General features: G+C 39.9%; 2 protein-coding genes across 2 annotated transcripts; both read right to left on the bottom strand.

Annotated features, from left to right (window-relative positions):
• Nucleotides 1–32,431: 32,431 nt before the first annotated feature.
• On the bottom strand, nucleotides 32,432–33,137 carry LOC104434869. The gene is made up of 3 exons (XM_010047723.1): nucleotides 32,865–33,137; nucleotides 32,633–32,754; nucleotides 32,432–32,555 (listed from the first exon to the last, which is right to left on the bottom strand). Exons 1-3 carry the CDS (start codon nucleotides 33,135–33,137, stop codon nucleotides 32,432–32,434), a joined length of 519 nt encoding a protein of 172 aa, XP_010046025.1.
• A 12,202-nt stretch (nucleotides 33,138–45,339) lies between these two features.
• LOC104434858 (Fanconi anemia group I protein) lies at nucleotides 45,340–57,701 on the bottom strand. The gene is given in 15 exon segments (XM_010047713.3): nucleotides 45,340–45,794; nucleotides 45,797–45,992; nucleotides 46,117–46,307; nucleotides 46,416–46,920; nucleotides 47,006–47,910; nucleotides 50,532–50,613; nucleotides 50,696–50,884; nucleotides 51,647–51,763; nucleotides 51,868–51,989; nucleotides 51,992–52,106; nucleotides 52,453–52,612; nucleotides 52,683–52,747; nucleotides 55,424–55,615; nucleotides 55,718–55,799; nucleotides 56,560–57,701. Coding segments are annotated over 15 exon segments (4,218 nt in total). The 5' UTR covers nucleotides 57,615–57,701; the 3' UTR covers nucleotides 45,340–45,552.
• Between the last annotated feature and the right edge of the window lie 14,388 nt (nucleotides 57,702–72,089).

The raw sequence follows: 72,089 nt of genomic DNA, 5'->3' as shown, positions 1-72,089 counted from the left end.
AAGCAGGGCAGAACCAGGCGGTTCGGCAATCGGTGTCTTCGCACTGCCGTACGGGACGACCGGAGCATTGTTCCGGCAAACAAAGGGGCTTGTTGGAACGTATTGGATGTCTTCTTCACATGGTAGGTGGAGTGTAAGCTAATTTATCCGAGAAGACCACTTTTAACTCGGATCTTTGACGAAAGGTCAGTTTGGAGCAGAACAATTTCAGGCGGTCGAACTGTCGCTGGCTTTTGGCCGGTCAGCGGGTCAAATAGCGGCTCAGATCAGCAAAAGGCGAGGTCCAGGCGGACGGTCTGATGTCTTGAAGACAATGGTGGGTGGCATGGAGGCTGATTTGTCCGGAAAACTGACAATCAACTCAGCTTTTTGGAGGAGGGTCTGCTGGAACATAAACTGGAAGAGAGGGAGAACAAGGGAGAGAGAGCTTCGTCGAGGGAGAGACGAATAAGGGGAGAGAGAGAGTGATGTGAGGGATATCAAGGCCTCATCAAAGCCATTGAAGGCTTGCTTCAAGTCCCCATGCATGACATCATCCTCTTCTCTCTCTTCTCTAGCCTTTTTCTCCCTACAACTAGGGGTATTTTGGTCATTTCACCTTGCACAAATTACACATCTGACCTTGGATTAAATTGGTGGATGGGCCTAAGAATTGGGCTTGGCCATGAATAGAATGGGCTTGGGAATTGGTTGGGCTTGAAATGGTTAAGAAATGACTCGTGGGCTTAGAAGATGAATAGTTGGTTTGGGCCCAATGGGCTCACTTGCTTGCTTTGGGCCCATCATGGTGGATGTCTCACCTTGGGCCTAAGGCCCACACTGGCTTGGCCCAGCCCACTTCCTCATGGCCTCACTATCTCAATCCGAAAATCCCTTTTTCCAATTGCTCGCTTAACTACCTTGTCGACTGTTTGAGGTAACTTCATCCGAAGTCCGTCCCGGACATTCCCGATAATTCAAAGCCTAATTTTTAATACTCATGCCATGTTAATTTCACCCAATGCCATTTCGGGTACAACTCAAACTGACGGGCGGTTTCGAGGACTCCTGCGTAATCGACTCGTGTCAAACCACGTCTAAGACATCTCGACGCATGGACATCCTTGACTACATGAAATTATGGAGGATAGATTCTTATTTCAAAGTACACAATTAGTGAGGATTGACATAGAGTTGTTCACAGTTTCGATAACGGTAAACGGAATCACCTATCGTTCCATTATGTTCTGTCTGCGAATCGACTCCCAGTCATCCTTGAAATCGGCTTGCTTATCTACAGGATCATTCTCACGCAAGTCTCATGGTCAAGTCATTTCCCAAGTCGAGTCTTTTAGTCGTACGAGTTTTATCCTCATTAACCTTTCCCCTTAAGTCAGTATCTCAAGAGTGATTAATTCCGAGTGAGATCAACCAACAATACATTGACGAAATTCACAATTATTCATCCCTCAGAAGGCTCGAATTTCAGGATGTCACAATAAGTATCGGATGACTCCACACAAAACTTCTCGATTTGAAGTTTAGAAATTTTTTTCCTCAAATGTACTTTGATTGAATCTAGAAAATCAAAGTCCACCATGCGAGGATTGATAACACCCTTGTTCAATATTTGCGCACAAACCTTTTTGTGCTTTTTAGACCTAAACAACTTCTCTTTAGGCCCAATAATCTCAATAGCAATACCCATTTTGGGTTGGAAATTCTTAAACATCCTCTCATCGTCATCTTCCTTCTTCCTTTCAGTCCGAATTTCCATTCCAAATCTAGGGTTAGCTGAAAAGGCAATAAACTTCTCCTCCACTTGTCCAGGTTTCATTAACCCCATTTCCCCATGGTTTTTAAAAATATTGTCTCGTTTCTGTACCGATTTTCTTTCAAGAAATTTGTGATAAAGTCCATAAGACTCCCTCCTTTCTTTAAGAAATTATAATGCTTAAGGAGAACATTGAGTTTCCTTACCAAGATGGGATTTGCATCTTAAGTGACTTCTTCCTTTAAAGACGGTCGATTTGTGCTCTGCGGTGATTCTTCTCCTGTGATATCAAAGTGTGTCTGAATATCCTTCATGAAATGAGGCCCATGACTGGCAATGCAGGATGACTTCAACTATGAATAGATTGAGATAGACTTAGAGGATTTTGAAGACATGATGGCCAGTGATCGAGGCTGGGATTTGCAAAGAAAGAGATGATTGAAAACGAGAGAGAAAAGAGAGTTTACAGAGATTAAGTTTTGTGAAAGATTTTGTAGTCAAAAGAAGAAAACTAGTTGGTTTATTTAAAGGAGCTGAATCGAGGCAAATGAATGGACGCAAGGAAGAAAATAACTTCCATTTTGGAAATTTAAAAAGTAACTGTAAATTTTTTGGAAATATTGAATCCGAAAAATTAGGAAGTGATAACAATTTCCAAAAACCATAAATGTCAAGTAAAAATTTGATTAAAATATTCATACCTGTTCGAGAAGGAAGGAAACTTACGCGCCAAAATTTGAAATATAACTACCTGAGTCCGAAAATGCTTTCAGAAGGATATCTCTTCCAGAAGATTGAATTGACGAGTTTGCTTTGCATAGACTTTAACCAAAGGTATAAGTAATATTCAATTTTTCATAAATGAATTCAAATGAACCTTTCTCTAGGGGCTTGGTGAAAATATCTACCAGTTGATTATTTGAATCAATGAATTGAATGTTGATTTCACCATTTGGTACATGGTCTCTTATAAAATGATGCTAGATTTCAATATGCTTCACTTTTGAATGGAGAATGAGATTTTTGGTGAGATTGATTGTGCTTGTGTTGTCACATCTAATTTCAGTGCAAGATTCTTCTATTTCAAAGTCTCTTAGTTGTTGCCTGATCCATAAAATTGGAGAACAACAATGACCAAGAGCAACATATTCTATTTCTGCTATTGCGAGTGCCACAATGTTATGCTTTTTAGAATACCAAGACACTAACATTTGTTTCAAGAGTTGGCATGTCCCGGACGTACTTTTCCTGTCGACTTTACAATTAGCTAGGTTAGTGTCTGAGTATCCAAGTAGAGTAAAGTCTTCTTCTTGCAGATACAACAGACCTAACTTTGGATTAGCTGCAATATATTTGATAATACGTTTAACAGTATCGAGATGTAATTCTCTAGAATTAGCTGGAACCTAGTGCACATTCACACACTAAATAAAATATCAAGCCGTGAAGCAATAAGATAGAGAAGATAATCGATTATGCTTCTGTAAATCTTTTGGTTCACTTTCTTCTTGTGTTCATCTTTGTCAAGTTTGGAGGAGCTTGACATAAGAGTTTTAGTCTTCTTATAGTTCTCCAGTTCAAACTTCTTGATGACATCTTTGGCATATTTCTCTTGAGTGATAAAGGTTCATTCATTTGATTGTTTGACTTGTAGACTTAGAAAGAATGTCAATTCACCCATCATGCTCATCTCGAACTCTTCCTGCATAGATTTGGAAAATTTCTTGCACATAAGTTCATCAGAAGAACCAAAGATGATATCATTTACATATATATGAATAAGCAGAAAATATTTACCTTCCTTTTTGATAAATAAAGTTGTGTCAACTATACCTTTCTTGAAACCATTACTCACCATAAATTTGCTCAATCTCTCATACCAAGCTTGAGGTGCTTGCTTCAAACCGTATAAAGCTTTCTTCAGTCTATAGACAAAGTCTGATTTTCTAGGGTCTTCAAATCCTGGTTGTTGTTCTACGTATACTTCTTCTTGGATGAAACCATTTAGGAAGGCACTTTGACGTTCGTCTGGAATAACTTGAAGTTATGAAAATATGCATATGCAAGCTTTATAGCTTCTAATCTGGCTATCAGTACAAATGTCTCATTATAGTATATTCATTCTTCTCGTGTATATTCATTTACTACGAGTCTTGCCTTGTTTCTGGTCACTCTACCTTTTTCATTCATCTTGTTTCTGAACATCTACTTTGTTCCAATTACAGATTTTCGTTTTGGCTTGGAATCAACTCCCAAACATTAGTGATCTTGAATTGCCTAAGATCTTCTTGCATTGCTTCTATCTAGCTTTCATCAGTTAAGGCTTCTTCTACTCCATTTGGTTCCTTTTTAGAAATAAGAGCAAGAGTAGTTGAGTCTCTTTTTTCCTTGGATTTGGTATGGATTCCTTCTTCTATATTGCCAATGATGAGATATTTATGATGACTTGATTTATGTTTCCAATTCTTGTTGAATATGTCTTTATCTTCAAGAATTTGCTGAGTCTCTACTTCTGTTGATTCTTCGGTCTTTTCTCTAACTTGATCTTGTTCGACAGAAAGCTGGGTTAGTTTAGGAGACTTAGACTTCATTTAGTCTGAAACTAACTTAGATTCTTCAAGTTGCGTATGATCTTGTTGGTGTTGGTCGACTTCTTGAAACATGACATGCATTAATTCTTCAACATTTTGTGTGTTCTTGTTGAAGATTATATATGCTTTGCTTGCCGTAGAATATCTAAGAAATATCCATTCATCTGACTTTTCATCAAATTTACTCGAACGGTCATTTGCATTTTTCAAGATAAAATACTTGCAACCAAAAACATGAAAATAAGAAATATTCGGCTTTCTGCCTTTGTAAACTTCATGGAGGGTTTTCTCTAGGATGGGCCTTAGAAAGACTCTGTTAGAGACTGCTTCTACTTAGAAGCGAGAAGAGATTCTGCTTTCAATTAACAAAGTTCTAGTCATTTTCTGTAAAGACCGATTTTTCCTCTCTATAACTCCATTCTATTTTGAAGTGTAAAGAGAAGAGAAAACATGTTGAAAATCATTTTCATCACAAAAGCTTGTAAAATCTTGATTTTCAAGTTCTCCCATATGATAAGTTTTGATACTGCAAATAGCATAACCTTTCAAATTTTGAACCTTTTTAGCAAACTTTAAAAACTAAGAGAATGCTTCTACTTTATTTTCCAAGAAAAGAAACCCACGTATATCTTTAGTAGTCTTCTACAACTACCAAATAATATTTCTTACCATTGATGCTTTGGGTTCTAGTAGGTTTGAAAAAGTCCATGTGAAGAAGTTGCAAGATGTGGTTAGTGAAAACATGATTTATGGATTTGAATGAATTTCTGACCTATTTTCCCAAGGTACATGGAGTACACGGCACAGACTTTTGATACACCATTTTAGGGAGACCGTGGACCAGATTTTTGGAAGATAGTTTGACAATCTACTTCATTCTGATGTGTCCTAACTTACGGTGTCAAGAATTGCTTCATCTTGAATTGAGATAAGTCATTGAGAACTCTCTGGATTTATGTCCAGAAGGTAAATGTTGCCATGTCTTTGATCGGTGAAGGTTTAAGAGAAGTCTTGATTGTCTCTAGAACAAACATTCTTTTGGAAGTTGATTTTGAACCTATTCCATGTCCAATAAGTTTTCCCTTATTGTTTCCACCAAAAGAAACATTTCCTCCTTTTTGTTTTTTCTAATTTGTTGAAATTACTTGAGTCTCATGTAATATGTCTAGAACAACCACTGTCCAAGTATCATTTATTTTTCTTTTTAATAGTAACCTACAGTCAAAAAGAAATCTCAAACTTTCTTTGGTACCCAAATTTTTTTGGGTCCTCAAGACTTAGTTGTAAATACTATTTTTGTCCAATCTTACTTAACGGGTCTATAGACTTTAGGACATTCATTTTTCAAATTTTCTAAGTCTTCACACTTAGAACATTTAAGAGCATTTCAAACAACAAGTTTTGTAAAAACTCTATGAAAATGATTTTTATAAACAAGTTTAGGAGGTCTTTGTCTAAATCTTTCATTGACCTTTGGAAAATCAATCAAAAGATCACTTTTTCTATTAAAACCCAAACCAAATTTGTTATAATAGGGAATTTGAGCATAAAGAATTTGTTCTAAAGTTTTCGAGCCTTTTGAAAATTTTGTAGTGATATCTGAAATTCAAAATATCAATTTATTTGGAAAGATAATAACAACTTTCCTTTAAATCATCAAAATTATTTTTCAAACTCTCAAACTTTTCTTTCCAAGAAATATCATGTTGTTTGAGTTAAGAATTTTCCCTCTTTAGTTCGGAGATCCCTTTAAGAGAGGATTTAAGATTTAAACAAAACTCATTTATATATTTGGACACTTTAATCAGAATCTCAAAATGATTTATCTCGATTTCGGAATTTGTGTCTGAATCAAATTCTAATTCTGAGTCTAAGTGAGCCGCTAGAAAAATATTTACAAATTCCTCGTTACTTTCTTCACATTTCATGTCGCTCCAGGTTTTTGCTTTTAGAGCTTTCTTATACTTCTCATACTTTCCTTTCTTCATTTTCAGCAAGGGATAGTTTTGTTTGATGTGTTCCTTCTTCTTACACTCAAAGCATATCACATCTTTACTAGGTTTGTCATTTTCCATTGATCTTTTTTGGAAATTTTGTTTGTTTTGCTTTTTTTCAATTGAATCTTCTTCCTTTTCTATTTAGTTTTTTGAATTTCTTGATCAAGAGAGCAAGTTCCTCATCGTCTAAGTTTGTATAATCAAAATCAGCATTAGACTTAAACGTAATTGATTTCTTACGTTTTGGATCCTCTTTGTCATTGATTTATTCCATTTCATAAGATTGAAGAGTGCTTATCAATTCATCAACGGAGAGTGGCATAATCCTATGTATCTCTTAGATTGAAGTTTTCACATGATTCCAGTCCTTTGAGAGTCTTCGCAAAAGTTTGTTGACCTTAATTGGGGTAAAAATTGACTGACCTTGATTTGCTAAACCATTTACAATTTCTATCAAACGACTAAATATATCTCCAATAGATTCTCCAAGCTTCATCTCGAATGATTCATATTGGTCAAGTAGGATGTTCACTTTTATCTCATTTACATGATCTGTTCTTTCATAAATGACATGAAATCTATCCCACACTTTGTTTAGCTATTTCACATGAAGAAATTCTATTATACTCAACAGGAGACAAGCACAATATAAGGAATAAATGGCTTTTGCATCAAAAGCCAATCTCTTTGTGATTTTTGCTTGATCAATTCCTTTAGCATTCTTGTTAAGACTTCTTTTCCCTTGTTAAAAGCATAAGCAACCTTTGGATTAATTCATTTTTCCATAGCATCCCACTCTAGAGAATTTCTAGATTTTAAGAATGTCTTCATTTCTTTTCACACATTATGTTCTTTTCTATCAAAATAAGGTAGCCTGGTGTTGCTTTGTCCTTCCACGAGTCCCAGTGCTAAGATATTAGTCATAGAAGATCTTTAACTCATAAGTAAAAACACTTCAAAAAGATAAGCACAAGGATTTGATACCAATTGATAATGCTAGTAAGATCACCTAGAGGGGGTTGAATAAGTGTTTAAAAGAAATCTTAACAAATTATTGCAGAATAGAATGAGTTGCAAATAAAGTATGGGTGAGAAACAAAATCAGATTCGTGAAACACTAGACTCTTGGTATATGTTTAGAATCTATTATGTGATGGAACAGACTCTACAATAACCCGTAATATTGCAACAAACTTAAGTAAAGAGAGTTAAGGGAAGAGAAGATTGCACACGATTTTTATAGTGATTTAGCTTAAATTAAACTTATGTTCACTCTTACATACTGATAGCCTATTGATTGGATTTTACTATAGTATCAATAGAGAATTACAACTTGTCAATGCAAATGCTCAGTGATAGAACCTTCTAACTCACTAAGTCACTCTTTTTGTATTTTTCTCTCTTAATTACAATTTGTAAGGCACACTGAAGAAGACAAGTAGTTAGGAGAAGTTTTAAACTTTGGAATTCTAATTTTCACGTTCCCACTGAAGAAGACAAGTAGTTGGGAGAAGTTTTAAACTTTGGAATTCTAATTTTCATGTTCCCCATTTCAACTTGACCAAATGACCTCCTTTAAATACTCCTTCACGCCACACTAGCCATTGACATTTTCTAGAGGAATATCTTCCAATCAACCCATTGGATAGAATCTGTTGGGATAAGTACACTATCAGTTCCAAAAGTTGTATACGACGCTCACTTTGGTGCCAAAAGTTTATTTTGGATCACTTAAGTGCCAAATTAGAGAAAAAACGATCACTTTAGTACCACCGACAAGAGATTCCGGTCAGATTAATTACGTGGCTTTTAATTTTTTTTTTTTAAAAGTTGCAGTGGCTTTTAAATGACGTCGTTTTGCCGTCATACGTGGACATCCTTGCAAAAACGACACCGTATAGCTCATATGTGGATTGAAATTAGGGTTCTTTTGTCTTTGCCGCTTGGCCACCGTCGTTTGCCCGCCATCGCTCGGCCACCGTCGCTTGGCCATCATCGTAGTTGCTCGACTAGGTGAGCAAGGAGAGACTGAGATTGTTGCTCAAGTAAGAAGTGGCAGGAAATATAAGAGGCGAGGGCAGGAGGAGGAAGAAGAGGGTCAAAGGTGCCACCGTTGGTATGTTGCTGCTGCTGCTGCTGGTGTCGTTGCTAGTGTTGGAGAAAACTCATTATTTTGAAATTGACAAAACGTTTCCATCAGTCTAGTCTGAAGACTTTCAGACTCAAGTGTTAAAGTCTGAAGAATTCAAGACTCTATCATCAAAGTCTGAAGACCACAAGACTCAAGACTCAAAGTTTACTCTCACCGACAATTTCCAGACCGACGAAGAGAAGACTTATCCAAATGCAAGTTTATTTTCAAGGATTCGGTTTGCACGATTTGTAGAAGATCTTACGGCTGGAGATAGCACTTCGTGATCCATTATTCTTATTGGAATCAATTCGGATAATCAGATCTGTTGAAAGGCAAAGTATACTTGGAAGGTTCTACTTATGGAAACCTAGATGCTGATTGTATGGGCGAGCATGATTGGTGGGCTATCATCACATTCCTTAAATGACTCGAGATCTCCTTGATTGATTCTGTTCAACGGGTAGATTGGAAGAATTCATTTGGAAAGTGCTAACAGTCGTGAAGGCATGAAGGAGTATGAAAGGACGACGCTCAAGTTATTCAAGTGTGTTCGTGAAAGAAGAATTCCAAAGTCTGAAGCTTTTAGTTCTTTGCTATTTCAATCATAGAGCTTTATTTGTACTCAAAAGAAAGATCAAACACTTGTGAGACTTTTTAAGAAGTGTAGTAGAGTCTCTACACTGTAAAGTCAAGGACATAAGACTGTAACATCTCTTTTGATCCTTAGTGAAATCCAGCCAATGGGCTGTCAGTGTGAGAGAGTGGATGTAGGCTTGATCTAAGTCGAACTACTATAAAAGCATCCAACGTCCACAGCCAAGTGTTTACAAGTGTATTACACCACATTACAGCCTCTTCACTTCCAAAAATCCACCATAGCTAGATCCTTGAGTTCTTATTTCAATTCAAAAATTGAATCCACCAAAACATGCTATGTTTCTACCTAGTTTCTTGATCTAGTTCCATCTTATTTGTCCAAAATCAACATGCAGCTTTCAATTCCTCATTTTCTCATATCTACCAACTCCTCACTAGATAATAACAGCAAGCAAAACATAGATTAATGAACTTCTACTTGCCTCAAGTCTTCTTACTCGGTTGCTAGCCAAAAACAGGGGTTCGGGGATCTTGGCTTGGCTCAATTGGTGACGAGGATTGGTGGCGTCAACGGTGGCAGCTTGGACACAGCATGGGCGGAGGGTGGCCTTCTTTCTTTGCCCTCACATGCTCGGATGGCTCACTGCACACCCTCTCTCTCTCTCTCTCTCTCTCTCTCTCTCTCTCTCTCTCTCTCTCTCTCTCTCTCTCTCTCTCTCGCTTGCCTGCTCACTCTCGACCTCACTCTCCCTTGCTCAAACCGAAAGCTTTTGCTTTCTTTGTTTAATTATTTTGCTAATTTTTGCATGTAGATGACAGATGGCTTCAAGCAAGGGACAAGTGGAAGAAGGTTAAGGCAACCACGGACAAGTGGTGAGTGGCATTTTCCCTTGTTCGGTTATCTCTTTTTCCCCCACCCCCTTTTTCGATCGACAGCTTTAGAGGCTCCTTGGGCCTGCTTGGGCCCAAAAAATTTGAGGCCAAAAGTCCAAACTCAGAGGCCCATGGTCTTTAAAATATAAGCCATAATTATGAAGCACTTTGTTTTCTAAATGAATCAATTTATATTCCCATAATTCAATTGCTTCAAGAACAAATGTATAGCCGAAATTCTTGCGTGCAGTCCAACTCCTCAAAATTTTATTCTTAAATTTCAGCATGCATGTTCCTCACGCATGACCGAATTCCACCCCTTCGGATCTAAAATAAAAATATTAGTCGATCAAAGTCCAAAGATTTTCTTTTGTTACACGGTTGATCAATCCATTGCTAAACATATCATATCAATCCAACAAATAAACAAATACGGATTACTGCCCGTAATTGATACCAATGCCATAGTTCGATAATACTTTTATCGATTGGTCATGACCGTCACCTATCCGAGGATTCGTTGAAATTCTTGGATGCCACAAAGGCTACTCTAACCAATGGAGGGACGACTGTGATTCTCGAGGGTACGAGATCTAGGAAAGTTGAATCTCTGAGAACAGCTACAGCGATGATCATGCTCTTTCTTTTCCCTTCTGCAATCACTCTTTTATCTTCTTTGCATAACCCAGCATTAGTGGGGGTAGTAGTTGTCACGCCCCGAACCTCGAGTGCGCGAACATCCCCCTCTGGTCGATAGAAATGCGACTTCCCAAGACGCGTCGCCAACCCATTCATTTTTATTATAGATGCGGAAGCGAAACAATTCCCCTGACAACATTTAACTTGGGATAGAAAAGCAGGCAATCAATCACAACCAAACAAGCTTTCTTATAAATGCATAGGTTTATATACAACACTGGATTGTCTACAAAATAGGCAGGCTCAACAAAAAGGGAACTGTCCTATGACCAACTTGTCAGACACGTTCGCCGATTCTTCAGCCTCCACCTTCCGAACTCCAGGACTTCCGGTCCTCCATGACCGTCATCTAGGGACCTAAAATATTATCCCACAACCGGGATGAGACTACGTCTCAGCGAGTCCTACCCTCTAAAACTCAATTAGGAAGAAAATACGCTTCAAGGCGCTCTAGCCACACAAATAGGATAGAGGACTTACCTCGCCTCAGTTCCTTCCTGCATGTCAGTTTAATCAATAAATATTGACAACCACATCATCCAAACGATTCAATTACTCGGATTGATTCAACGATCAATCGACTTAGTCGATTACATGTCATCGAAATCATCACATGGTCATTCTGACTATTCATTCTCGACTCTCAATCACGGTCTTACAGGCAAGTCTATATGTAGTGGCATTACGGCCCCACTCGACAATGTTTTATGTAGTGGCATCACGGCCCCACTCGGCAATGTTATATGTAGTGGCATCATGGCCCCACTCGACATAATTTAGATTTAATGGCTTTCTAAGTTCAACTCACAACCTCTCACAGTCATTTTCCCATCAAAACCAACACTAATCAACTTTGGGATAAATCCCCACATAAACATCCATTCAATCAATCGATACAAACTGGACCTACTAACCAATTATGGTGCCAAAAGCCGACACCGGGTATTTTCAAGTTAAATACCAAAACTTCATCAATATCACTCAATTCCACACTTTTGGAATAATTAACCATAACCATCAATCACTCAATTTCTCAATTTAAGCTTACAATTAACACAAACCGACTGCACCGCTTTGCGATCGCGAAAATTCTAATGACCTAGGCCATCCCGAAAAATTTTCGAAATTATTAATAATTAAATTTAATTCCAAAAATTAAATAATTAAATATTATATTATAATAATATAATTTAATAAAATAACATTTATAAATTCAAAATAATTAATTAATTAAAAATAATTAATTAGGGCTTAAACAAGATTACACTAATTTAATCATACAATTAGCCCTAATTAAACATCCATTAAGCTAATCATACAACTAATCTAATTTACATTAAAATAATCTAATCTAACCACCTAAACCAAATTAGACTAATCTAAACACTCCTTAAGCGTCATTAACTCACTAAGCAAGGATTAGATGATAAACTCACCGGATTAACGTTCCGGCGAGTCCACGGCGAAGGCGACGCCAAAGCGGGCAATAAACCTCAAGGCGGCGACACCAACCAAGGCCGGGAAGACACTGAAAACGGGCCTCGAAGTCTGGAACTTCTTGCTGTCTTCTGTTTCTGATCTGGGCTGAACTGCAGAGAAGAAACCAGCAACTTCAACGGTGAAAATGGGCCGATCGAAGCTCCGGCAAGCGGGTGGTTGGCAATTGGCAACTCCCGGGGGTCTTAGGGATCTTATAGGAGGTTGGGATGGGCAAAGGAAGGGTCGGAAATGGGCGAAACAGCAAGAAAACGTGGAACAGGTGGAACAGGGTAGAACCAAACGGTCCGGCGAGCGGCAGCTTCTCTCAGGATTTCGGGACGACCGGAGAATCGTTCTGGCGAGAAACGGGATGCTCCGGAATGGGCTGGATGTTATCGTGACAACGGTGGGTGGAGAGATGGCTGATTCCACCGGGAAGACTACTTTTTACTCGAATATTTGATGAAAGGTTAGCTGGAGCAGAAACTGGAACGAGGGGAAAACAAGGGAGGAAAACGGCCGACGATGGCCTTCCGGGTGTGCGACGATGGAGGGGCTGGTGAGCTCAGTTTCCTCTGGTTCTCTTGAGCTTTTCCTAAGCCTCAACCATGGAGAAAGCCATGAATGAAGGAAGAAGATGGTCTGCTGAAGAGGCGGCCTCCTTGGTGGCTCACTAGAGCTCAACACTTGTCTAAACCTCATTTGCTTTGCCCCCACCATGACATCACATGACATCATCCACTCTCTCTCCTCAATCTTCCTCCCCAACCTTGCCAAAAGGTGCAAAATAGCTCTCCCCCCATGGTATACGAATTTCATACATTTGTACATCAAATTCAATCAATTCTCACTCAATTCCATCCAATTGAAGCTCAATTAAATCAACCCATGTGTCCTCGGCCTTCTCATGACATTTCCCCGTCAAATGATCCAACTTGCATCCCGAAGATTCGATTAAAAACGGCCCTTTGACAATCCCGAACAAAAACGGCATTACTTTGCTTTTCCGCCAAAAATCTCGATTTGTAGAAAAATCTTCTGGAGATGAGTCGACATTCCTAAAATGAATTGTGACTTGACAGAACTTCCAATTTCTATAATCGAGTTCAATTTCAAGGTTAAATTCAATTTGGCGCGACTTTAGCGAGTCCTAATCTACTAGGTAGCTTTTAGGAATTTTCTGTGCAATTGACCTGTGGTTGATTATTTTCAAGCCACAAAGTGCATTTTCGACACATTGGCGACTCTCGATTGTCGTAGAAATCTCGAGGTTTCAAATACGGACACAGGGTACCAAAACAATAGAGAAATCCGTCTAGTGCCGATCAACAAGAATTGTGCAATTAGGTGGAATCACCCACACTGAATTACATGGTTCTGTTGAATCGACCTATCTCCGGTCTCTAATCGGTCTGTGCCGTAATGACCCTTGCAGATTAGTACGGTCGAGTAGTCGTTTCCTGGTCGAATTCTCAAGTCTATTGCGTTTAGATTCCTTAACGGCTTCACCTGATAGACTAGTTATCTCATGAGTGGCCAACTTAGAGAAGAAAGCTATAGACGCGAAGATGAAATGCCCGACTTATTTAATTGAAACCAGAATTGGAAAATTGGGATGTCACAGTAGTCACATGTAGGGTGTGAATGGTCTGAGTGGGCGGTTTCCGACCTAGAACCGAAAATCGCCCGCTAAGAACCGATTCCGAAAAATTGGAACCGGGAACCACCCGCTAGCTGCATGGATCCACTCGAGAATCGGACCATCGGTCTGATCCGGTTCCTGGGTGGATCCATAGAACCGTTCCAACCTTCATGCCTTCCCCTTTTCGCTCTCCCCGCATCTACTTATTTTGGCTCTCCCGACCATGGTAGCTTTATTCTTCTCAAGTACTAGCATTGTGGTGGCGGTGGTCATGACCCTCATGCTGCTTCTGTCCCAACCACCACCACCATCTTCACCACCGCCTCCGCCATCTCCCGCTCCTCCCTCAAGACTGACATTGAGGAGAACAATGGGGATGATGAGCCATTCTTAGACTTAGAGTTTGCACTTGTCTCCGAAAATGAGGACAATGGGGGGAGGCCTAAGGAGGGGGAGGAGGAAGAGGGGAGGTAGAAGCGGGATGAGCCCAACAACGAAGAGGATGATAGTGACAGTGAATGCGAAGGTGGTGATGAGGATGGCGATGACATGGAGAGAGAGTTCAAGTTCAAGGGGGGAAAAGAGAATCAACTCATTGTTTCGCCTAGTTCAAACTAGGACTTGAAAGGAGATGAGTAGATCCGAAGGTGAATTGGAGAGGAAGAGGGAGCTCGGGGAGATTTTGAACTAAAGAGAGACGAGATGGAGTAGGAGAGTAGTGAATTGAGACAAAATGGTGATTGAAGCCCTAAATTTTAGATATGCTAATTTCGATTTTTTTAAATACTAAAAATTAATATATTATTATAATATAACCGGTCCGGTCCGAGTGGGCGGGTGGGCGGATCCGCCCATGGAATCGGGAACCGGACCGGTACCCACCGATTCCCTTAAGAACCACCGGTTTCGAGCAATTCCGGTTTGGTTTCAGGCAGTCCGAGCAAGTCTCAGTTCTTTTGCACACCCTTAGTCACATGGACTACAAATGGCACATGGCCTGTGGGGTAAAGGTTTTAAAATCATTTGCGCAATGTGCAAAGAGAGATAAAACCGGTAGAGAGAGAGAGAGAGAGAGGTTGTGGATGGATGGCTGACCTTTTATCCGATAGAGAAGCTACTCTCACTAGTGGATGGACGGCTACGCTTCTCGAGTGTACAAGATCTGGGAAAATGGAATATCCAAGAACAGCTATTGCGACAATGATGCTCTTTCTTTCCCTTGTTGCAATCCCACTTTTGTCCTTTCACATAACCCTAGCGTCGACGGGGGTAGTAGTCACATGAATTATAAATGGCACATGGCCATAGGGTGGAGGTTTCAAAATGATTTGTGCAATGCACAAAGAGAGATAAAAACCCTTTTAGAGAGAGATAAAGACAGGTAGGTCGTGGATGGGTGGCCAACCCTTTATCTGGCATAAAGGCTCATTTGCCCAATGGATGGATGGTTGTGATTCTCAAATGTATGGGATTTGGGGAAATTGAATCTCCAAGAATAGCTACTACGGCAATGATGCTCTTTCTTTTCCCTACTGCAATCCCTCTTTTGTGCCCTTCACATAACCCCAGCGTTAGTGGGGGTAGTAATTGTGACGACCCTTAGCCCATTAGGGCCACCACGACGTCCCATGGTTATTTCTATTATTCTTATGCAGAAGCGTATAATGATAACTCCATTATAACTTAAATCGATGCACACAAAATATAAAATCAGACACTTTATTTATTTATATTTTTAGACGACTTAGGTCGGTACATTAAGGCCAAAAAGTTCCTTTTTTTGGCTATCCCAAAATTCTGTCCCAACCATCCTATAGTCTATTCACACGGCCGTCTTCATAAAACGTCCTAGTCTTGTCCCAAAAATGCTACCTTCACTTCCCCGGGCCCTCCACCTACTCGACCCCGCTAGTACCATCGTCATCGTCATCCGGGAGTGGAAGTGACCCCACAGTACGCCCATTGACTCGGGCATATAGTACAATGAACCCCATTAGTACGGGGCTCGTTGTGAGACCAACATCCACCATTAGGATCACCGTAATCTGGATGATCGTAACATCCAGGAAGTCGGGGTCCACGTGCTCCACTTGATCCCAAGTGAGATAAGTGGGGATGCCATAGAGCGTAGTGGAAGATGCGGGTTGGAGAGGCATGGTCACGTGTTGAAATGTAATGATCGCATAAGGGGTGAGTACAACCACTCAGCAAATGGAAGCCTGTTAATATTACATAGGTCTACCACTACTCATCTGACGGAATCCTAAACAAGCAATGTGGGAAATCGATATAGCTCAAGTTACCATAATTCTAAAGGAACTCCAAAAAATGACACATCAGGGAGTAACTAGACGTTTGAGAAATTCAATAATAGTATCTACTTTGGTTCTAGCTGCCGCCATCTTCTAAAGGGACCCGTGTTGTACCCCTCTAGGCATCTCGCATCTACTTGGCATCACGAGGACCTTCGGGTTCTTATTTTAGTCCCCGGGCATCCATAGAGTATTGTGTTACACCCCTCCAGGCATCTCGCACCCCACTTGGCATCGTGAGGACCTTGGGGGCTCAATCACATTCCTCAAGCATCCAGAGGACACCATTTTCACGCCCCTCCAAGCATCCCGACACCTAGGGCATCGTTGCAATGATGGATCAACGACATCAAAATCAATTCAATCCATGGCATAGCACTTAAGGATTCTATTGATGCCATTCAGCATATCTAGACCGAACCACTTACTGATGCATAAGACTAAGGCCATTATCCTAACTGAAACCGTGCTATTCTGAAATCAACTCCATTCAACCTATTTGCCTAAGGAATTCTAGCGCCTAAACACTAGACGAACCACAAAGGATTGTCCTAATACCACAGTACCCGTTTAGTTGTTATGAAACCTTGCGTGGTCTTAGCTTACTAGAATGGCTACGGCCTCGACTACTCTCGTACCATCTACACACTACTTGCCTCAAGTCTGAACAAGACCGAACTAGGACCGGACTAACCAGCAACGACTCAACCTATGGAAAACTAGTACTAACTAATTGACGATCGATAAGGTCCACAACTTTACAACCTAAACCAGTGTTGACAGTCGTCACCATGCACGACTATATGAGTCAATATCGATTCCAGCTCGACTTGCTAAGAAACAGACCCGAAAACAATGGTAGCATGAAGCATCCGAGCCCAAAATTTTGTCGGTTCCTAGAATGGAAATCCAAGTAACAGCAGTATCACGCAATATAGAGAAACAGGACCTCCACTTGCCTTAAATCTGCTGGGTGAGAGCTGGTGGCGCGGCTGGTGGTGAGGCGGCGAGACGGCGGTGTGAGCTATGGTGGAGCAGCGAGGCGACGCGAGTTGGGCAATGGCGAAGTGGTGAGATCCTTGGCCGGTAGCGAAGATGAGGTGAGATGGCAGTGCAACGGGGTGGTGTAGGTGGCCGGTGTCGAGCAGCGAAGAAGACAATGTGGCATCCAAAAAATTCAAGACAAGCTCTAAGGTGTATTAAAGCCCATAATTAGGTAATGAAATTACCTATGGTTTATGCTTTAGCCATTAGTCTCCTCTTAAGACTAAGTGATATAGGCTTGTGTTCATGAGTTTTTAAATTAGTATTATAGGATAAATTAATGAGAATGATTTATTCTTGGCCATGCACCTCATAGACTAAATTCCTATGGATAAAATGTTACAAGATTTTGGCCATGTGAAATTTAAAATTTGAAATCTATAAAGGAAATAATTAAAGATGAATAATTGAAAGTGAAATTGTGGGTTTAATTAGGTTGGGCCTTAGGCCCAAGAGTATGGATTTTGATGGGCCAAGATGGCCGGCCCATTGAAGCCCACGAATGGGCTGTCGTCGGCCACAGGGGAGGCCAGCCCAAATACTCCCAAGCCCATCTTGCATGAGCCATGCCAAGTGGCAAGAGGGAGGCTTCATGCATTGGCTATCAAGGGTGGCTACTAATCATTACTAATGATTGTGGCTTAAGGGAAATAAAAGGGGGAGAGAGAGTGGCCGGTTGAGGGCTGCCGTCCAAGTGAGAGAGAGAGAGAGAGAGAGAGAGAGAGAGAGAGAGAGAGAGAGTGAGTTGTGAGAGAGAGGAACCGAGAGGAAGGAGAGGAAGGAGCTCGCCGTTCGTCCTCCCGCACGCCGTCCGTGTGCCGTCCGTGTGCCGCCGTCCGCTTGATTTTAGCGGCAAGTTAGGATCGATTTCTGCTCTTGCATGTGTGTCTTACATGTGTGATTGGTTGGTGGTAGATCTCGGATGTTTAGGGTAGGCAAAACCGAAGCTAGAGTGTGACTTGTTCTTGAAAAAGCTTGCTGATTTCGTGTAAACCGCCTGACCCAGAAACTTGTGGAGGCTTGCATGCATGTTTTAAGTTCGATTTTGACTTTGACTCCTTCATGAAAGTTGTAGAAAATATCTCAAAGTATAACATACTAAAATTTGAGACAAAAATTCTGATTTTTAAGGGGCGAAACCCATCCTCTACGAAAAGGCTAGATCTGGAACGGTTTCGTCGACCTCTGGATGGTTTTGTGTGCTGCATGTCACTTTTTACCGAGAATATTCCTTCAATTTCTTCATGAAACTTGTAGAAAACATCCTAAAGAATAACATACTCAAATTTGAGGTAAAATTAGCAAGTGTAGCCTAGTGAATCGACTTTCTCTTGAAGACGGTAAATCTGGGAATACGGTACTGGACACCCGAGACTTCTTGGACCCATATGGTGACTATTCTTTGGAAATTTCACTTATATCCCTTGATTAAAGTTGTAGGGGACCTCTTGAATTAAAACATATCCAAATTTCAGAGGAAATGAAGAAGAATAAGTGGGTGAAAACTAGATATTTCTGAGATAGCTATACTGGACGTTTCGGTGTTAGAAACAGGAGCTTCGGACGCCTATAGAAAATTATCTAGAACGAATATGGCCTATATGTATTCATGAAAAATATACTTTAGTGTCTTAAATATAACCTGGTAAAATTTCATAATTTTCGGAGGTCATTCGGGTATTTTAATCGAATTAGTTCAAAAACTGCACAATCTGTTTCTATCCGAAATTACATGCTGTATTTGTGTGAATTATATCTTCTTGTGTGAAACTCTTTTGGACATGTGTTTTTCATGAAATTGTTATCTTATTGTCTTGTCTATCATATGTCCTGATTTCATGATTTTCGAGAATCATATGGATATTTAATTTAAATGTTTTCTAAAATGGTACAAGCTGGAATTTAGTAAACTTCAAAAAGGCATGATAAATGGACTATTCTAAATTGTATGGACTCCATGAATTGTATTGTTAGGAATGATTGTGTCTTGTTGCATGTATGATGATGATTGGAGATGCATGTATGAATCAAAGGATGAAAATGATCTTGATTGCCATCACATCACATGCCATGTTAAAATTGAACTATAATTGAAGATGTGAATTGAGATAAGTGAGAAGGCCGTCGGAGGTGTGAGCCGACGATGCCCCGGGAGTGTCGGGATGCCTGGCTAGAAGGGTACGACCGGTTGCCCGGTGGCCTGGAATGGCCGGATGCCGGAGGGTCCTCGGGAGTTTCGAGATGCACAGAGAGTGGGGGAGACGGAAGCCTGGCTGGTATTGAGCTGGGGGATGCCTTGTGATGCCAGTTGGGGTACGAGATGCCTGGCAGGTATTGTGTTGGATGCCCGGCAGGTATTGTGCTAGATGGTTCTCGCGATGCCAGGTGGGGTGCGAGTGATGAATGTGGGATGCAAACATTGGTCTCGAGAAAGAGAAATGTGGCGGTTCAAAATGAAATGATGAAATTGAGAAATTGAAATTGAATTATGCATGATGGTATATGCATGACATGATGATGATATGTGCATGGATGCATGGTAATGATGATGGTACATGTGATATGATGATGGTAAGAGTATGACATGATGATGTACGTACATGAGGTATGATGACATGTGCACGATATCAAGGTAAATTATGCATGGATGCTTTAATGACATGTGTTATGCTATGTTTGTGATGAGTGTGGGGCATGATGCATTGAGTGGTTTATTGGTCATTTACCTGCTGAGTGGTTGTACTCATCCCTTCGGGGACCAACATTTCAGATTAGCAGGATGCCGCTTCCTGCTGTCACGCGGGGCGTCTTTTACGGCCTTCATTCGGATGTGGAGGTCGAGTGTGTGGAGATTAACTGTCCCACCATTCCTGGTTTGACATTTATTCAAGTACGCGCCTTAGTGATGTATGACGTGGGCTTGACCGAGGGCCCTGTCATTCAGGAGTTCATATCGGTTCACGTTCGACGAGATGGGGCGATGCGAGGGATGTTGCTGCCACCACCGCCTGATGTACCGGGATGGGTGTGAGGGCCCGTGCGTGAGAAGTAGGAGCTACAACTTTTTGGAAAGTAGCCGACACTAGTTGATGGGGGATCTTACACGATAGACATAGTGGGTCGAGTGTTTCTTTTTAGGGTTGTGGCCGAGTGTAGCTAAAAATCTTGGCCTTTCTTTTGATGTACCGACCCAAGAAAATCCATCATGAAAATATGTAAATAAAAGTGTCTGGCTCTATCTTTTCTTATAATGTTTAGTGGTGTGCAATTGTATCATGATTGTTGGAGGGAGAGATTGCGATATAAGTTTTGCTTCCGCTAATGAGTCACACTGGGACCGTTTTTTTTATAAAAAAAAAGCCTAGGAACTAAGGTACTTCTTCGGTAAGATGTGGTGACCTTGGGCGCTTCGGGGTGCCATAGACAAACCGAGCTGTGAGAGTCTTCAGGTTGAGGTTTGCTGAAAACATTGCTAAAAATGAAGGAAATGGTGGGTGCCGAGGGAAGAATAGGAGGTAGTCTTCTCTTCTTGTGGCATCCTAAAATTTCATGATAACCCTTGGATATACCATGAACCATCAATAGGTGATGGAAGTGCCATTGGATTATAAATCAGCCATTGAATCAATGAATTTCAACTAAATTAATGCCGGGCATTGTAATGGACAATTGTTTGGATGGAGATGTGTCTACAAGTGACCCAAGGATTTTATTAAGGTGCAAATTGATATAGAAATCTTATTCTTGGGGGTGCACTTTATAAGTAGAATTTTATTGATTTAAATTACAAAGTTTTGTGACCTTATAAGCTGAAATTATGTGTTTATTTAATTGGGGATTAAATGGAATAGGAATAGGAGAGGGTGGGCTGATTTTTAGGCCCAAAGCCCGTCCAACCAGCCCACGCCAGCCCCCATTCGACCGGCCCGTGAAGGCCCAAGCCCAGCCAAATGAAGGCCCATCATGTGCGTGGCAAAAATGCCAAGTGGCAAGAAAAGCTTGCCAAGTGTTGCCCCTTTGTAGCCAAGTGTTCTACATGCAAAAACCAATGATGGCAAGCTAATAAAGAGACTAAGAGAGAGAAGGAGAGAGGGGCGGATGGCTAGAGGGATTGAAACCGAGAGAGAGTGTTCGTGCGAGCGAGAGAGTGAAGCCGAGAGAGGAGGAAGAAGACTTGCCGCCGTCGAGTCCACCTTGCCCTCCGTTCGTACTTGCTGTGTTCGCTTGGTTTAGAGGCAAGTGAAGTCCTAAAACCTACTCTTTGCATTGCTGTGTGTATGTGTAGTAGATGGTAAGTCTTGGTTGTAGTAGATGGGATGAAATTTCGGAGCTATGGAGAGAGATTCGTTGGTCATGCATGCTGTTTCTGGAAAGACCAGTTTGACCATCTTTGAGTTTGTGTGTTTCATATGAATTTTTAGTCGGAATCTTGTTTCAATTTCTTCATGAAATTTTTAGAGAACACCTTGAAGAACAACATACTAAAATTTGAGTCAAAACAAACAAGAAATGGTTAGTAAAATGATTTTTCTTGGAGAGACTAGATCTGGAATTCATCATGATGACCTTCAGTGGTTTCGTGGTCTGTAAAGTAACCTTCTTGTCGAAATTTCACTTCGATTTATTAACGAAAGTTATATTTTACTTCTTGAGGTAGAACATATAAAAAATTTAGAGGAAATGAACAAAAATAGGTTGGTGAAATCGTTGTCTTTTGAAGCAACTGGATCTGGGAAAAACGCTGCTTCGACCTAGTATGATTTCGGGATTTTTACAAAATCATACAGTTAAAATTTGATCATGTGTAATTAATGAAAGTTGTAGGTAATATTCTTAGGAACAACATACTGAAATTTCAGAGTAAATAGACTAGTAATGACCAAGGAAACGATTTTTCTTCAACACGGTAGATCTGGAAAACGATACCGAGAATAGGAAAAGTAAATCGATTTTATCTTTTAATCCAGAACAAATTGGACTACGATTTCTTCATGAAACTTGTACCTCTAGGTCTTAAATACAGTGTGTCCAAATTTCATAATTTTCTGGGTTTATTTAAGGTTCTAATCAAAATTGTTTTCAAAACTGTGCATGGATGATGTTAAAATCGTTTTTTGGTGATACATGGACCTGTACGTATTCTGTGAAGCCTTGTTTGATATGGTTTTCTTCACGAAATATGTTTTCCTAGATCTTATATACATTTTTTTTTAAATTTTCAGAATTAAATTCCATCGTTTACTAATTTTCCAGAATTTTTCATAAACAGCACGCATTCTGTTTAAGCTGAAAAACTGTTCTATTTACAGGTTATTGATTTGCTATATAAATTGTGATATCTTGGATTATCATTCGTGCAATGATGTGGTGACATTCATGCATATCATATGACATGAAAATATTCATGGATTTTCATGAATTCAATGAAGTTTCTCAAAACCATTGCATCAAATAACATTTTTCCCAATGCATATTATATGATTTTAAAAAAAACTGATTCCAATCATTGGCATTATTATATCAAGTGCCATGTTGATATTGAGACACAAATGTGAATAAAAATTATGATGATGATGATGATGATGATGATGATGATGATGATGATGATGATGATGATACCGTCGGAGGTGTGAGCCAACGATGCCCCGGGAGTGTCGGGATGCCCGGTATGTGGGGGTGCCGGATGCCCGGTTATATTACGATACATGCCTGGATGTCCTCGAGAATTTCGAGATGCCCGGTGGTATACGGTACGTAATTCCAGGGGGAGTGCTTGGTGGTATGGCGGTACGTAATTCCGGAAGCCTCGGAGGTATGTGCCGAGGGGATACCTCGTGATGCCAGTTGGGATACGAGATACCCGGAATGTGGGGGTGCCGAATGCCCGGTTGTATTTTGAATACATGCTCGGAGGTTCCTCGCAATGCTTGGTTGGATGCGAGCGATAAATTATGGGATGCAAACATTGGTCCCTGGAAAAAAAACTGATGAGATCCGTATGAAAGATAAAAATTGAAAATGAATCATATGCATAGGTGTATACATATGGCATGATGCATGATCTGCTTATGAAAGTAAATTAATGCTATTTGATATTGAAAATGCGATCATGAATGCATGAATGGATCTCATGGTGATGTATGCTTGATAGCATGGATGACATGAATCATGGTGGTATATGCACGATGGCATGGTGAAATATGCATGACTGCATGGTGGTATATGCACATATGGCATGGTGATATATGCACGAATGCTTGATGATGAGTGCATGGTGGTATACGCACATATGGCATGGTGATATATGCATGAATGCTTGATGATGAATGCATGATGGTATATGCACATATGGTATGATGACATGCATGGCTGCAAGGTAAGTTATGCTTGAATGCGTGAATGATATGTGCTTTATTATAATACCTTGATTGTTCTGTTTGACGCAATGAGTAGTTTGGTGGATTTTTACTGCTGAGTGGTTATACTCACCCCTTTTTGGGGATTAACATTTTAGACTAAATAAGATTCATCTGCTATCACTGCCACCAGTAGATGAATCAAGAGGTTGGATATGGCTGTAAGGAGGAGGATAGCAAAGGAATGAACTTTTGGACGCCGACACTAATCGATGGACTTTAAGTATACGACTGTTGGATGAGATGTTGGTAATCTTTTGAAGTATAGTGATGTCCATCTGGTTTAAGTAAATAAAAGTGTTCGGCTTTTATCTATAAATGTTTAGTTGGTGTGCATCATTTTCTGAATATATGGAAGGGAGTTGTTGGATATGCTTCCGTTATATGATTGCGCAAGGGACCGATTTAAAATATGTAAACCCCTAGGTTGTATGGACCCGCTGCAATTGAAATGGTATCAGAGTGACATGTTATTAGGGAAAGTGAAAGGTAAGCGAACTGTGGTGACCCTAACGGATCGGGGGCCATCGAGGGGTGCCACACTTCTTCCTTGGCTTCTCCGCCGGTTGACTATATTAGTCAACACTCAATTTTGTGGCAGCTCGCAGAGGGGACGGGTGGAGCGGACGTGGCACCTTGGTCGACGTCCCCTCTGCCACTTCGGTGAAATTACAGCAACGTGGCTGCCAAAGTTGAGACAACATTTTCCCTTTGTTGACTGCTAAGGAGAAGCGGTGGCATGGACATGTGAGGGTGGAAGATTTTCAGGCTTTCTCTTCGGCATGTGTACTTATGCATGGGGGTGGGTGCAGCTCGCATGAAGAACTAGCTTGGCATGAGAGTTAACATTGGTCTCATTTGTGGCGTTTCGTGAAGAATTCTTTAAATGAGATGATGGACTAGATGATGATTGAGTTGTCACAATGCGGCAGAGATGTGACAATGAGGTGGTGTCGCGAGGACGTGATGAGAAGTGACAGTTCGGTACGGTTATGGTGGTGGCGAAACGGTGACTGTGAATGGTGCCAACGTCATATTCCGATGACAAGCTTGTTGACGCGGCATGGACCGTTATGTATTTGAGGCTCGGGCGAAATCCGGATATAACAATAATAGTCACATGGACTACAAATGGCACATGGCCTGTAGGATGAAGGTTTAAAAATCATATGCGCAATGCGCAAAGAGAGATAAAACCCTCTTAGCGAGAGAGAGAGAGAGAGAGAGAGAGAGAGAGAGAGAGAGAGAGAGGTCGTGGATGGATGGCTGACCTTTCATCCAATGGAGAGGCTGCTTTGGCCAGTGGATGGACGGCTGTGATTATTGAGTGTATGAGGTTTGGGAAAATGGAATCTCCAAGAGCAGCTACTATGACAATGGTGCTCTTTCTTTTCCCTGCTACAATCTTTCTTTTGTTCTCCTTGCATAACCCCAATGTCAATGGGGGTAACTGTCACATTGACCACAAATGGCACAAGACTTGTAGGGTGAGGGATTTAAAATCTTTTATGTAATGTGCAAAGAGAGATAAAAGCCTTTTAGAAAGAGAGAGGTGGGTCGTGGATGGATGGTATTCCCTTTTTCTGACGGAGTGGTTGCTTTGGCCAATGGATGGATGGCTATACTTTTCGAATGTTTGGGTATGGGAAAATGGAATCTCCAAAAGTAACTACTATGACGGCGATGCTCTTTCTCTCCCTTGCTGCAGTCCCTCTTTTGTCCTCTTTGCATAACTCCAACGTTGGTGGGAGTAGTAGTCACATGGACTACAAATGGCACATGGCCCGTAGGGTGAGGGTTTCAAAATCATCTACGCAATGCACGAAGAGAGATAAAACCCTTTTAGAGGGAGAGAGATAGGTCGTGGACGGATGGCTGACCTTTTATTTGACGGAGAGGTTGCTTTGGCTAGTGGATGGATGGCTGTGATTTTCGAGTGTACAGGGTCTGGGAAAATGAAATCTCTAAGTATCACTGCTACGATGATAATGCTCTTTCTTTTGCCTGCTGCAATCCATTTTTTATCCTCCTCGCATAGCCCCAGCATCGGTGGAGGCAGTAATCACATGGACTACAAATGGCACATGGCTCATACAGTGAAGGTTTCAAAATCATCTATCCAATGTACAAAGAGAGATAAAACCCTTATAGAGAAAGAGAGGTACATTGTGAATGGATGACCGACCCTTTATCTGATGAAGAGGCTGCTCTGGCCAGTGGATGGACGGTTGTGATGTTGTGATTCTCTAGTGTAGGGGTCTAAGAAAATGGAATCTCCAAGAACAACTACTATGATGATGATGCTATTCCCCCCCCCCACTACTGCAATTCCTCTTTCGTCCTCTTTGCATAACCCTAGTGTCAAATGGCACATGGCCCATTGGGGAAGGTTTCAACACAATGCGTAAAGAGAGACAAAACCCTTTTACAGAGAGAGAGAGATAGGTCGTAGATGGATGGCTGATCCTTTATATGATGGAGAGGCTGTTCTGGCTAGTGGATGGACGGCCGTGATTCTCGAGTGTTCGGAATATTGGAAAATGGAATCTCCAAGAACAGCTACGACAATATTGATGCCCTTTCTTTCCCCTACTGCAATTCCTCTTTTGTCATGTTCGCATAACCCCTGCGTCGGTGGGAGTAGTAGTCACATGGACTACAAATGGGATGTGATTGGTAAGGTGAAGGTTTCAAAATCATATGCGTAATGCGCAAAGAGAGATAAAACCCTTTTAGCTAGAGTTGGCCAAAATGGTAAAAAGGAAAGAGAGATATGGAGGTCATGTCTAATCCGACGGAGGGGGTTGGGACGAGCGGAGAAGCATTGAATTTGGCTGCAATTTCCAACATTGGGTCTTCTCAAGTCTCTATTTATATGTACACGTACTTCTTTTGGCTTTTTTTAATGGACGTTGAAGAGTGTACTGAAATGCTGCTCACATAAAAAGCTTAGTGATGAAATAAGCAATGCCCATGTGACAAAAAACAAAAAATATAAGCAACGCCCTAAATCGCGTTCGATTGGTCATATTCTCAGGACAAAAGAGGCAAAATAGAGCATCGAAAGCTAATCTATTTTTGGGACTGCCCACACATCAACCATCGCAGAGAATCGAAAGGGATCATTGTCCTTCGCATTTTCCCATAAAAACATTTAACAATTTGATGGAACAAACTCATTTTTTGCCCTAAGATTATGAAAAGCTTTTTTCTAAGTAGACCAGTCCAATTCCTACTGCCTCACTTGGAAGAAAAGTAATACTCAGACATAGAAGCAAAACTCTTTACCATGTCGAAGATACCAATGGACGAGGGATCAGTCGAAGAAAAGCAGGAGTCTCGAGAAATGAAGTCTAAATCTGCGTGATCTGGGTGCGAAGAAGGGGAGACCTCTACTTTGAAGAAGTCGAAGACATTGCCATCCCCTTTCTTGGAGGAAGTTGAAACAGATACCAAGAACGTGGTTGAGTTGGATATTAGGGAGGAGTCGAAAAAGCCGGAACTTCAGTGAGGGGTATATGAAGAGGGGGCTAGAATTGATGAAGGAGTCAAAGAGAGTCGAGTTGAAAGAAAGGTGGAGTGAATTGGAGTCTGCTGCGAGGGTTGCTTCCTCATTTTGCTTTTCTTGATTGTTGGATTTATGGTCTAATTCTCTATATTCCGGTTCTTTTTATTCGTCCGATCCTTCGTCCTACATACGACTGACATGGGAAAGGTTTGGCTCCCACGTCTGAATTTTCTTTTCTTTCAAGTACTAGCTGGAAGTAGAGAGATGCGGTTATTTGGCCAGAACGAGGCTAAATATATAAAGGTTTGGGGTTTTTTGTAATCTCGGTAGGTGATTCTCTCTGCAATGGTGGTAGGTGTTTGGGAGGTCGTGTCCTTAGGCCCTACTCACAGCAGTCAGACGTAAAACAATAGTGATGATGGCGACGGCATCGTATAGATCCGTTGAAAACTAAGCGATCATAATAATATCACAAGATTATGAACATATTATTGTTCAAAATTCATTACACCTTATGATTTTTTAATAGGCCTTAGGACATATTTCCTAACCTCATCAAATCATCATATCTTATGTTGAAGAGTCATTACATATATGTCGTAATCTCGACATTAGACAAGACACAATTTTAAATCACTAAGGCTTCAATCATCTTTTGAGTAATGTAGTCAGCTGGTAAACTATTTTTCAAGTGTTCCTATACTTTATGGATAATAGGTAAATCGGATTGCTTTTTTCCTAAGCAGCGAAATGTGCTTTTTGGGATTTTGTACAGTCGGTAGTATGACCTACCGATCTCCTTTATAAGAGTAATATGAACATCTACCAGCTCCATTCCAAATAGAAAATCCATTTTCCACTATTTAAAGTTCGAACCTCAATTGTTATGAAGTTATCAATTACAAATAAAGTGATTAAAATAACAAATAATGTATATAATTGACCTCATGTGAGTATTGTGTAATTTAAAATGTATAACTACACATCTAGAGAGTTATAGACATCATCACGTAATCATATTTGGATAAAATACATGGCATATAGTTGTATACTCTCCACATGATAACGGCCATGATAATATGTTTCAACCTTTGTGAATCATCACATTTGGGTATATGAATTACTAAGATCAGTTACTCTATAATTATATATTGTACATATATCCCTCTATAAACTAATACACAATTACATCATTTGAGAGTATGACCATGCATTAGTATAGGAGACATCTCACTATTATATGAGATCGGTATTTCTCAAATCAGATCAAGTCTTCCACTTTGGCAATTGTAATTCGATTGAATCCTCGAAAATCTCTCATATCAAAGATATAAACTTTATGTCTCTTATGTACCTTATACATGTGATTTTAGACCTAATAACAAGGGCAATATCTCACTAAAATCACATGCCATGCTAATTATATTATTTTATTCATTAATACATGTTAAATCTTATAAATGTTACCAATGAATCAATGCTCTACACAATCTTTATGTGATGATGTTTATGTGAACCGACACATGTATTTCCAAAATCATAGAAAAATACACAAATATACCCTAAAAATAAGCGTATTTAAGGTTTCATACATATTTTCACATCCATAAAATCATCAAACATAAAAAGATAAATATATCATAGTGTACATCATTTCTATACAAGCACACAGGTACCAAGAACACCCAAATTGGAGCTTGGATGTGTTTATAAGCGCGGCCAAAGTGTGTGGCATACAAAGCGCACGCGCAAGCTTGCTTGAACTGGTCCGACCAGTCAACTTCCGATTCAACCGGTCAATGGTCAACAACTGATTCGACTAGTTGATTGGTCTGGTCAATAGAGAATCAAGTTAGGTGGGTCAACGGGTCAAATCTCGAGTCGGGTCACTCATTGATCGAGTTGAGTGGGATAATGGGTTGAATCCCGAGTAAGGTCGAGTCAAGTCTGCATAATCGAATTAATTGGACTAAGCCTGTATAAATTGGAAAATTCAGCAAGGCCGAACTTATGTGTGTCAAGTTAGGAAAAATTAATCTTCATCAAAATTTTAAACAATAAGCATTATATTATCAAGTTTTTGGTCACACAGCGAATAAAAAAGAGGCCATTGGCATCGTCCCCATGATATTTCCGTGTGATCAACTATTTAAGGGCACAAGGCTATCGAGCACCAAAAGATATGACAAAAGGGGAAAATGGGTTTAATGAATATATGATTTTTGGCAAGAAAAAGATATTAGGTGTTGTTGAATAAATGTTAGATAGTATGAAAGAAAAATAAGAATTGGTAGAAATTTATTGAAAAAGATGATAAAAATAAGATTAATTGTTTAATGCATGCAAGTATTGTCATAAATAATAGAATGAGCAATAGGGCTCTAGCGGCTATCCTCCTAAGATACAAGAGATTTTTTTTTGTTTATTTCGCACTAAATAATAGAAGGAGTGGAAACAACGTTGTGTATAACCCAGCAAGAAAAGAAAACGAGAAGAGAAGGAAAATTCTCTTTTTAATTTAGTGTCTCTCTTTTTAAGGTGATTTGAAGTTTTGATTTTATATTCAAATCAAAGATAGAGCTATTGGGAAACCATTATAAATAAATTGGTAATTATTGAAGAAGATGGCCATTATATAGCCTTTATAAAATAATATTGGTTGCGTTTGGCAATCGAGATAAAATTTGAGATATGATATGATTTATCATATCTTACATTTGGTGCTCGCTCAGGATAGGATAAATTCGGATATAAAAGAGATATAGACAAGATAAAATTATTTCATGGAGGAGGTGTGATAAAGATGGATAGGATCTCTAATGTCCATAACAGGAAAATTATTTTTCTCGAATAACAAATCTATTAAATTAAAAAAATTGAAATTATATCTCAATATAAATAGTAATTTGAATTCTAATTTAAGAAATTAAAAATGAAAAATAGGAATTTATTTTAAATTAATCTTATTTTATTTTATATATTCAACTTTAATTCTATCTTATAATAAACATTCAATTTATTTTTAGGTATTTTTGTATTTTAGGTATGTTAGTATATTTTACTATTTGATAAAATTTTATTAAATAATGATGAAAGGGGAAAAAATAAATAATAAAGAAAATAATATAAGAGGAAAAATAAAAATAAAAATAAATTAAAGAATAATGTTACGAGAGATTTTCACCATCTTCGTTTATGAACATTTAGGTTCATTTATAATGATATGTCATTTATATATATATAAAAATGTACATGATATAATGTGAATATATCCGATTTTAATACTATGATTCACCAAACAATGGACTGGATATAAAAAAAATCATAAGATTTCATATCCTATCAAATCTAGTCATATCTTAATTAGAAATCCGGACGACCAAACGTAGCCTAAGAGTTTATGAAAAAATAAGTTAAACTTTATAAAGCCATTAGAAAATTGTTATATGTCCGTTAGAAAGCCGTTATACACACGAATGCTACAAAACCATTACAAAAAAATTGGCTTTCATGACAGTCATGATTTCTAACAAATATTTCAAAACTAGTGAAATATCTTATAAAGATACAAAAACTTGCTTTGCATATTAGGATATATTAATTTCTTATTTTATAATTGCATATCTAAGAGCAATTTTGTAATAAAGGAAGTTCTTAATTTAGAATAAGATTTCATCTAGATTATTTCCTAATTTACATTAGGTAACATCATATTTTAGGTAGTTTCTAATTTAACTTTAAAAAAAAATAATAAAAAGTAACGTGCAAATAGAAGTAGTTGCATCAATTCCATGTCATCATTGCCACGATATCATGTTGCCATGTCATTATTTTCATTTCGTTTGGTGATTGCATGTTTAGGCTCCTATAGATTAGATTGCACGTCATGTTAGATTAGGTCATAATTTTTTACACTCATGTCACATGTTATAGTTTAATAATTCATCATGTTGAATTTAGATTAAAATTGCTATGGTTAGTTTTCATAAACTAGAAAATTTCATAAAGGAATTAATAAGAATGTCATTGCATTTAGAAATCAAGTTTAAGCTATACATGCATTTTCATCATCATCTTTGCTCATATTAGCAAATTAGTTAGAGTATTATTGTGCTTTGCTTTGCATAAAGGTTAGACCAATTGCTACCATTTTTTTTTATAGAAAATTTCAAATAAAGATCTGAAGTGTTCTCATTTTCTCAAATAAGACCTAGAATGGATTTTGTTTTAAATAAAAATATAAAGTGGCCATATCAATCTCAAAGAAGAGTATGAAGTAGTTATGGTCATTTCAAATAAGGGCCTAACCTTACCGGTGGGCAAAAAATTCCGGTTGATCAAGGATATTTTCATACAAACATAATTAAAATTAAATTAGATTTTTAAATTTTTAGTTTTGTTTAGTTTTTTTATAAAAATAAAAAAGGAAAAAAAATAAAAAATAAAAAGACAAAATTGTCCTTCACAACTGTTGAGTTTAAACCCTTATTTGAGACTAATATGACCATTTCAAGCTCTTATTTAAAACAATATTTACTTCAAACTCTTATTTAAAAAAATGATGATACTTGGAGTCTTTATTTGAAATAATGTCTATTGCGGATCTTTATTCCATAAAATGAGAGTTCTTCAAGCCTTCATTTTGAATTTTCCAATTTATTTATTACTTTGATTTATTTTAGTGTTAAATTATCGATTGCATATGTGCATGATCACTCTTGCATATTGGTGGATTAGACTTAAAATCAACCAAGACTGCAATCAAAATATTTTTTAAAATAAAGATACAAGGTACCGAAAGAGCATTGGACTAATACAATGTAATCAAGTGCCCAAATCTATTTAATCTCTGATTCGCAAAAATAAGTGTTCCCTCACACTTTACTTGGACATCTAATCGACCTTGACTGAATAATAATGACTAAAAGTTAAGACAATTTCGTGTTAAACTAAGTATCAAGTTACAATTAGTAGGACTTGAGAGAGTCCGTGCTAAATGCGATAGATTGGCTCGTGAGAAGAACATTTGTTCACGTTTAGTAGCCTATTAGCTTTTCCGTGGATGGTTCGTCATTGGGAAAGTCACGACACTCGCGAGGGTCCTTTTTCAAGGCTTCGTATCAAATCCTAGCTATTTAGTGCAACGGAATTACATTACTTTAGAATTTAAAAGTAAAAACTATTGAAATTTTTCAGAGAATATATCAAATGTGGGAGAATCCATCAATTCCTTCGAATTGTCATTCTAAAGAACTTTGTCATTATGGAATTATCTCCAATAAATCACAAAAGATCGTCCCAACCCCACCCCCAGGGGCCGGGCTCTCCCCCATCGCCAAAACAACACCATAAATGATCAAATGCCTACTAACAAACACTTTCTAAGTCACAAAACATGATTGTGGTTAAATTCTCTCATTTGTGTACTACTAGAAACTTTGTGATACATGGTGTGTGACAATTCGCTCAGCTTTCCAAACTGCCTCTCGTAAAATTCCAAAAGCTCAAACCTGAAAATTCTCGCACAACATATGACATGAATATTTATGTGTATATCGACCAAAATTTAAATAAATAAATGACTTACCAATAGGCCAAACATTGGAAGGGTGCATATTTATCGTAGATCTCCTTAAGGTCACTCTTAATAGTCTTCTTGGTGCATCCTTCTCTTGCATGTACCTTTTGCCAAAGAAAAGACTGCATCATCTGTCAAATAATTCGGAAGGGTGATTATTATATGAGACATAAATTTTATGTTCGGAAATACACTTTCATACATGTTTTAAAAACTTGATTGTTTCGCTATCCCACGGAACCTCATCGTAAAAGCCAAGGCACATCAAAACGCTAGCCCGGGCGAAAGATCCGACCCCGCTTATGCCCTTGATCAATATCCTACACGATGCAGCATCCTGCACTCCCTCGTATCCATCAATCTTGAGCTTCCCCTCCTCTATCTCCATGGCAAGCTTGAGGATGTAGTTGGTTCGGTACCCGAGTTTGCACTTGCTCTGTAAGTAGTCTGCATCGAGGTTAGCGAGTTCCTTGGGACTCGGAAAGTTCCCGAGGTCAACTTCTTCGCCTTCCATCTCCGCGGGAACCGGATTTGCTCCATCCTTCTCTTGTCTTCGTTTCTTTCTTTTAGAGCCTTAGATCATGATCATCCTCATCTTCAAGTTGTGCTAAATATACTGAGAAGAAAGTCATGCTAAATAGTATTCCTACCTCGAGTGCTTAGCTCTAGTTGAAGTGCACATAAAGCTCGGGCCATCTCTAGGGTCCTTCTCCACCTATGACAATTTTAGGTAGGACCCAAAGCAACATCAACCCTTAAATCGAAGTGTATGTGATTTTGATGGCATGAAGAGGTCACGAACTGTAAGAACAACAAAAGTAAATTTTCTTTTATATGATTATGGAATATCGGACATGATTGTGATGGGGATCGAGGTCCGAAAACAAGGTAAACCTCTGAGAGGTATCATTCGTCATATATCGTTCGAAATCAAGGGCATCTGTTTGTTGGGTGTATTCAGAACAAAGTCAGACCTAACGATGAATTCGGAACAGAAACCGCCGTACATATGTCGAAGAGCTTATGAACACAAAAACTCAATATTAAGCCTTTAAGCATGAAGAGAAAGCGAGGGATTATGATAAGAGTAAGATATTTACGCAATTACAGTTATTGGATTTCTTATTCAGGTCATCGTCTTCTTTGTCCTACTTATAAATGTTTAACAAAGCCAATTCGTCACAAATTTTGCACTTGAAGAGAACAAGACTTCGGTACTTAACTGGCAGTTGCAAAGGAGTACAGATTTGACAACATCTTCGAAGAGAGAAGGAGAACGAAAAACTCGACCGAATCCTCTATCCTTTGCTTCCGGATGCACTTTGTGGAACTCCTTCACGTTCCGCTCGTCCCTTTCCGACAACCTTAACATCCGAATCACTTGTTCCTGCAATAATATATTCCCATGCTTTTCCGTCACTAATTTGTATTTACTTTGCGCACAGACAGAGTGAGAGAGAGAGAGTACAAAAATCGCTTGCTGGTCTTGGGAGGACAGGCGAGGAACGCGATGAACTCGGAGGAGCAACACTGTGCTGCTGGGACCAGGAGGCTGCGAGATGGACACCACAACGGAAGAGGAAAAATCCGCAAGACGGAGAGGGCGCCGCAACGTCTTGGTGGAAGGAATCCAACTGTTCGGAGCCATCATGAAGAACCCATGGTTGCACACCGCCTTCTCTAGATTGAATGTGGAAGGGATTTCGTCTAAGCATAACTGGAGATCGCAGCAATCTTCCATGTCCGACATCAACAGAAGCAAAGAGAAACACAAAACTGAGGAAGATCCTTAACGCTTCCTTAAAAAGCAAAAGACTACACAACTTTCCAATGCATGGGGAATCCTCACACCCTCGACAGATGCAAACAAAAATAAATTCGATAGGTCAATTCCTCTCGTGCTTATGGGTGACTCCTCGTTTACCTCAATTGGGAGACCGAGGACGATGTTGAACTAAATGCGGGCGGACGAGGCGCTCTTCTCGGAGTCTGCACAGAATATTTACTATTGAGAAGCAAGAAAAAGAGAGAACAGCTTTGAAGAGTTGCATCCAAGCGGGAACGAAGATTCATAATAATCCCTGCTGGATACTCGCTAAATAATTCCACATATTATCCTAAATTTATTTATTATTTCTGTATGCAGCGCATTTGAAATGTTTGCAATTTTTTTTTTCAAAGTAAGTGAAGAAAAGGTAGATAATCAAGATTGGTAAACCAGCAAGATAATAAATATATCATGATGCAATACTGGAAAATTTAATTGTATTTTATGACTATTATAATAAGTCGACAGGTCAATTCCTCTCGTGCTTATGGGTGACTCCTCGTTTACCTCAATTGGGAGACCGAGGACGATGTTGAACTAAATGCGGGCGGACGAGGCGCTCTTCTCGGAGTCTGCACATAATATTTACTATTGAGAAGCAAGAAAAAGAGAGAACAGCTTCGAAGAGTTGCATCCAAGCGGGAACGAAGATTCATAATAATCCCTGCTGGATACTCGCTAAATAATTCCACATATTATCCTAAATTTATTTATTATTTCTGTATGCAGCGCATTTGAAATGTTTGCAATTTTTTTTTTCAAAGTAAGTGAAGAAAAGGTAGAGAATCAAGATTGGTAAACCAGCAAGATAATAAATATATCATGATGCAATAGTGGAAATTTTAATTGTATTTTATGACTATTATAATAAGTCGACAGGTCAATTCCTCTCGTGCTTATGGGTGACTCCTCGTTTACCTCAATTGGGAGACCGAGGACGATGTTGAACTAAATGCGGGCGGACGAGGCGCTCTTCTCGGAGTCTGCACAGAATATTTACTATTGAGAAGCAAGAAAAAGAGAGAACAGATTTGTTTCTTCAAATATAACCTCTTTTATATATGAAAAAAAAAATGTAGCCCATGCAAAGCCCTGGTATGAAAAAGAACTAGTTTTGCATTTAATTGTAGATTGAACTATAATTATTTCATGAAAGTGTGCCGATATCATGTTAGTGAAAATGTAATTTCTTAGAAACTTTCTAATGTCTAAGAAGTGAAAGTTAGAAGGTCATCACTATAAAAGCAATGCAAAATAAAGAGAAAAAAAAAATAGGTACCTAAAATACAAGGATGAAATAACCTTAACTGTTTACTCTCTTTGACTGTCTCGATTTTCTTTCTTCAAATGTATTTTTTTGGGTATCATTTCATTTATGTACATCGAAATATCCAATCGGTAGATATGACAAATAACCACGCAAAGAGTGAGTCAAGTAGTTGAAGAATACTTAAAAATTTGAAATTTAAATTGTACATTGTGGTTTGATACTTAATTAAAGGCGTAAGAAGTAATTAAATGCTTTCATTTTCTGTTTTAAAATCTAAAGATATTAACTTTGAGATTAAAGATCAATTTCAAGGGTAGATTCTCGCTTTTTCTTCTTCTTCTATTTTTATTTCCTGACCTATGTCGTATCTATTTTACAAACCACTATTAAGGCAACATATAAGACAAGACTTTCAATTTTAACACATTCTAAAATTGATATTTAAAATATGGAAAGTTTCCCGTTTTGATTTTCCAATTGCAAGCATGCAAGTGTCACGAGTCGATCGATCACGAACAATCACACACTTGTGCGGCCTTAGAATTACGATCCCAAGTCAACCTTACAGATGCTCAGCTCACAAGAACATAGTACGACAATGAAACACGAGTGTATTATTTGTGAACGAGAGAATGTGTACAGTTGAAGGGAGAGGGTCCCTTATTTATAAATGGACAAGTCTAATCTTAGCCGTTGATCCCCTTTCCGATCTAACGGTGGCATTTAAATGTTTATCATCATTACAAGTTTGTACATTAGGCCACTCAGGGTGCGTTTGGATGGGCATTTAGAAAGCCCATCCAGCCCCCAAAGCTCCTTCAGCCAAAGAGAGGGTGTTTGGCAACCCCTCCAAGGAGCTTTCAAATGAAAGCAGAGTACTTGGAAATGCTGAAAGCCCAAGGCTGGTAGGGACTAGCCTTGAGCTTTCAGCATTCTACCAAATGCTGAAAATAGTTTTTTCTTTCCTAAACTACCCTCATTGATTTTTCATATTTCCATTATTGTCCCTGTATTTATATTTTATTTTTAAATGAAAAAGGAGCAGCCTTCGCCGGTCCGGCGAAGGGCGACGGCGACGGCCGCCGGCGAGCTAGATCTGGCGCCGGCGGCCGTCGGCTGAGGTCGCCCGACCTCGGGCGACCTCCGGCGAGGGTCGCGCGACCCGGCCCGAGGGCCGCTCGACCCGGGGGTCGCGCGACCCGGCGGCCGCCGCCCGGGTCTCACGGCCGCGGCGAGGGTCGCGCGACCCGGGCGACCGCCGCTTGGGTCTCGCGGCCGCGGGCGAGGTCGCGCGACCCGGGCGACCGCCGCCCGGTCGCGTCGCGCGACCCTCGCTGCGCGCCGCGAGACCCGAGGTCGCCGGGCGCGAGGTCGGGCGACCTCGCCCGACCTCGGACGACCTCGGCCGACGGCCGCCGGCGCGCAGATCGGCTCGCCCGGCGGCGCGCCCCGCCGCCGGCCGGCGAAGGGTTTAGCTGATTTTTCAAAAAAAAAGAAAAGAAAAGAAAAGAAAATATATATATACACATTATACCCATCAAAAGCTTATTGCAAATGTTCTTCTTACCAAACACACATTCAACACAAAGCTCATTTGCAAAATTTTTTTACCAAACACTATCGCATTTTTCCCAAGTAGCTTTGGGCTTTCAGCATTTGCATTGGACTCAAAGCCCATTGCAAATGCTGAACCAAACGCAGCCTCAATGGCTCTCGGCCTAAGGAAAGCCCAAGGGGCATGTGTTAGAAGCAAGGGTAGGACCGCTTATCATATAGTAGGTGAACGGTCATGGGCTTTTGTCCGTATTGTGCATGGGCCGATTGTGCGTTGATCATGGATCGTTCACGGAACGATCATGGGTAGCTCATGGGCCGGCCCTTGTGCGTGACACAGCCCTATCTTGGACAATCTTGGATCATGCTCGTTCGTGGGCCGTGTCAATCTCCCCCACCTATTCAGGCAATGCTCTCGTTGCGTCTGTGGCATGGAAGGCATCGATGTGTCTCTTGAACTGCTACAAAGCCTCAGACGGTTCCCAACTCGCTTCACTTTTGGAAAGGCCCTTCCATCAAACGAGATATTCCTTCTTTGGCGCACAATACTTATTTCATATGATGCGGTCCGCCATGATGCATTCAACATCTTGATCATAAGAGGTTTTCGCTCCAAGGGGCGCTCGTTGTGATTCGCAAAATTTAGATGTTAAACACAAAATTATGAAAAAAGAGTCGGCATGAAATTAGTAAATTAACTATATAATTATGAACAATTTAAATGTTAAACACAAAATTTACTAAAAGTAAAATTAAAAATAAAAAAGCAGTATTACCTTAAAAAAAGTTGGCATAAGATAATGATTAAAAATATGAACTAACAAAGAAAGTTGCATTCAGCTTGTCGTTGTCATATCAAGCAATATATTGATTCAAGCCCAATCATGCACTTACATTATGTAATTTTGAAGATATTTGTGGGAATACGAGAAATTTGACTAGGTTCACAAAACTATTGCCCTGAGTATAGCGAGCTTGAACTTGAACCAGCAAAATGTTCGAATGAGCTCACTTAATCGACCTCAAGTAAAGGTTCTAAAAGTGTATATGTTCCCAACCATTCCCAAATAAATTAATAAATTACTATCCGGTCTCATTTAACCTAACAAATAAAGAAGATGAGTAAGTCCATTAGTATTAATATGATTTTTTTATCTTACTCTAACTCCTACTTTCAGACTTTTCTCATGTCTCTTTGATAGGCGTGGGAGTCGAAATCCACACCTAAAATTAAATCGTCCCACTCCAATCCTCTTGAGAAAATGGGGATTTAATGCCCCACCTTTTGGAGTCTACACGTAATATTTATGTATCAAGATAGTAGACTATCCAAAGGCTCCTTAACGACAACTTTGCCATTCTCCAAGCCAACACAGGAAGTTAATTCAAGTTGACCATCAGCGTCCTGCAAAAAGTATGTAGTATGTGTGAGAGAGAGAGAGTGCATCATCACAGATTAGCAAGAATCTCACATAAAAAAGATAGGAGTTCAACAAGAATCACGAACATTGCATGGTGAGAATAACTGCTTAAGAATTTAAACAAAAATAGATGCATTCTATTGGAAAGGGAAGAGATGCTCTTCAAACGTTGAATAAAACTTTTGAAGTCAAGATACATTGTCTCAAAAGATTTTTAGATCAACATGATAGATTCTGTAAAATCATCCATTTAGAGCATAAAAAATTGCTGGAAATGCCTCCGCCAACAGCATCTTAAACTATGTCATGAGGAACATAAAACAGTCATAGGCACCATAATAAAATCAAGGTTCAAGTAGGTACAAATTCCAATTAGATAGGAACTCCACAAATTGTGCTATGCACCATTGTTATCAAAATTAATAGGCGCAGTTTTATCAGCCATAGAATCAGCCCAACACAAATGGCGAAATCAAGCTTCACAGAAAAGGCCAAACAACAAATCTTGATGCCACTTCTGTAGTATAATATGTTCAAGGCAATATATATTGCTAAACTCCTAGAAAATTTCCTCAAGCAACTTATAAATCTCTGCAAACCAAAAGCTACTTCTAGAAAGGACATGCATTAGCGCATTTTCAACAGATCATGCAGGCTAAAGATTGAAAAGAATCATGAAACTTAATAAAGGAGGTCAATTCAATAGGTTTGACTCTGTGACTTTCAGCACTATACTCAGGCCCATGATAATTTAAGAAAATTTCACGTTCCAAGAAAAATTAGACACTGGTACCTCTTTATGAAAATGTAGGCAATAACGCAAGAGAAAATCAAGGACCGGCCTAGCAATTGATCGGTCCAGTGGGACTTTGCAAGTCCAGAGTACATGACTCTTTTTACTTCTGCCTCAACACTGCAATCCAATTTTAGTTAAAAGTGTAGTTAAGGACAAATGAACCGGAAAAGAAAGTAGATATCTCTCAAAAAAACCAAGGAGGATTATTTCAAAAGCAAACACCTGCTGATAAAAGCATCTCTGGAGCAAACCAATCAGCTCTTGGCAGAGAGTTCCGACCATGCAGCTGAACGGCTCAGCTTGCTGGCTGCAATTGGCTTGGGTTGACGAATCTTGAAGGGGTAGACTGTCATTAGATTGTTTATCAACCAAGATGAGATCAAAAATGGCATTTGTTGCTGCAAGATATCTACTTGTCTAAACATGGCTCTATGAATAACTAAAAACCTATAATCCTGCAACGAGAAGAATATAATTTGAGTACTTCCACCTCATTTTGGAAAACAATGCATAGCTTATCAAAAAAAAAAAAAAATTATGAATTTGCTATGAGACCCAGAGGCAGGTTTTATATCAATTAGTTGCTGAATATTTTGAGAATCTACAAATTAAAGTTGAGAAAATATTATCATCATCAACCGTTGCTCAGGTCAGCCTGACAAAATTTCTTGAGAAAATAGTCAGTTCTTAAGGTCCTTATGATCTTGATCCATATTTATGACACGATCTTCAAACAAAATTTCATGAAAAATCTCTCCTGCTTTCTCAAGATAGAAAAAGCACATGCTATTTTCAAACGAGAAACATGGAAGCACCACATACCAGAATATCTCTGCTGATTTTGATCAGTGGCAACCGTGAATCAACAAGACAAGATGCAACCTTACCATCCATATAAGTAAAATAATCTAAAAAAATCCTTTAGCCTAGACACATGCTTCTTGATAGCATACGGATAATTTCAAATCAGGTAACCAAACAGTCTGAAAATGAAAACTGAATCACCATTCTGGAAAATTTTAGAAATATCCATCACTATTCTGTGGCTGTTACCTAATAATTGACATGCTCTGGTCTGGCTTCACGGAAAGGATATGGACTTTGCTTAGCTCAATTATCTAATAAATAAACGAATTGGTTTCGATTAATTTAAGTCATATTGATATCAAAATGTGCTGCGGCACGAAGACCGTTACAACAATACGGAAAACATTCAGTCTCAAGCAAGTGGACATGTACTCATCCAGCACATGCGATGCAAGACTGCATCAAACAAATCAAGCATAACAAGAATCTATAGGAGAGTAAAAAAAACAAGCAGCACTCACACTTCATGACAATTAAACAAAATGATTTATATGCAACAGACCATCCTCCGTTCTTGGACTACAAGTAATTTGCCAAGCTTCGTGCATCCCAAAAAAATGTGCCAATAAATGTAAATCGATAACTCTTGGATCTAATAAGCACCTAAAACAAGTTAGCTCAATCGATACGGTAATTAGTGAGTAACCAACATCAGCAGATTACAGATGTTGGAGGGAACAAGGATAACAGTACCTCTACATCATATTCCAATAGCATCCTTCTAATTTGTCTAATATAACTTTACATCATATCTCGGGAGATTAGGGCTCCAGAAAATGATATACAAAATGATCGAAATACACATCTGAAGGCATTGTTAGAACACTATGCCACCCATAAAAAAACCTGGAGCCTGAAAAAGACATAGTGAGACATGGAACTTATGTTTTAGTTATTCAACAAAAGTAAAAGGCCTTCCTATAGACAAGGAAGCATATGATTTGATCTAACATCTTGATACATTGGAATCAGCTCTGCAAAGAAAATAAAGAGGAAATTGCAGTTCATGGAGGAAGAGATGCAAAATCAAGGATGGGAGGAAGATAAAGAACCAAAAGCCAATGATCCAACTCAGAAGTGAGTAGCTTTATACTTTCATGTGTTTATTGGCTTTTCATAATCCAAAGTCACTATATAATGGTACTTGGTTGAATGCGTTGATCATATAGCTGGGTGCCCTAGGTGTAATCTCAGACGTGATGTAGCAACCAGAGTTTGGACCCCACTCAAAGTAATGAAAACCTCCATTTGTAGGAGGCGACTTACTATCTTTTATTCCCTTCAATGACTCCATGCATATTCATATTTTGAAAGACTAAGTACTAGCATTGTCATAATATGATTTTGCTTTTAAAGCCCTGAAGAAAAGTTCATAATTTTTCTTTTTTAGTAATATATCTGAAAAGACCCCTTGATTCTTTATAAACACAATTTCGAATACAATTGGTACATTTTAAAATAGCCATTGCTCAGACATATTTACCCTTGGCCTCTTTTAGTTTTTTTGGAAAAGAAATAGAAAAGATCTGGGAACTGTAATTGTTATGGCTTGTCAATGCAGATGGTTAAGCGTGAATACCCAAATAATAATTGTCGAGCATTGACCTCTCTGCTTGCATTTATGAACGGATTTGTAGTAATTCTCTTGTCAACTACCGGCTGGTTAGGTCGACACTCATGAAAGTGGTTAAACTATCTTTTAATGAGGAAAAAATGTACTTGATGTACCTTCTCTAAATTTGGGATTTCCTTCTCTGTGATGAACAAGAGTTTTTCTGTTTAAGTTGAGCAAGTTCCAAGTGGCGAGAATTGCAAGAAATCCAAAAAAAAAAAAAAAGGAAAAGGAAGAGCAAACTGGCAAATGGGAAAGAAAGAAGAACGTGAAATCTCTCAATCTACATCCTTAGAGAAAGATGATGGGAAAGAAGCAACCGCTCTTTCTTGTGATTTGTTTGTGAGACCAAAAATCACTGTTAAGTTTGATTTTACTTGATATTAGATCATAGTTGCGAGATGAATTTTGAGGATTTTGGACTACATATTTGTCATTATTATTCTTATTTATGTTCTATGTGATGATGTGATACATGGCTGGTGTTATTAGGTTCTGTAAGAACCATAGATTTTCTAAATTTAACTATATATACGCACTGCGATTAGCTCCGTATTAGAGTTTGAGCAAACTTGTGATGTATCTAATTTCACACTCATCAATAAGGTTAATCAATTATAAACAGTAGTTATTTTCTTGTATATTACAAGTGGAATGGTAAGAGTAGGAAATGTTTTTGCAATGAATACAAAACACAATATTGTTCTACTAGATAGTAACCAAAGATTATTATTTGTTCATAGATGCTTAGATAGTAATATCAGTAGCATATCACATGGATGAGCACATTTGACCGAATCACGGGTAATCCGTAGACAATCATGAAGAGGTTCCATTCATGACACATCATCGCCACTTGGAAACAAAACACGTGGGCCACTATCTCAATGAGCTGGTATCTCACGTGGAACAACTTAGCCTCTGAAGTTTGAGGAGGTATGTTCCTTAGCCTTCTTGAAGCTTCGAGAGTCTTGGAAATATCTCTGTATGTTGGTAGATGCAGTAATTCTTGATAGAATGGAGATTGCAAACAATGTCGGTTGGTTGGAAGAGAACCTTTAAGGTAATTTACTAAGGTATCGGTTAATACAAAGCTAGGATTTCTTGTTACGAACTTCGTGGCGAATTTTCCATTCATAAACATATTTTACTAACTATAGGTGTAATTGAGATTGCGACAATCATAGGTAGTTATCCATATCATACAAGAGAAACTCATCTTCATAGTAACATAACCTAAGAGGAAGTAATTTACCTTGTAGTAAATAATTCAATTTGTAGTTAATTTTTGCTTTATGGGTCAACAATCTATGTATAACCAAGTGAATGGTAATTGTTACTAATGTCACTTTCCTTTTATTACTAAATTGAATACTGAACCTAATTGTAACAACATTCCTTGTTGGGTTCGGTTTGTAAATTACTTTTTCCTTATGTGAATATTAATAAACACAAATTATCACAAAAGTCATAAATTATCTATTCAGCTACAATTATTGTAATCAATTTTACAAGCATAATGTTGACAAAACAAAAGCGCCCTAGATTGAGACAATCGTGTTGAAAATTAAGGTTACCAATTTCAATTTGTTGAGCACCAGCAACAACACAAGAATACAAAAGCTTCCAAAATCAAATTGTTGATATTGCATTTTATGTCATCGTATCACATTCTATTCTTCGATATTTGACTAAGACCAAGCCATGAGGTTATTATCCTAGGTCGAAACAAGTTCTCCTATAGAATCACTGTACACTTAGAAGGACTAGATTGATTATGACAGCGGCTATTTTTATGACTAACAAAATATTTGGAGTTAATATTACCAAGTAAAGATCTTTCAACTTCTAAATACATATTAACGATTATTGAACATTGGATATTAGTAAACCACTGGGGGTTCACCCCAGTAGCCACATTTCCAACTTGGAAAGGGGAGGTGAGGGATTCAAATCCCAACATTCTCAGGGAGGATTGGCATGGGGACGATTTCATTTCAGGAGTGGGTTTCGACTCCCACGTCCTGCAAGGAGGCAGGACAAAAGTCTGAGAGTGAGTGTTAGAGTAGGCTTAGCGTAGGACCGACCAAAAAAAAAAAACATTGGATATTGGTAGGAATAATTTTGCTTTTTCCAGGTGTAATATTTAATGCAAAGATACGAATTCACGGTTTCTTTTTAATTCTTAAGTTACAAACTTTAGTTTCTTTTGTAAGAAAAGAATAACAAACTGCATTGTACACCATGAAATATGAGACATTATCTATCTATCTATAAGAAAATAATATTTTGAAGGTTCATGGGTTTTTCACTCAATTTTGCCACTTGGCAATATGTCTAGGGTGCAACAAAATGTGGCCAATAAAAGCCTAGGAAAAGAGCAAAATAATATTAAATGGGAAAATAGAAAAATGAACAACGCTTCATTTTAAAAATATCAAATCAAAAATCTTTTGCTAAATTAAATTTTAGAAATTTAAATAAATTAATCACATAATTAGCAAAAAGTAGATATCAAACAGAAAGCTACTCAAACGTAAACCTAAAATTAAGCACTACCACGTAAAAAAGTTCGTATGAAATTAATATATTAACTATATTATCATGAATAATTTAAATGTTAAACAAAAAATCTACCAAATGTAAAATTAAAATTTTTCAAAAAGCGGTATTACCTAAAAAAGTTGGCAAAAGATATTGCTAAAAAAACATAACCAATAAAAAAAAGTTGCACTCAGCCTGACGCTGTTATATCAAGCAATATAAATCAAGCCCAATCATCCCGTTATCTTATGTAATTTTGAAGATATGTGTCTGTTTCTTTTGCTAATAACATATATTTTAAAAAGAATACCAGAAATTTGATTAGATCCACGAACCTATTGACCCAAGTATAGGGAGCTTGAACTTGACATAACAAGATGTTGGAATAAGCTCACTTGACTGGAAATCATATCAGTGGAACTCAGGTAATCATGAAATCGAGCCTGAGTTACTACTGAGTAGCTGGACTCAATTTCACTCCTTCATGTGATTGTACAGTTACATAATGTAGAGAATTAATAATTGAAGAAAAAGGTGCCAAAAAGTGTATATGTACCCAACCATTTCCAAGCAAATTAAAAAAAAAATTAATGTTTGATCTCATCTAAAGAAGATTCCAACCGTGCAAGCATAGGTTACTCCGTTGGTATTATATGATGTCTAAAATTCAGTAAATTGTAATGTTCTCTATTGTGAATGAACCGAATCGGTTGTGGTAAAGTGTAATTATTGCAAAAGAGGCTTATGTGGTCATACGTGACATGTCATATGCATCTTCTGTATCTATATCTATGAATGAATGGATAAAAACCTCAAGTTGAGAATGGTAGAAAAGCTTGACTCCATATTGATACTAAGCAAAATTTGATCTCCAACATAGCTCAAGATTGACTTGTTGTGTTAAGAAATTATTAACATATAATTTGAGTCAAGTTGATAATTTTACCTTCCATTTCTCTCTCCATCGGCTACTTCATACAAAATGATCCACCAAATATATGCCATTCTATACCCAGTATTTTTCTGACAGAGCATAGCTAATCTTCATCATCAGAGTCCTGAACAACTCCATTTTTCCTCATCCTCTTGACTGGGGGAAGAGAATTACCTTTCTCGCCATCAGAACCAGATTCATCTGCAGACAAACGAGAGCCCGACTCCGGAGACATGACATTTTCCTCTCCTCCATCTTCATCAGAAGCATTGCATGATTCGTTTTCGTGTGCTGCAGAACGAGAACAGCCAGGTTCATGGTCAGGATTGTCTTCTTCCCGACTATACTGGTGGCCTCTATAATTTTAAAATCCCGAGAAGTGCTGCGCTTAGCATGCCTCAGCAAGTTCACTTTAGTGACCTTGCTAAGTCGGATCAAATACTTTTCATAATCTTCTATATGAAAGATCAGCTCGGGGATGCAGCGATTTTCCCTTTTGATCTTTCCCACCATTCTACTTCTATTAGCGTTTTCTTGCTGTTCCTGCATTTTAAGTCATCACATAAATCACTCAAATACAAAGAAAACATTCAAAAAGAAGAGAAAAAGAAATGTAAATGATGTGGAGCCTGAAACTGGATAGGGTGGCAATACATAGAGTACTCACCTTCTGCATTTCAGCCACAAAATTATAGAGTTGAAAAGTGAGATGCTTGCAAGTTAATTCAACAAGTTTCTGAAATCTAGTGCTTGGCAGAAGTTGCTTGGATCTTCTGGGGGCAATCTGAAGTTTGGTTATTTGAGCCAATTGCTTGTACAATCTTGTAACCATTCTGAGAAAATGATCTGCTTGAGGGTCTGCACACATTTATCACAGCAAAAGCACAAAGTAAATAAAAAAAACTTGGTAAAACTTTTAAACCCCCCCCAAAAAAAAAAAAAAAAAAAACAGAAGTGCGATCTTACCCTTCAAGGTCATCAGAGCAAATGATGATAGTACTCTCACTACAGATTCAGACCTGGAGAACAGATTGTCCTCCAGTACCAATTTAACATCAAGAGTAAGTTCTCCTTCATTCGTTTTATTTCTATTTTGAGAGGAGAGAGAAAGTTCCTTCAGTTTTCTAATGGCCCAATCCACATCACATATAACTGCTTCAACTGATTGCAGAATGCAAATAATTACTGCAATGCTGGTGTCTTTGTTGACAACAGGATATAATTCAGACATTTCAACAGGATCATCACTTGCTGACCCTGTAACTTTGCACAACTTTATAGCCACATGTTGAGCAAAGATCAAATCATCTGGAGGCGAGCTTAGTTGGAAGGCTAGTAATACCAGACTCCTCACAACCTTGGAATCTTTGATTCCATTGCTTTTGCAGATCTGTGTAGCCCAGGATCCATGAGAGTTTCTCAGTTGGCAGGGCAACTTGTTAGTAATCATCAACATAATATCACCAAGGACCTGAAAAGAACATACTGCCAAAGCTTAAAAAAACCAGCACATGAAATCAGCAAAAGACTTATGAAAGAGAGAATTTGCTTTTTACCTCAGCCTCACGAAAGGATGAAATTGCAAGAAGCTCGGATAACAGAGGCTTCAGGATCTTCACGACGAATATCTCAATGTTCTTTATTTTTGGATCATTAATCACATAGGTTACATTTTCGCCATCAAGACCATACTCAGTTATGCAGACTGACACCAAATCTTCAAGCAGCTGGGCAAAATGAGGGCCCTGCAAATAAATCATTAACATATCCTTAAGGCAGATAAGTGCTTGATGGAGATTATCTCTTTGACCTTCAATCCTACTTTTGTTCTTTTCATTTGGAACACTTGATTGGACCGACTTAAGGAGAAGTATCAGCTTCAGCAATTGGGGTCCCAGAATCTTAATGTCACCATAGATAAAAGTCTTAAAGGGATCGTTCCTCACTAAAACAGGGCAAGACCTGATGTGACAAAGCAGAATATTCAAGACAAAAGATATAATGTTTGAGCAGCTTGTGTTCTTGTTGAAGGATGATTGGCCAAGACTCTGGGAGGTTGCAATAGCATTAGAAAATTTAGCATTGTATAACCCTAATGTAGTTTGCAGTAATTGATTGATTGTTGAAGTTGCCAAGAGAGGCATCTGTTCTCGAATCAAGGTGGTGCAGCCAGAATCAGTACGGTCAGGAATATCAATTGCAGTAGTTCGCACATTTGCCTTTCTTAGTCCATTGATCTGCCTTGGTTTGCCTAAATGTTTCTCCACCAAGTGATGGAATTCAACCAAGTCAATTAGCTCCTTTTCAAGTTGTACCCTCTTATCACCAGTTGCTTTCTCCAATTCAGTGGCTATGGTGTTGAGCACCACCTCTGTTATACCCAGTAAAATTATGGTGCAGCTTTTGGTTCTCTCTTTCTCAGAGGACCCTGAGCCTGAGTCAGCTCTCTGACCAAGAAGGACTGATCTGACAAGAAAATGAACAGATAGTTATGAAAATGCAAAGTTCTTCCACCCGAAAACTCATGCAAAAGGTATGTGTGGCAATATGGATAGGAGACAAATCTTTTTCACTATTTTTGCCTAGACTCTAAAAGTACAAGTAACCCCTTGTGGAGATTTCAAATCAGGGTTGCAAAATTCAAAAGTTCCATGAGCTTCAATGATGAACTGAAATAAGGGTTTAACAAAGAGTTAAAAAAACATACCAAATAAAGCTGGAACAGTGATAAATCAATTTCTATGGGTTTAGGAAACCAAGATAAATTGGAAGCATAATCCATAGAAATGAATGTGAGAAAACACAGCGTACAGTAGGTTTTAGGAACTATTGATAATGACTCAAAGCAACCCCAGAATCTCACCCCTTAATCTAGCCTAAGATCTCTTAATCTCAGGAATTGAGCATCACTAAACAGTCACATGTCGGTCACCACCTCTTAAACTGTAGAAGACAATTAATTACTGATATTAAACAAAGAAACAAAAAAGTCATATAAGACAAACCCATAACAACTAAAAATTGATTAACCTGATTAAAATTTAACTTATTCAATGTTCCTGCATCATTAAACCTAATAAACAAATTCAATCTTGACCAGGTCTCAATTTGCTAGAAACTTTTTAGCATTCAAATTCTTATTGATCTCATGATCACTACAACTGTAGTGCCATTAAGTTATTGAAATGATAGTATCTCAAGTTCACTACGACAATACTGGCATTAAGTGGTTGAATTCCATTTTTGGTAAGTGATCTTCATTCACCAAGCTTCAAATATAGGAGGACTAAACCTGCTACAAGCCCTATGTAAACCACCATATGCTGTCATTAACATCAATATGAATGTGGAGGGCTACTCCCACCAGAAACCCAAGGACAAGTAAACAAAGATATCTCACAATTTGAGTAGAACAATAGCTGCTAAGGTTGATAATATTATATCTGAGATTTTAAATTATATACTTGACTTCATTCCAAAATAAGAAAGCATTTAGGCCTCTTTTGAGCATATAGGTTTCTTAAATGATACTCTCATTTTCGCAAAGGCTAATTTAAGGATAGGAGCTCCTCGATATCTGCTATGTAGCTGAAGCCACTAATCAGCAAATTGGAATAAATAGCTCCCAAAAGCATGCTTACATAGTTAGGATCCCACCCTCTCAGTCTGAAATCTCATGAGTTTAAACATTTTGATCCCAGTTAGGATTCCAAATTTAAAAGCGAAGATAAATCACGCTTCTACCAACAACCGGGGACCAAAATGTAAAGCTTCCCTGTATATGCAACGTGGTTAATTAAGTAGACCTTTAGCAAACCCAAAAACTATGACCACCAAATTTCATTGGTGGCTGCACTCTCACTATACCAGCAGTAGGTCCATTAACACCAGAACATCATCACGTCCAATACTCAAACTATCCCAATATCAAAACCTTCATCACCTCAACCACTCCAAACCACAAACATCATCACAACACACTACGACAAGATTCCACTCTACAACAACACTAACACCAAGACTGCTAGCCTGCACCATCACATTCCCCTTATCACCACCAGTTTTCCAATTTCACTACAGGACTCCAACACATCTAACATCATCACCATCCATCATGATGTAGTATGGATCCATTGCAATGTCCAATACTATCACTGCACTACCCCTACAATTGTCAGCTTGCTACCTTTAATACACCATGAATACTGCCATCCCACAACCTCCATCACCAGTCTCTTCGTCAATCCAACTCCATCACAACATCTATAGTGAAACAAAGTTCCATCACAATGATCATTACCAGAAAATCACCATGACTAACATCATTGCCTCAACCACACCACCACAATGTTATCTCATAGGCTAGAGGTGATGGTAGATATGGCGGACGTGATGGTAGCATGATGGATGTCAAACTGACAGCAGGCATACCAACAATAGAGTGGCCATGCAAATGGTGGCAATGCTGGTGTGTTGATCCGGTGGGAGAGAGGTAGAGTACTGGAGGTAGTGAAATGGAAATTGAAGTGGAGTAACAGTAGTTGTTGTGATGGCTATGAAGAGATGGAGATGCTAACAGTGGTTGTGATGATCATTATTACTTAAGAATACTGGATGAGTTGGTAATGCAATAACAATCACGATACAGGCCGTGGAATTGGAGGTGGCAGTGTAGCGGCAGTGGTGGCATAGGTCGTAATGGTGGGATCATGTGATGGTGATGACTGATGGCAGTATATCCTCTCCATTATAAACTGCAGCAAAAACAGCACTTAATCCAAGTGAATTGATCAAGTGGGCATCGGCAGGGTTTAGCTTAAGGTTGATTGATTATGGATCATGTATGATCCGTGAATCATTAAGCTGAAAATAGAAGTCGAGTGGGTTATTTAGGTGAACCCAGCATGCAATGCGCACATCCCCGCACTAAACCATCCATTTTCCACCTCTAATCAAAGGGCACCTAAGAATTTTAAGCTCCTCAAATCCTCCTAAGATGTGTATTGAAAATTTTACAAGATCTGCCTTGCTTCATGCAAGCTTCAAACACTGAAATAGTCCAATAATAAAGAGCTTACCAACCTTCCAATTTTTCAGCTCTTAAAAGCTTCCGGATCTTCAGTAATGCTGTGGAGAATGAATCCCAGGACAATCTTCTTCCAACCTGCAGTAACTTCATTAATTAACATCTCCGTTGTTGACATTGCTGCCATACACTTAGCAGCTCCAATCATCAGTAAAAATACCTCATCTTGGGAAAGGGAAAACCCAAAACACGTCCATGAAGCATCTGAAGAATTTTCAGATTGACCATGCGGTTGAAGGAGAAGAATCCATGATACACAAGATAGTAGACTATCCAGAGGCTCCTCAATGACAACTTTGCCATTCTCCAAGCCAACACAAGAGGTTAATTCAAGTTGACCATCAGCGTCCTGCAAAATGTGTTTAGTATGTGAGAGAGAGAGAGAGAGAGAGAGAGAGCACATTATCACATATTAGCAAGAATCTGATGTAAAAAAGACAGGAGCTCAACAAGGATTAGGAACATTGCATGGTAAGGACAATTGCTTAAGAATTTGAACTAAAATAGATGCATTCTATTGAAAAGGGAAAAGATGCTCTTCACAAGTTGAATTAAGCTTTTAAAGTTCAGATACATTGTCATCCATTTAGAGCATAAAGAGTTGCTGGAAATGCCTCTGCCAACAGCATCCTAAACTATGTCATTAAGAACGCAGAACAGTAATAAGTACCTAGGTACAAGTTCCAATTAGATAGGAACTCCACAAATTGTGCCATGCACCCATTGTTATCAAAACTAATAGGCGCAGTTTTACTAGTTATAGAATCAGTCCACAACAAAAGACAAAATCAAGCTTCACAGAAAAGGCCAAACAACTAAGCTTGATGCCACTTCTGCAGTATAATATGTTAAAGGCAATATATTGGTGAACTCCCAGAAAATTTCCTCAAGCAACTTTACAAATTTATGCAAACCAAGAAGCTACTTCTGGAAATGACATGCATTAGTGCATTTTCAAGAGATTATGCAGGCTAAAGATTGAAAAGAATCATGAAACTCAATGAAGTAGGTCAATTGAACAGGTTTGACTTTGACACTTTCAGCACTATACTCAGGCCCATAATTTAAGAAAACTCAACTTCACATTCCAAGAAAAATTAGACACTGATACCTCTTTATAAAAACGTAGGAAATGAGGCAAGAGAAGATCAAGGACCGGCCTAGCAATTGCTGGGTCCGCTAGGACAAGCTTTACAAGTCCAGAGTACATGACTCTTTTTACTTTTGCCTGAGCACAGCAACCCAACTTTAGTTAAAAGTGTAATCACAGGACAAATGAACTGGAAAAGAAAGTAAATAACTCTTAAAAAACCAAAGAGGATAAGCCAACACCTGCTGATAAAGGCATCTCTGGAGCAAACCAATCAGCTCTTGGTAGAGAGTTCCACCCATACAGCCGAATGCCTCAGCTTGCTGGCTGCAACTGGCTTGGCTTGATGAATCTTGAAAGGAAGACTGTCATTAGATTGTTTATCTACCAAGATGAGATCAAAAATGGCATTCGTTGCTGCAAGAAGGATTGTATCTTCTCGTCTAAACATGGCTTTGCGAATAACTAAAATCATATAATCCTGCAACAGAGAACTATATATCTTCAGCACTTATATCTCAATTTTGGAAAACAATGCTAGCTTATTGAAGATATATTATGAACTTGCAATGAGACCTAAACACAGGTTGTAAATTGATTAGTTGCTCAATATTTTGAGAATCTACGAATTAAAGTTGAGAAAATAGTATCATCATCAGCCATTGCTCAGGTCAGCCTAACAATGGCGTCAGTTATGATCTTGCTCCATATTTATGACACATCTTTCCTTTCTCACATATGATCTTTAAACAAAATTTTTTCTCCTGCTTTCTCAATACAACTAAAGGACACTAGTTTCCAAAGAGAAACATGGAAGTATTGCATACCAGAATATCTCTACTGATTTTGATCAGTGGCAACAGTGAAGCAACAAGACAAGATGCAACCTTGCCATCCATATAAGTGAAATAATCTAACAACTCCTTCAGCCGAGACACATGCTCCTTGATAGCATACGGATAATTCCGAATCAGTTGAGCAAGCAGTCTGAAAATGAAAATTTAATCACCATTCCGGAAAATTTTAGAAATAACTATTACTATTTTGTGGCTGTTACCTAACAATTGACATGCTCTGCTCAGGCTTCATGGAAAGGATCAGGACTTTGCTTTGCTCAATTATCTAACAAATAAATAAACAAATTGGTTTCAATTAATTGTAATCATAGTGATATGAAAATGTGCTGCGGCATGAAGACCATCATAACGATACAGGAAATATTCAGTCACAAGGTGCACCTGTACTCATTCAGCACATGTGATGCAAGACGAACATCAAACAAATCAAGCATAACAACAATCTATAAAAGAGTAAAAAGAAAGTTACAGCAATTGCACTTCATGACAATTAAACATAATGATTTATATGCAACAGACGGTCCTCTGTTCTTGGACCATAAGCAATTCACTGAGCTTCGCGCATCCCAAAAATTGTGCGAGTAAATGTAAATCTAAAGCTCTTGGATCTAACCACCTAAAAGAGTATAGCTCAACTGATACAGCAATTAGTACCTAACCAGTATTGGCAGATTACAGACGTTGGAGGGAACTAGGATAACAATACCTCTGCTTCATGAAATTATGAGGACAACCCCAGGCAAATCTATGTATATTGCCATGTCCCAACACACTAGAGTAGGAAAACAACTCTCAAGAAATACAAATATAACGAATTGACATGAGGGAAAGAACAAACAAATCGGGAAAGGATAAGCTCCACCATTCCATTCTTGCAGGACTTATTTCCAGTTGAAATCATAGATTTGAGGACTATATAATGGAAATCATCTGCACCATCCCACACAAGATTAAAAACTCAAAATATCTCCTGGCTGCACAATTGAGGATATTATTCTAGATTAAACATTGTCTGCTAATACAAACTACAAATTAGGCAAGTCGATCCATGTGTTTTCTTGCATACCACATGGAACCAATTGCCTCCATCACACCGAATTAAATTCAAGAGGCGAACAAAAAGACTGCAGTGAAGAGACAGTATCAGCATTTACTAAACAAGATATACATATGCCTCTATATCCACAACTTTTCTGCTTATTACGAAGCCTTCTTGCATAGTAGACCTGTGCACTTGGAGAAAGTTACAGATGCCTAAGCTACATTTACTGTGCATTGAATACTTAAAAATGTAAGTTTTGCATGTGTAACCTTTTGTTGAGCACTACCAACTTGATCTACGATCTTAATAGTTGGATGAAGGTAACCTTTTTTAATTTAAATACCATAGCATTCCCGCACAGACTAGGTAGGGATTCAAGCTAATACTAAAGCTAAAGACTCAGTTTCACTATGGTGCCAAGATGTTGCCTTGACCAAGCCACTACCTATGAGCTGCCAGCTCATTCTTTCTACAAGCAAGTGGTCCAGCCATAGTAGTCTTCTCCAACTTCTTGGGAGCTTACCTGTGTCCTGCTCCATTTCACTCCCTGACAGGATCTTTTCACCCGTCCCCCATGGTACTACTTCACTGTTGATGAGCCATCAGTATTTAGCCTTGCAATGTCATGAAGGCCTGTGAGGGGCGTAGATAGATTTCGAAAAGAACTTGTCTTACAATGACAGTGTATAAAATTTTGTGGAACCAATGCCAACTTGATCTAAGAGCTTAAGCTATCACATGAATGTTTATTTTAACATTCAACCGTTAAAATGACTTGTTTAATTTCTTGTGATGTGTGAAATTAATATACTTTCCTCACCTTCAAGATCTTGAAAAGTGCCGTTAGAGTTAGGTTTGGCTTTGAATTTCCAGCAAAAAGAAGATAACTAACTTAAATTTTAAAAAAATGGTGAAAGGATGTAAGATGACTTAAATAATGTGGTTTGTAAGATTCAAGACTGGAGATGTTCAAAATTGAAAAAAGAAACTGTTTTCAAACTCTAAAAGTTCAAGAAAAAGTCAAATGTTAAAAGTAAAACCCTACCCTGATACTTCTATATTTATCAGTGCTGAAATAGAGTCCTAAAGGCACTGTTTAAGCCACACGTATATAGTTGTTCCAAGAGATTGAAGACCAATAGAGTGCAATAGTTTCACACAAGAGTAGACACCTAGCATACAAACTTGCTTTCTATATTTTCAAAGCATATTCAATGTAATTTTACCAGCTCCCTAAGGGTACTTACTAAAAATCCTTTAGGTATAGACAGATAGAGATATATGGAGAGGGAGTGTGTGAGAGAGAGAGCCCTAGGTGTACATACTAAAAATCCTGTATGTATAGAGAGATAGACATATGTGGAGACGGGGTGAGAGAGAAAGAGATGCATCAATGAATAAGAATTAGCACAGTATCACTAATTTTGCCCAATCATAGAGCCAAAGTTTCCAGCATGCTTTGTGACACTTGTTCGCACAACACAAATTCCATCCAAACCCCGAAGAGGTTCTCATGCCATAAACCATGTTAGGCTGACGAACGCAGCAAAACTATCTAAGTCCAGTTAAAGAACTTTCAGTACAGTAAGATTGCAAGAAAATTAGGTATATATGCAATTACAATATGCTATTACAAATCCATGCACACACTTTACTTTTAGACTAATGCTAGGACACTAAGCCTGATTTACCAAATTGATAAACTAAGTATGGCAAACTTTTCTTGAATGTTGAGTAATGGCCACTTGTTTAAAGGCCAATATACAATCTGCCAAATCATATGGCATATATTAATATCCTAGTCTTAGTATACCTAGCACCACACAGCAGTTTATCATTTTTATATGAACCATAATATTTTGAATCATTAAGGTTATCTACTTATATGATCAAACCAACCTCACTCCTGGCCATGTCATGAGCTTCAAATAAATTTTTCAGCATTTGTATAGCAAGCTCCTCGATACATGATGAACCATCAGAGTAGCAAAATTTCTTTTGATTTCCCAGTTGCGCCGACTCTAGTAAAAGGAAAGCAAGCTGCAAAAAGCTCGGCACCATATGCTCCCGCCCACAGTTAGTCTCGTTTACCTTGATGACACAGGTAAATCGTGTCATGTATCCATGAAAAAATAATAAGCACCATGGCCACCATAAAATGAGTTAAGATATAACAAGAGGAGAAGAATTTACCGCTCTAATAACAGCCTTCTCCACTAATTGGAACCCTTGCAAAAATTCCTCTCCCATCTCATGCTGGAGCCATTTGCAATCTCTGAAAAAGAAAAGGTTCAAAATTTAATAATGAGAGAGGAATAGAACTTTCTACAGGGAAGAGCGGTACTTCTGCAGCACCACAAGTGACCACATAGAGGAAACTACATGGCCCTTGAATATCTCATCAAGAGAATTAGCAATAATCACTTTTATGGGAGACGCAAAAAGGCAACCACAGTCGCCACAATTGAAGACAAGTGCACATTGTACAGATGTCCCTCTGGCGTCCTCTAACAGTTTAGCTTCATAACTATATCAGCAGGATTAACATCCTATCTCTAATTTTACCATTGAAAATTAAAAAGTAAAGAAAAACGGGATACGAAATCTAACTAGAATTTCCAGTCATGTTTAGAGCCATTAATCTAATTTGAGAAGCTTATATATAGCGTTGTCACTGCTTTTCAAGCAACTACAGTTGCTGCAAGTGAAGAAGACAAATACAGTGGGTGCACAATGCACAGACATCCCTCTAGCAGCCTCTAATGGTTTAGCTTTACAATCAAATCAAGATTAACATCCTATTTCTAATTTACCATTGAAAACTAAAGAGGTAAGAGAAATAGGACGCAAAAAACTAATTAGAACTTCCACTCATGCTTAGAGCCATCAATCTCATTTGAGATACTTATATATGTTGTCATTGCTAGACAATGCATTCAAGGACCAGAAAGTCTAGATGTCTCTAGCATATGCTTTCACAACATTTAACCCTGTGCAAGAATCTAGACAGCTGCAAAACTTTAGCTAGGTCGTACACTGCGAATTTGTAATCCCCATATGAAGTGAGAATAGCCTTTTTGAGGATCTCCAGAGCACTCTCACTGAACCTCTTGATTCTAGCAAGGGATAGCATGACAGCCACAGCAAAATGATTAAGAGCCTGACCATCAGATTTAATTAGCCTCATGACCTCTTTCCCAAGAGAAAAATCCTGTTTCACAGCGAAATTCACATGAAGCAACACAGTCCCTTCCACTTGCTTAAAAATCGAGGCCCCCTTCTTCAACTCCATTTCTGACCCGAAAAAAGTCACCAACCCTTCAACCACCTCCCTTTTGCAGAACCCTTTTGATGCCAAAACCAACAAGTGATAGACCAGTGAGGGCAGATCCTGCAAGTCCAAGTCCCCCATTCCTTTGAACACCTTCTCCAAAACTCCCTCTCTCCCCTTATCCAGAAAGACAAACTCCCTCACGAGCGAAACCAATTTCAACAACAACCCTTTCGACCAAACAGAATCCACCACTCGATCGAACACAGAGTTAATAAAATCACCCCCTCGCTCAACTTCATTCGAATTGCGGATGAGGTCGATGCACCTGGGCAAAAGATCGAGCAGCTGCGCATCGTCCAACGTGACCAATTTCGGAAAACTTGAGAGGATCGATTCCGCCACGGACTGGACGTCGTTGATCTCCAAGACATTGAGGAGGGTGCCGAAGAAATGGATGGTTTTCAGCGAGTTCGCGTCGTGCGGGAATCGGCAAGAAACAAACAGGTCGATGTAGGAGAGGAGCAGCGAGGAGAGGAGAGGAGGGAGAGTAGGGCTTTGCGGGGAGAGGGAGATGAGGGAGAGGAGGGCGAGCGTGTACTCGGAGACAGCGAGCGAGGGGTTCGGAGAGTCGGCGGTGCGTGATTTCAGGTGAGAAACGAGGGCAGAGTGGAAGCGCGGGGAAGAGAGCTGCGGGGGCAGAGGACAGGAGGAGGCGGAGGATGGTTGCTGGAGGCGATGGAGGTTCTGGGCCATGCGGATAATGTCGGTGTCCGTCAACGGCGGCGGCTCTCCGGCGGCGGCGGCGGTGGCGGCCATCGAAGCGGCGGCTGCTGCTTCTGAGCTGTTGTCTGTGCTGCGAATGGAGGGAGGCAAGTCGTAGGAGGCGATCTGAGAGTCCTGTTTTAGGCGGGAAAGTGGGAACACGCCAAGAGGGGGAGGCAATCTCATTTACTAAGGAAAAAGAAAGTAATTTGAGTTGATTCGTTTCACGAAAAATAATTTTTAAAATTTTTTTCGAATTTTTCAACGTTTCTTTCATAGATGAATTATTTAAAAAAATATTTTTCATGAAATAAAAAAAGTCTTCTAATTTAAAGGAAAATGTTTTCTACTTTAAAAAGTGAAAGACATTTTCCTCACTTAATCTCTCTTATCTCGATTTTTATAAATTCTCACTTTCTACTCCATTTTTTTCTTTTTATTCGATTTTTTTCTTTTTCTTTTCTTTGTTTCCCATCTTCTTTTTCTTGGTTAGTCGTTGGCCGTTGCTTGAACCTTGAGCTCGTCAATCTCAAGCTCACGCCCTCACTTTTTGCTTATCATTTTCTTTATTTATTCTACCCTGCAGTTATACATTACTCAAGCAAATAGCTCTATATGCTTTGCTTTTTTTTTTCTTTTGTTAATTGGTACACAAAAGACGTAGAGGGAGAATAGGTCTCTCAATTGAAAGATTCTCATTAGGGCTATACATGATGTGCTTCTTTTCTCCTTTGCTTCTTTTTAAAATTCATATTAATATTTTTAAAGTAAATGAGCGTTTGGTGATAATAAAGGAACAAAGATATGAAGCAAGTTTGTCCGGATTTAAATGCAAGTTCATATTTGATAGATTTATAGGTAGGTAAGTGATACATACTTAAATGGTAAAGTTTTAAAAATATTTTCCTTGCCAAACACCAAAAATATTTTCTAAAACATTTTCAAGTTTTAGCTGAACACTAGAAAATGACTTCTGAGAAAATATTTTCCGGAAATTGCCCATTTTTCGCAAAACGAACGGAAATTCCCATTCTACTGTGTCATAAACTTTTTGGAAATCCACTTTAATTGCATACTTAGAAAAATAAGGCTCAAGATGGAAGCTAGTAAAAAGTTCCTAGGCCATAAGGATGTGGTCTCTGATCCGCCAACCCTTTACAAAAGCACTTTGAAAATGACTTATCACATCTTGAAGAACCACAGCCACCCGGTTGACCAGAACTTTTGTGATGTACTTGTAAATAGTATTACAATAGGTTACAAGCATGTAATCAGACACCGTAATGGCATTGGGGACTTTTGGTACCAAAGCCAAAATGGTGTTGTTAATCTCCCGTAAGAAGTTACTTGTGGTGAAGAAGTCCTTCGCCGCAGCAGTGACCAATTGTCCCACAATCTCCCACTTGTGCTTGAAGAACTCGACATTAAAACCATCAGGTCCAAGAGCCTTATCACGAGCTAAGGAAAACAGGATATCCCGAATCTCTAAATCAGTGACAGGGCGAGAGAGAAAACTCACCTGCTCCTCTTTTACGGGATGCCGAATATCATCCCGAATTTCCCGAACCAAGGGTCTACCCTGCACGTCCCACGGCACCAAGAGGTCCTGGAAATAAGTGACGAAGATTTGCTACACCAACCTTGGATCTATGACTAGATTGCCAGAGCTATTCATGACCGAGATTATTCTATTCCTCATATGTTTATTAGTAACATAGTGGTGGAAGAATTTAATATTTCGGTCTCCTTCAGAAAGTCATTTGATCTTGGAGTTTTGCTTATAGAAGGAATCTTCCTGCCAGTGAAGGTCAGCGAAGATCCTCCATCGCGTCTTCTTCAGCTCTGCGAGAGCCGCATTGGTTGGGTCTTGTTGGAGGCCAACCTGGGTGACCCGAAGCACACTCCTCGCCTCTGCTGTTCTAGATGAAATATTGAAGAAAGACTCTCTATTAAGCTGCTTGAGGAGAGCTTAGGGATTTTAGTTTGCACATTAGTCTATACATGGGAATACCTTCTCTCATATCCTCCCAAACTTGGGAAACAATTGTATTAAAATCTGGATGCTTCATCCAATAATCGAAGAACTTGAAAGGTTTCCTCCAGACCATAGGATTCAAAACCTTAACTATCCTAAGGGTATGATCCGAAATATCCGGGGCAAGGAAGGTAGCTTCTGAGTAAAAGAAAACTTGACTCTGTTTTCAATTTACTAGAACTTTGTCGATCTTCCTTAACTTCCGTCTAGAACCAAAAGAAGTTGCCCAAGTGAATCTAAAACCAACATACCTTAGATCGTCAAGCTCTGCCTGATCTGAGCACTGAGCAAACCCATCAAAGTAAGGAATCCAAGTATCTATACCACACAATCTATCAGACGGGTCTTTAATAGCGTTAAAGTCACTCGCCACTAGCCAAGGCAAGTTCTGCATAGCTGCACTCTTGAGAATAAGGTCCTCCCACAGTGATCTCCGGGACGGGAAGGTGTGCTTAGCATATACCATTGAGATACAACAGTTCGTGCTTGACATCAGCATCTTTAGATTCCCATGGATGACCTAAGCGTCAACCGAGAAAACTTCAAACTAACAACAGAAGGATTCCAACCAATCCAAATCCTATCTCTAGGGGAACAGCTGCAGTTTGCTAGCCAGCATCAATCCCTCATTAACTTCAAAGAAATGGTAAAGAATAGAGACTCCGGGACTTTAGTCTCCAAAAGACCGTTCGAGGAAACCAGGTTACGGACCTCTGCTTGCCTAATTGGGTCAACAAGACCCCTGATATTCCAAAAACCTATGTACACATATCAATATATACTTATATGGGGAGATAAGGAAGGATCGGCTTACCTCAGCTTGCCAGGCTTTCGTCAACTGGCCATTGGAGCAGCAAGGGTCGTAAAAGGAGGCGGGTCCAGAGCAAGGGTCAGCAGCTTATCTTGCATGGTATCAACCCTTCTACTAGCAGGAGAAGCCTTCGGGAATGGACAAGGAGAGAGCAGGTCTTCATATGAACTGCTGATTAGGCTAGCCGAGACATTCGATTCCGCACCAAGATTGAGCAAAACCAAGGTCGAGGCTTTGGCTAGGTTGATCTTATCCGCCGTGGGGCTAGAAAGGGAGACCTCAGATTTTGAAAAAATTCTAAGTCCCCTCAAAGCCTTGCGAGAAGAAGTGGAGAGCAATCCCTTCCCGGAAGCAAAACCCTTAAGCTTCAGGATTTGCCCCTCTTCGCTGCTACTAACCGAACGGGATGAGGGTCCTTCCTTCGGCAAAAGAGGCTTTTTCTTCTTCTCTTGTACCTGTTTCCATCCTTGCTCAGGCTCACTAGGGGCTTCCACCACCATCGGAGTAGGGTCAAGGATCTGAATAGAAACCGAGGAAGTGGTATTGGCCTGGACTTGCTGCATAGCACTCTTCGGCCTGATGGTGGTTGGGATATCCGCACACCTGTGGCCAAAAGTGCCACAACTAGGGCATTCAACCAACCTCCATTCGTACTCAATAGTTACTGAGCGTGACACCTCATTCAAGACCACATCAACCAAAGTACACCTTGGTTGCTTTGCATAGATTTCCACGCACACCCTAGCAAAAGAAATTATTTTCATTTGCTCTGTGCACTATCAACATAGAGGGGTTTCCCAACAGCACTTGTGATGGCACTTATCCCTGGCGCCGACCAAAGATCAAAGGGAAGGTTTTTCAATCTAATCCAAACTAGAACCAAGGATTGATTGTCTTTCTTTAACTCCAAGAGTGGCTGCCATTGTTGTAAGATGAGGGGAACCCTTGCAACCGTTAGGGGCCCATCTTCAAGGATCTTTCTACGGAATTTGGGGTCCAGGCTATGAAAGAAGATATCCTTGATCATTCGCCATCACTTCAACAAGCTTCTGACCCCAAGCATGCTTCAAAGCTTGTTCTGTGAGCTTGAACGGGAGTTTCTTCCCTACATAATACCTAATCAAGCACTCGTGCCACTTGAGATCAGTAGCCTCCAACACATCCTCAGAAAAGTTAACAATCGACTTGTTGTCCACAAAGGGGGGAGCGGACAAAGGTTAGGTCATATCCTTTTGTTGCAACTTGCGCAACATTAGTCCAAGAGCGGGCAGGAGGAGGCTTCGCGTTTCCCGGAAGCTAGTCAAAAGCCCGGGTCATTTAGAGGATGACCACGCATGGCTACGGCCTTGAGATTGACCAGCACGTCTTTGGAGCCTTAAGAGGCACTTGCTGGTTCTCCATCGACGCAACAAGTGCCGATTTGAGAGAGTCGGCCTGACCCGGAGCTCAAAGGACCGAACAACGGGGTTATGGGAAGTGGGGCTACGCCATTTTAAACTACCAGCTCCAAGCTAGGCCTCACTTAATGGGCCACCCACCTCAGTAAAGGAAGAAGCCATAAATGCAGTAAAAGTCCTTTATATAGCCCGCAAACCCTACCACAAGTAAAGACATTGCGAGTTTGTGGGGCATACCAAGTAAAAAGCTTCGGTGGGTTGAGGAGGGAGAGCAAACGAGTCTATTCCCCATTGCTAAAGCCCATCAAACGACTAAAACGCCCAAAGACAAGCGAAAAACTAGGGCTGGGTGAACAACAAATCGATCACGCCCAAGCGAGGACCAGTGGACTTGCAGGGCCAAATTAGAAGAAACGGCTCGGTGAGGGTGATGGGGGAGGTCAGGTGAACCTATCATCCAAAGCTTGGCCCAAATGACCGGCTATAACTTCCGGGACGAGCAAAACACCAGACAGGAAGAAACAGGAGCACAATTGCACCCTCGGGTGGACCAGATCTGGACCTGCCGGCCAAATAAGAAGAAACGACTCGATGAGGGGAAGGAGGGAGGTCAGACGAACCTAACCTCCAAAACTTGGCCCAAACGAACGGTTGTATCTTCCAAGACGAGCAGAACACCAGGCGAGATGAACAGGAGCACGATTGCACCTTAGAGAGAGGCAAGTGAACAAGATAGCAAGAGGAAACAAATGGCCAAAGCATATGCTTTCGCGCTTTTTTTTTTTTTTTTTTTTGTAAAAGATAATAAATATTGAGCTTTGAACCAAGTTATACAAAAGGGTTTGGCACCAAAAACTTACACTCAGAGTGACAACATGTCAAAACGAGTGGAAGGGAGTTGAAATAAAGGAGAAGACCACAAAACAAAGCGGACCAAAACAAGCATAGAACAGCCTAAATAACAGGCAAAAGGAACCTAGCAAAAGAATGGCACTAGGTAGCATAAGGTCGGATGGAGCCCACAACTGCAAGACCGCATTCGCCAGCGACAAAAGGGAAGAGCCACCAAGTAGGTCTGCAGCGGCCCCGAGCAGCCAAAATAGCCACCAACAAGTACGCTGCGTCCACCAAGCGAAGAGCCACACGAAGGGAGGATAGCCATTAGGCAACTAGTAGATAGGCTACGGCCCTACAAAACAGCAAAGTCACCAGAAGAGAAGATAATCAGGTCGATACCTCAGCTACGTTGCAGCCTCCTGTTCCTAAAAGTATCGTCCACACTCATAAAAGTGATGGCCTTGTCTCTGATGACTTTAAAAATATGGTTCTTCACCGCCGGGACGGCTAAGTTCTGCTCCCTAAAGAGAATGTTGTTCCTATGCTTCTAATTAAGATAACAGAGAGCACCAAAAGAGAAACGGGTAATGCACTTATAGAAGTCTTTGCTCGAAAGAAAGGAAACGACCCAACTATGGTTCTCTTCCCACGACCTGTTCCGCCACGGAAGGTTGCATCTTGTGGCACAAAAGAAAGCAATGCCAGCAATGATGCGACATTAAAAAAAAGGTGATATAAAGAATCTGGCACCTCATTGCAAAAAGGACACAAGGCGCTATATATTCTACCATAAGATAATAACAGAGTTTGGGTAGGAAGCCTGTGTTTGGCAATAAGCCACAGGTTTACTTGCTACCTTAGAGTGATGGACTTATTCCAGATGAACGCATGCCAGAAGACTCGATCCTACTTTCTCCTAATGATCTCCCAAGCCGAAGCCACCGTGAAGAGGTCTGTGGTGTTCCCCTTCTAGCTAAAGCGGTCCAAGTTCTGGGCAAGGACCGGAAGGGGGTGCTCCCAAGAATCCAAGACCATCTTGACCGTCAAGCCAGGGTTGGTGAATAGGTCCACTACTGTCTCCTGTCTAGAAAGGCCAAAGCCAAAAATGGCTGAATCCGAAAAAAGTAAGTTCAAGGGACCCCTAGGGTGCCAATTATCAAACCAAAGAGACACCAATTGGCCATCCCCAATTCTCCAATAAAAGGAGATATGAAATTCAGCCCTGAGTTGAAGGATTTTCTTCCATGCCCACAAGCTAAATGTCGGCTTTTTGGCCACCCAGAAGTTCGTCCTTTTTAAAAAGGTCGAGTGAACCCACTTGCACCATAATGACTCATTGTTCGAAAACAGAAGATAAATATGCTTTAGCATAATAGTCTTGTTACACTCATGAAGCCTTCGGATGCTAAGGCCCCCCTCCTCTTTTGGGCAACAGACATCTTCCTAGGACACTTTCGCACCCCCTCTACCCAATTTCGGGCCTTTCCATAGAAACTATTTGAGGATTTGTTCAATTTGATCCAACATAGTTATAGGGAAAATGAAAACACTAGCCCAATATGCTTAGATGGCATGAAGCACTAATCTTGATCAATTGTAGATGGCTGGCAAATGATAGAAAGCAATGGGTCCAAGATTGTACCCTCGTTGTAATGCGGTTGACTAGAACACAGCGATCCACCTTGTTGAGCCTAGAGGTGATGATCGAGACCCCAAGTTATCGAACCAGCAAGTTCCCTTCTTGAAACCAAGGGCAAGGAGAATTTGGGTCCTTAAGGAAGGTGACCCTCCTGCAAGGTAAATCTCACTCTTGTTTGTGTTTCAATACAAACCAATCCACTCAGAGAATAATTGGAGGCCTTCCTTGAAGAGCTCCACCGAAGGAAAATCAGCTTCACAGAAAAGGAAGACGTCATCCGCGAAGAATAAGTATGAGAAGTTTGTTGCTCTGCATCTCCAAAAATATTTTAACTCCGGCATCGAAGAGCGTATAGAAAGAATACCGGACATCACCTCAATGACCAGAGCAAACAAATAGGGAGATAAGGGATCCCCCTGACAAAGCCTACGCCCACTAGCGAAGAAGCCATGTAATTCCCCATTCAAGGTAATGGAAAATTTAGGAATCCTCACACAAGTCATGAGGAGTCGAGTCATACGATCAAGAAATCCGAATGCCAAAAGAACAATCTTAAGGAACTCTCAGTCGATGATGTCGTAGGCTTTCCTGAAATCCACTTTGATTGTGCACTTAGGTGAGTAGGGATGGAGGTGGAAACTAGAGAAGAGTTCTTGAGCTAGAAGGATATTATCCCTAATCGGCCGACCTTTAACAAATGCACTTTGGAAAGGCCTAATAACATCCTAAAGAACTGCAACAATCCGATTGGCCATAACTTTGGTGATGCATTTGTAGATGGTATTATAACAGGCGATGGGCCTATAGTTATCCACAGAGGTCGCATTAAGGCTTTTTGGTACTAAAACCAAAATGGTGTTATTAATCTCCCTTAAAAGCCTACCCGAGACAAAGAAATCATTCACTGCCGTTGTGACCAATTGACCAATCGTCCCCGCTTATGCTTAAAAATTCAACTGTGAAATCATCATATCTAAGTGCTTTGCCTCTAGTTAGGGAAAAGAGAGTGTCTTAAATTTCTAAATTAGAAACCGGTCAATCAAGAAAGCTAATCTGGTCAACACTAAGGGAGAACCGGATAACCTCCTGGATCTCCCGGACCGAGGGCCTTCCATCCACTTCCCGTGGCGACAATAGATCATGCAAACGATTGACAAAGTGCTGCTGAACTAGCACAGAGTCAATGATTTGGATACCCGATACATCTATAACAGAGAGGATTCTATTTCTCACATGTCTCTTATTGACATAATGATGGAAGAATCTAGAATTGCGGTCGTCCTCCTTAAGCCACTTAATTCTGGACTTTTGCTTGAAAAATGATTCTTTTTTAGAGCGTAGGTCCAAGAAAGTTCGCTGATGACCCTTCTCCAACTCTACAAGAACAACATAATTCAAGTCTTGCTGGAGGTCAAGCTATGTGGTCCTTAGAGCCACCCTCGCTTCGAAAGTCCTGGCGGAGATGTTGGAGAAGGACTCTTTTATTGAGAATCTTGAGACGAGCTTTGAGGGATTTTAGCTTGCACACCAATCTGAACATGGGCACCCCCTCACCAGGCTCCTCCCAAACTTGGCTAAGAATTGAGTTGAAATCTAGGTGTTCCATCCGAAAGTCGAAAAACTTGAAAGGTTTCCTTCGAGGTACCAAGTTTAATACTTTGACCACCATAGGGGAATAATCAGAGATACCTGGTGCAAGGAAGGAAGCCTCCGAGAAGGAGAAATCCTAGCTCCATTTGGAGTTGACCAGGACCTTGTCAATCTTTCTTGCCTTCCGTGAAGATCCAAAAGAGGTGGTCTAGGTAAACCGGAAGCCAACGTACCTCAAATCATCTAACTTAGCCCAAAATAAGCACTGTCTGAACTTATCAAAGTACGGGATCCAAGTGTATGTGCCCCCCAATCTATTAGACGGGTCCCTAATAGCGTTGAAGTCACCGACCACTAGCCAAGGTAAATCCTGCAAAGCTGCACTTTTAAGAATAAGGTCCTCCTATAGCGGTCTCCTCGATAGGAAAGTGTGCTCTCCATAGACTATCGAGATACAACAATCCTCACCCAAAGAAAGCATCTTTAGATTCCCATGAATCACCTGGGCGTCAACCGAGGATACTTCAAAGCTAACAACCGTAGGGTTCTAGCCAATCAAAATCCTCCTCTCGGGAGCACAGCTATAGTTTGCTAACCAACACCAATCCCTCAATTAACTCATAGAGATAGAGGAGAACAGAGCTTCCAGGACTTTAGTCTCCAAAAGATCAACGAAGCATAGACCATTTGAAAAAACTAGACTTCAGACCTCAGCTTGCCTTATAGGGTCAACAAGACCCCTAATATTCCAAAAACCTATGTACATATGTAATATATACAAATAAGGAAAGAGGAGGGCAGCTTACCTCCGCTTGGGAGGTTTCCGGCGAGAAGCCATGTGGCATCCGAAAATTCCAACGACCCTCAAATATGCAATGGCCACGTTTTCTTTTATCTATTGGACCGACCAACTGTGCAACAAGAGAAGTCTTTGGACTTTGATCGATTGATGGAATTCGGCCATACATGAGGAACACGCATGCCGAATTTAAGAATAAAATTTTGAGAAGTTGGACCATGCATGAAGACCATGCACGTCTGTTCTTTGAGCGATTCAGCAAGGAGGAAATGAATTTTATTACCATGCCGCTCCGTCGAATTTCTTTCTCCACGCAAGATCTTAGGTCACATACTTGTACATTGTTGCTACACCGTGTGGCCATGAGTAGGCTGTAATTTAGCTCATGCATGTGCGGAGATTAAGAATAAAATTTGGAGAAATTGGGCCATACATTAGGACCATACAGACACCAATTCGTTGGCCCAAATTAACCCAAAACCTCTCTATTAATTTTCAGCCAATCAAGTCAATACTCCTCAAGACCTCTTCTCGTTTGTTGACCGAAGAAGGACCAACAACTGCCACGTTGCTTCCCATTCGGCTACCAGAAAGAGCTTCAAGACCCGGCATGCAAATGACACGTTCTACCCAGCTGCCGCTCATCTAATTAACCACCGAAAATCCCCCTCTTCGTTGAGTGGTTTTTAGCAAAATCAGTTGCTAATCTGCTCGTGTAAGTGAGCTACAGAGAGTGACTGAGCAAGCGAGTGAGAGAGAGAGTTTGAGTGAGAGAGTGCACGGCATGAGGAAGGAGGAGGTCGCCCTTCTGTCGAGCACGGTGTTGCCGCCGCCGCCGACGCCGCCCGCCTTCGCCGCCGATTGAGTCACACACGAGGTCCCGAACCTCCTGTTTTGTTTGCCGATCAAGCTTAGGAGTGAGGCGAGTGGAAGTTCATTGATCTATGTCTTTGCATGCTGTGATTATCTAGTGAAGTGCTGGTAGATTTGAGGAAATGCTGAAATGGAAACTGCATGTTGGGTTTTTGGATGATTGAGATGAAGATCGAGTGCTGTTCTGTGGAGGATTAAATGTATTGTTGTTGTGTTGTGTTGGATTGAGCGTGATGAGTACTAGATTGAAGTTAGAAGTCATTGCATGTTGTTTTTGAGTCTTGCATGTCTCGAAAATTTAGTGAAAGTTTGCTGTTTTGATTGAGCAAAGTGAAGTGATGCTTGCCAAGTGAAGAAATGAGGTGTATGTTGAGGTGAGTGAGCTTATGGATGAATATATGCTTTGAGCCGAGCTATGGTAGGTTTCTCTGTTAATAAAAACTTGCTGAAAGTGTTCTTAGATGTTGTGGAAGAGACTTGAAGTGTTGTAAAGGAGATCGGTAGAGAAACAAATGGTTGGACTAAGCTAGAAATGAAGAAAACCGTATATGAAGATTCTGTTTTAGAGGAATATAGATAGAAAGTCTTGTTATTTGTGTCGCCTTGATTTATAATGATGAAAATGAGGAAAGGAACCATTTTACTTAAAGATAACATCCATTAGATTGAGTTTGACATCTAGTTATAGCCATATGAATGTAAAAATATGAAGGTAGAAGTGAACCTATTGAAAACAGTGAACTGTTTCGTAGAGGACAGCTTGACCTATGATGATTCCGTGAATTTTCTGTAATTTTATAGATAGAATTGGACTTTGAACTCTGAATGAAAAGTTTTAGGAAACATCCTTAGGAATAACATATCAAAATTTGGGAACAAGAGGACAAGATTTAGTTGGTGAAACGAATTTTCTTCTGTAGGTACTGAATCTGAAAGTTACTGCAGAATTTTGAAGGAAACAGAAAACTATTACTCTTTATACATAACGAATCTGACTTAGTGTCCTTAATGAAATTTCTTCCTTTAGGTCTTATTTATAACATATCCAAATTTCAGAATTTTCTGAGTTCATTTAGGGTTATTCCGAAATTTTTACTAAGACTGTGCATTGTGATGTTTGAGCTGTTTTGTTCCGAATTTGCTCAATTTGTCCCAAAGGTGAATGCATCTTGAGTTGTTATTTGACATGATGATATTGACATTCAACATATCATGAAATATTGAGATTTGATGAAGACTCATGGGACATCTTGTCATTGCATTGAAAAGTGTTTTTGGAAATTAACATGTTAATTGTTACCGTTGGACCCTCGAGTCAACGATGCCCGGGAGTCGGGAAGCCCAGAGGTTTAAATGAGTCAATTCCCTTTGGATGTCTGGTTGTATTATGAATACATACCTAGAGGTTTTCCCAGGAGCATCGGGATGCTCGGTTGTATGCTTGTCGCACGTAAATCCGGAGGTTAGGGGTAACCATGTCTATGGTCTCCAATGATTCCTCGTGATGCCGGGTGGGGTGCGAGATGCCCAGAGGTTCGAATGAGTTGATGCCCTTTGGATGCCCAGCTTGTATTTTGAATACATGCCCGGAAGCTTTCGCGACGCCAAGTTGGGTGCGAAATCCCGAAGGATGCAAACATTGGTCCTCCGGGAGATAAAACCGTTTGAATGATTAAAACCGATGATTATATTAAGTGTGAGTGTAGTTTGGTTATGGGACTAAATTGTATGGCATGGAATAGGACATGTCATAACAGTTTGGCCCTATGATCGGGACTTGTGTAACTGGACATGATGCATCTTGAGGATTTCGAAATCATACTTGCCATTGCATTGAAGAATTTCATGATTTTGATGCATACTTATCCATTGATTACTTGTTTTTGTCTATCTTGCATGAATCTGAATATTGATGGTACTGTGTGATGTCCATCTGGTTTAAGTATATGACTGTTGGAAAAGATATCGGTCATCTTTTGAAATATAGCCAAGTATAGAAGACTACGGCATTTTGGTGTAACGACGAATGATGTCCATCTGGTTTAAGTAAATAAAAGTGTTCGGCTTTATCTTATAAAAGTTTTAGTTGGTGTGCATTGTTTCCGAATATGGAATAGGGAGATGTTGAATGTGCTTCCGCTATATAAACTATGCAGGGACCGATCTAAATGATATAAACCCCCAGGACTTATGGACATATTATAATTCTATGGTATCAAAATGATGTATTATCAGGATGAATGATAGGCAAGTGATCTGTGGCGAGCCTAACGGTTCGGGGGCCGTCGAGGGGTGCCACAGGCCATTGGTGCCACAGGGGTTGTAGCAGGAGGTGGATCCAGGGCAAGAGTCAGCAACTTATCCTACATCGTTTCCAGCCTTCTAGAAGCAACCCTCGGGGACGGGCACTGGGAAAGCAAGTCCTCATCCGAGCAGCTAGAAAGGCTAGCCGAGACATCCGATTCCGCGCATTGATCTTGCGGTTCCATGGTCGGGGCTTCGAATGGCCTGAAATTATCTGCACCAGGGCTAGAAAGGGATATCACCACCTTCGAAGGAATACTTAGTCCTTTCACAGGCTTTCGAGAAGAGATGGAAGGCACGGGCTTCCCTAAGATAGAAGCCTTCGCCCTTCAGTTGAGCCCCTCATTACCAGAGCTGTTCGGATGGGAGGAGGGTCCTTCCTTTGGGAGAATGGACTTTTTCTTTTTTCCTTTAACCTGTTTCCAAGCCTACTCAGGCACTTTCTGTAGTTCTGCCACAACTGGAGTCCCTAAGACCTGCTCCCGAACTTGCTTGAGCTCTTTGGGGGGTCCATCACTACCGGAGCAGGGACGGGATCCTGGGCAGACATCGACGAAGAGGAAGGCCTGGACCCGCTGCACAACTTTGTCGGAGCTGGTATTGTCTGGGAAATCCGCACATTTGTGCCCAAAAGAGCTGCACCTACCGCACTCCATCAGCCTCCACTCGTACTTGATAGCCATTGAGCACGACACTCCATCCAAGACGACGTCTACGGAATTACACCTTGGCTGCCCTGCATGAATCTCCACGCATACCCTAGCAAAGGAAATTATCTTCATTTGCTCCATTCGCTCATCAACATATAGGGGCTTACCGATAACACTTGTAATGGCACTTATGGAATGTGCCAACCATAGATCGAAGGGGAGGTTCTTCAACCTAATCCACATCGGAACCGAGGCTTGCTTGTCCTTTTTAAGCTCTATGAAAGGCCTCCATTGTTGCAAAATAAGGGGCACCCTTGCAACCGTTAAGGGCCTTCATCAAGGATCTTTCTCTGGAAAAAAATGGTCCAAGATATGGAAGTAGAAGAATCCTTGGTCATCCGCCAAAACTTCAGCAAGTTTCGGAACCCAAACATGCTTCAAGGATTCCTCCATGAGCTTGAAAGGAAGCTTTCTCCTTATGTAATATCCAATGAGGCACTCGTGCCACTTGGGATTCGTTGCCTCCAACACTTCCTCCGAAAGATGGACAATTGACTTGTTATCCACAAAGGTAGGTGGAACATAGGATAGGTTGTATCATTTTGCAGCAAGCCGTGCAACACTCACCCAAGAGTGGGCAGGGGTAGGCTTTGAGTCTCCCGGTCACCGAGCGGGAACCTGCGGCCTTTTGGAGGAAGACCGAGCACGGCTACAGCCACGAGAATGGCTCGGGCAGGTTGGGGGCTTCTGTGGCCCTCTCTATTTGTCTCTCAGACTTGCAGGGCCAGACTTGAAGGAGTCAGCCTAACCTGGAGGCACCGAGGGAGGGCTAACATGGGCATAGGAAGAGGGGCTTTGCCCCCTTGAGGTGCCAGCAACTTGCTAAGCCTCTCAAGGTGGATGGAGTTGTTAAAGGATTATGATTGTGAGATACAATACCATCCAGGGAAAGCAAATAAAGTAGCGGATGCTCTTAGTCGTAAGTCAGCTATGGAGATGGCCAGTTTAAGAATAGCGGAATGGAGTTTGTTAATGTCCGTAGCGGACTCAGAGTTTAAATTGAAAATGGATTGTCTTACAAATATGCTTAGCGCATTAAGGATTGAACCTAAAATTATTCAGAACGTTAAGACCTTACAAGAGTCTAACCCAGAAATTATGAAAGTGAAAAATGCAGTGTCTTTAGGAAAAAGACCGGAATTTCAAGTCTCTAAAGATGAAGTGGTAAGATGCCAATGACGACTTTGTGTTCTCGACAATGAAGAAGTAAAGAAGGAAATTTTGTCGAAGGCACATAGGAGTAATTACAGTGTTCATCCAGGTAGTACAAAGATGTACAGAATTTGCGTCGGCAATTTTGGTGGAATGGTATGAAAGCAGATACGGCTAAGCACGTTTCTCAATGTTTGACATGCCAGCAAGTAAAAGCGGAACATCGTAAACTGCGCAGGACTCTTGAGACCGTTATACATACTCGAATGGAAATGGGAACATATAACAATGGACTTTGTACAAGGATTGCCAAGGACATCAAGTGGTCATGACTCTATTTGGATAATAGTGGACCGTTTGACTAAGTCTTTCATTTCCTAGC

Source organism: Eucalyptus grandis, chromosome 2 (genome assembly GCF_016545825.1).
Source record: "Eucalyptus grandis isolate ANBG69807.140 chromosome 2, ASM1654582v1, whole genome shotgun sequence".
Taxonomy (NCBI): domain Eukaryota; kingdom Viridiplantae; phylum Streptophyta; class Magnoliopsida; order Myrtales; family Myrtaceae; genus Eucalyptus; species Eucalyptus grandis.
The sequence above is the reverse complement of the archived record's forward strand: the minus strand, read 5'-3'. Positions and strand labels throughout refer to the sequence as shown.

Excerpts from the sequence above, each read along its gene's own strand:
- LOC104434869 (XM_010047723.1), bottom strand. The coding sequence starts at position 33,137 with ATGGAAGGCGAAGAAGTTGACCTCGGGAACTTTCCGAGTCCCAAGGAA. Across the intron at positions 32,755-32,864 it reads GCCTTGGCTTTTACGATGAG|ATGATGCAGTCTTTTCTTTG; the intron begins GTTCCGTGGGAT and ends ATTATTTGACAG. Across the intron at positions 32,556-32,632 it reads TTCCAATGTTTGGCCTATTG|GTTTGAGCTTTTGGAATTTT; the intron begins GTAAGTCATTTA and ends GAGAATTTTCAG.